This window comes from Lepeophtheirus salmonis, chromosome 3 (assembly GCF_016086655.4).
Source record: "Lepeophtheirus salmonis chromosome 3, UVic_Lsal_1.4, whole genome shotgun sequence".
NCBI lineage: Eukaryota > Metazoa > Arthropoda > Copepoda > Siphonostomatoida > Caligidae > Lepeophtheirus > Lepeophtheirus salmonis.
In genome coordinates this window covers 33,182,235-33,243,182 of record NC_052133.2, presented here as the reverse complement: position 1 = coordinate 33,243,182, position 60,948 = coordinate 33,182,235, and the positions used below count along the sequence as shown (strand labels likewise).

The following is a 60,948-nucleotide window of genomic DNA, read 5'->3' as shown; positions in this document are numbered from 1 at the left end:
TACATATATATATATTTAAGGAACAATTTCATCACCATTATGAATATTATGTAAAGCAATAATTATGTACGCATGCTGTACATTGATATATGAAGCAACGCCCATGTCAAGGCCGGGCGTGACCGGGTGGGAGTCGTTGATTTGAGCAGGAGAGAACGCTGAAATGTCAAAAGTGCAATAAAAAGGAAGAGATAGAACAAAAAGAATACTATATAAAATGTCGGATTCTCTCTTGGCCTTGAAGTGAGGTGGGAGGGAGGGAGGGATGGTGATGAGGATTTTCTTTTTCTTTTTATTTCCAGGATAGGGAGCTAGAGGAAGAGAAAAAAGGAGGAGGATATTGATATATATTGGTGGTGGTGGTTGAAGAAAGAAAAGAGGAGAAGGTAGAAAGAGAGAGAAGGGGGGAGAGAGAAAGAAAGAAGGGAGAGTAGAAAGGTAGAGCAGCAGGAGCAGTGGTGTATGATGATGATAATAATAATAATAATACACTAATGATGATGATGATGGTGATGTGGGCTGAACGGATCAATAGTAAGAGGAGGAAGGAGTCGATCTTTTCTTTCTTTCCTTCTCTCTCTTTCTTTTTTTTCGTTCGTTCTTTCTTTCCTTCCTTCTTCTTTCTTTCTGTTTTTATCTGGTTGGTGTGTGTGTAAGTTGTAAAGTGAGTGATTCCACACTCTCCTCTCTCTCTTTCTCTCTCTCTCTCCCGCTCCCTCGCTCCCTCTCTTCTTTTTCTGTTTCTGTGTTGGACTGTCTGTCTCTCTGTTTCTCTGTGAGTCCCTCACTCGCTCACTCGCTCAGTCACGGATCTCTACAAGTCTCTGGTTGCCTATGAAGATATTTGTGAGTGTGTGTGGATAAGAGAGAGAGGTCTATCTGGAGGGTCGGAGGATCGAGTGCTAATTTGTATGCGAGGATTCCCGTTGCGGGCGATTGGGTGGTGCTGCGATGATGTTCAACGGTCGTCTGAAGATAACGGTGATGGAGGCGACGGATCTGGAGCCAACCAACTTCCAGACTCGGCTGAATCTGGACTCTGGCGGGAAGAGTGCGAAGATAAGTTTGGACCCGTACGTGTCGATCGACGTGGACGAAGTGTCAATCGAGGAGACGTCCAAGAAGTCTAAGACGAAGGATCCCGTGTGGAACGAGACGTTTACGACGGATTTGCTGCGGAACGTGTCTGAGTTGGGGTTCACAGTGTTCCACAACGCCACGATGCCCCCTGACGATTTTATTGCCAATTGTAAAGTGCCTCTGAGCGACTTGACCTCTGGGTCTGAGTTGTGGATCGATCTGGAACCAAAAGGAAAAATACGTGTAAAAATGGATCTGATTTGGGCCTCCTCTGAGGAGACTCGAGGCCCTTTAAGACAGTTTAAAGAGCGGGAAGGGGGCTTCGCGGACAAGCAGCGTCGTTGTGCCATGAAGAGACGCGTTCATCAAGTCAATTCTCACAAGTTCATGGCTACTTTTCTACGACAACCCACTTTTTGCTCACATTGTGGAGATTTCATTTGGGGATTCGGGAAACAAGGTTATCAATGTCAGGTGTGCGTGTGTGTCGTTCATAAGCGCTGTCATGAATTCATTACATTTAAATGCCCAGGCGTCAAAGACGAAGCAGAGGAAACACAAGGGGCGACTCGATTTAAAATTAATGTTCCTCATCGTTTTGCAGTGCATACCTATGGGAGGTTCACTTGGTGCGATCATTGTGGATCCCTTCTCTACGGCCTTTATCGACAGGGTCTACAATGCCAGGTCTGCTATACCAACGTCCACAAGCGATGTCAAAAAAATATTGCTAATAATTGTGGTATAAATGCTAGACAGCTTGCAGACATCCTCAATGATATGGGCATGACTCCACACAAACTCAATGAGTCTGCTAAGCCTAAAAAGAAAGGATCTGCACTTGGTGAATCTCCCAATCGTACAGGTCCTACTTCTGACAAAATGCCTGCGTCACCTTCTCCACTTCCTGAAGATGAAGTTATGTCGGATCGCGATAGCGAAGCTCATGTAATACTTCCATTGTGATTCCATTTCCTTCTAGTTGTTTACATAAATTATTTTATATTATTGATTAGGCTAAGTTTCAACTTCAAATTCAAGCGCAAAGAGAAATGGAAAAGCGTCTGAATCAAAAGGATTTCGGTGCAGGAGGAAAATCTTCAGAACTAACTCCTACAGCGGCTACTGCTGCTAAACATCTCAATCTTCAAGAAATGATAGATAAACAAAGTGGTACTATGAAATCTAATCTTGAGGATTTTAAATTCTTAAAAGTACTGGGTAAGGGTTCCTTTGGAAAGGTTATGCTCGCAGAGAAAAAGGATACAGAAGAAGTCTTCGCAATCAAAGTACTAATAAAAGATATCATCATACAAGATGATGATGTTGAATGTACAATGACAGAAAAAAGAATTCTTGCCATCTCAGCTTCTCATCCTTTTCTAACTTCGCTTCATTCGTGTTTTCAAACTAAAGTACTTCATTTATTATAAACCCTCCGTTTTAAATAAGCTGTGCTCAATTTGAAAATGTTCATATTTTTAGGATCGATTATTTTTTGTTATGGAATATGTAAATGGTGGGGACTTGATGTTTCAAATTCAACGAGCACGTAAATTTGACGAAGCTCGGGCACGGTTTTATTCTGCAGAAGTTATGCTAGCACTTCAATTTCTTCATAAACATGGTGTCATATATCGGTACGATTATTATGTACATTGAGTAACTTAATGGATGATTTGTTAGAAAAACGTTTGCATTATTTCATTTATAATACTTGCTTATAATTCCATATTAATGTACCTGTATTAATTTTTTAAGTGATCTAAAATTGGATAATATTCTACTTGACGCAGAAGGACATTGTAAGATTGCAGATTTTGGAATGTGTAAAGAAGGAATTAAGGATACATCAACTACCAATACGTTTTGTGGTACACCTGACTATATAGCCCCAGAGGTTTGTATTTCTTATGAATTCATGTTCAATCCCAAACAAACTCCTATTTTTCCTTCTAAAGATTTTACAAGAGTTAGACTATGGAGCAAGTGTTGATTGGTGGGCCTTGGGCGTTTTAATGTATGAAATGATGGCAGGACAACCACCCTTCGAGGCTGATAATGAAGATGATTTGTTTGAGTCCATTTTACATGATGACGTTCTGTATCCCGTTTGGCTGTCAAGAGAAGCTGTATCTATTCTTAAAGGGGTATGGATATTTTAGTGAAACGTTAATATAAATTATTAATAAATATATTTTTTAAATAGTTTATGCAGAAAAATGTGTCCAAGAGATTAGGATGTGTGGCTGCTCATGGTGGCGAAGAAGCTATTAAAGGTCATTCTTTCTTTAAAGGTCTTAATTGGAAGGATTTGGAGGCACGTAAAATAAAGCCACCATTCAAGCCTAAAATTGTAAGCTTATTTAACAAATCAGAAAAATCAATTTCCATACTTCAAACTATGTATTTAATTTACAGAAAAGCAAGAAAGATGCCATGAACTTTGACACTGAGTTCACTAAAGAGGATCCAGTATTAACTCCAGTCAATGCAGAAATAGTTCGTACCATTAATCAAGAAGAATTTAAAGGATTCTCCTTTTATAATACGGACTTTGGAAAACTGAATCGGAGACATTAGAAAAAATAACCTCTGAAAAGGACTTAATTCATTACTCATAGTTATTACTTACTTTCTTATCGGATCGGGCGGAGTTATATTCCTCCTATTAACCTAAGAGTTACGCGTTCTTATATTTTTAAAGTGATTTATATACCTTCCCCCCTACCGTTACCGTGTCGCAAAAAGATCTAACCAAAGTTAAATATTTTTTGTCTCCGTTGAACAAATGAGATGAGTTGCTTTTTTTTTAGTATCTTGTGTCATTAGATATTAATATTACTTATTTAATTAATTAATACATTATGATAATGGACAAGAGAGAACTTAAACCCAATTTAGTGTAGGCAGATTTACTATTATAATCCAAATTGTATATCCCAATATTTCTGCCTAGTCATAACTATTGTGTAATAAGTCATATCGTCTTTTTTCTGCCTGCCTTTTAAGAGGTGCCCAAGACAAATGAATTATAAGAAAAAGTCGGGGCTCTTTCACTGTCATTCAAGTGTTATGTTAAAAATGAACATGGCCTCGCATATACTACATACGACATACACAAATTTAAGTATTACGACAAACTGAACATTACCACATAACCAATTATATATATATATCTGTGGTATTGATAAACAAAACAAAAACAAAATGATGGTCAGGAATTGTATTATTATTATAATTATAATTAAAGAAGGAAAGTCAGTAGGGTATTTTTAAAATACTTTAAAAGCACAAAAATAGTAAAGTAAAACATTTTTGGGTTCAATTTTTATTAATTTTCTTTATATTCATTATTTATTTCATTTTATTTTCAATGAATAATAAGTTATGACCAAATATTTATTGAAGAGGGGAATGCATGTAGATTAATTAATTAATTATTTATATATATTTAAAGCAAAAAAACAACGGCATCGCGCTTTACAATCAACCTTGATTATTTTTTAAAACTATAATTATTTTGAGGATCATGCACACCTTATCATGATCAAATTAGTTTCATATTTAGTTGGCATTAATTTAATGTTAAGTACATGAGGGGAGTGATGATGATGTTACCTCCCTCATTATGTTTTATTTATTTACTTTTTATTCTATTCATTTTTAATTAGTAGTATAATTACCGTAATGCTAAAATCCATTTATTTACCTATGTTCTCATTGCTCATTGTTATTTTATGATTTGGAAGAGTTGTGCAATATCTCAATAGGTATTATTTATTCCTATGTCTTCGACTGAAAAGAAGGTTCAAGTTATATTTATTACAACCAATAAAAAAGATTTGATTTTGAAAGCTTCTTTTTTATTCTAAATTATTATTTTTGACTTAATAATGTTTTTGTATTTATTTATTTATTTATATTTTAACAAAGTTTTGGGATAAAAAAAAGATATGAGTTATATATTGTTATGTATGTTAATTTAATTGTTCAAGGAATTTAGTCAAAGAAGCGTGGTGGGGGGGTGTTGTTTGTACAAACGAAGTTCTTCAGCATTCCTCTCTTTATACACTACTACACTATTATTGTAAAAGACGTGTTTTTTTTATCGATGACATATTTATTAGTTAAATTATTTTACTCCTAATATTACATATACAAAATACCAACTAAAATTATAAGAAAATACAGTTATTAAGGCCTTATTCATTTTTATATAACCCAAAAGATTATACAAAAAAAATATAAATGAAAACACTACATAAATAGTATTGTGTAAAAAACTGGTATATTATTTATTATTAATGTTCTTTTAATTTCTTTCATTTTTAATGACCCAACAACAACGTCGTCGTTCTTGTCTGTCGTTATTAGGTCTCAAATTTATCCTTGGTAATTGTCAAGAAATGAATAATTAATCATGCAAATGAACCGTGTTGACACACGGTAGTGACTCTCTCTATTTATAAGTTGTGAATGTAACTTACTTAGAACAACCACCCACAAATTGTATGTTCAATACTGATATAGGTATGAATGTGTATTTTTAATAATTATAATAAAAAAGGATATTTATCTATTAATTAATTAGTTAATTTTTATTTATTATTTTATATATATAAAACCAAAATCAGTTTGAAAATATTAATAATTAAGCAATGCCCCTCCTCAAAAAGTATGTTCATATGACAGTTTGTTTGTCGTGAACTTTTTCGAATTTGGATACCTGCTTGTGCGGAAGAGTTGCTGTAATTTTGTAAAGAAATTATCTATGCATTATGGCATCATCTGTTTGCGTATATCTCAATCAAAGTTTAAAAAAATTATTCATTTAGTGGATAAAGTATCATTCTTTACTTTGCAATAACATCATTCTGATAGACGTACATGGGTCAAACCTATAAATAATATTTATAGCGTTTTTGTCGTCTTCTTAATTAATAACAAGAGAATTTGTATTGCCCGTGTAATACCGTGCATCTTCTTTTTTTTTTTTTATATATACTTTCAGAAAGATTGTATTCCTTGGTTCGACATGACTGGCCTAAAGATGACATCCTAGTACAACTTTTTATTTATTTTTGCAAAATGTAATTTTCTTACTATAACAAAACAACTTTTTCGCACTAACCGGTATCAAAATTCGAGAAAAGTTGCAACAAATTGCCCTATATGTTCGATCATAACATATTATATACCTAATTTTTTGTTTGTTACTAAACTATGGCCTACTTTTTTATATACTTATTTATCCCCCACCCCCACCCCCTTGCATAAATTCCCCATTCTATAAAACAACTGTAATTGAATTTTAGAAAAAAATTGTCATAAATAAAATTATTAGTCTTTTTTTTTTCGTTTAGTATGGGTGAGAAAGTGACATATTATAAAACTATTGTTCTTTTCTTTATATTAATTTAATATATATATATATAAATTATATATTAATACGTGTATATATACTTATTGTATATATATATATATATCCTTGATTAATCGCTGTTAGATATTATTTATTTTCAATTGGGCCCAATTGAATCATTCTTTCTATTTTTTTAATTTTTAACCCTTTTTCCGTAACGTTAAATTTAATTGATAAGGCTAAATGATTTTTTAGTTCATTGTCTTTGTAGACGACAACTAGTGAACGATTTATCGTAATTATTACTCTGGTCGTATAGTCGTTCATAATTTAAAAAAAATGATGAACAAAAGAGTACTCTTAGTCGACATTGTTGCAAAGTTTCAACATATTTCAATAGGTCTTTGGAATATATTAAATATAATTGATATATATTAATTAATTGCATAATTTAATGGAGTCTTTGAAATCCGTTTCTGCTAAATTTTATGTTAAAATACATAATCTACGAATGATATTATTACCGAGCAATAATATCAAAAATTATACAAAACAGCTCAATGGATAGCGCACTTTGGAGAAATTATTCTCTTGAACTCAATGTGCGTAGGTTCGTGTCTCGGTCGTTCTTAGAGAAAAGAAATATACTTATTTAGGATTAATTGGTGCATGAAAAATCATTAAAATTGAGCTTGTATGTGAAATTTGCAACAGACGCGCCAAAAAGGTTGAACGAAAGACAAGCTAAAAGAGTTGTTTAGGATTGTAAAATATATATTTCGATTCTTGGAGATTATAAGTTTCCTCCCGGACATGCAACTAAAAAATGACATCTCTACGATGAAATCGTTTGTAATTATGATCATGGAAATAGTGTTATTAATGGAGTTTTTTTCGTAAGGTTCTTTTTTCTTCCTTTAGATATTTCTGTGTTTTTCTTCTGAATACTCTGCGGAAACGCCCTGGGAAAGAGAGATAATGAATGATATGAGTATTATAATATAAACAATTGTTATTCACTTACTTCTAGCTCTGAGGGCACGCTGCATCCCATATCAAGCAACTTCTGAATGTGACATGTTCTACAAAGTAAACGTCCATTGGATGGATAGCAGCGCTTGTCTGGTTCATCAGTCAGTTGTACGTCACATATCTGCAATTTTTAAGGCCAATTTGTTAATACGTACATAATTATTATAATTTTTTTAATGATGTCATTGAATGTTTAGATCATGGTTTCTGAAACTGTGGGGGTACCCTATGAGGGAATCAAGGAACAATTAGATAGCACAAAAAGACTTAATCTGTTTTAAAAAAAAGATGAAGATTGCCTTTGTTATAAAGATGAGGAGAAGCGCAAGTCAAAAAAGCATGGGAAGCACTGTTTTGCATTCACAATTGATTCAAGTACTATTTAATCATGTATAATAGACATGTTTGAGCCATGCGGGAGATACTACCATTGCAGGAATGTGCCCGGATTCTTTGTTCATATGTTCTAGAACAAGACTCCAAATTCATATATACATATGTTGTGTACAAGTTGCAACTTGTCCAAACATGCTGTAAAATTCGCAAATTGTACGTATCATACATTACATGAGTCATTTTATATACCAAATATGACTTAATACTATCATTTCTGGTTTGCAACTTGTACAATTTACTTATCAATCACAAGTTTCCAAATAATGAATATGAATATTTTATATGGTTTCTAAAAACAATACCTCACAAATATAGCAGTCTACGTGGAAATCCTTTCCCATCGCGACGACACGCACAGTTTCTTCCGTTCCCTACATGTACAATGATAAAGTAGCAATATGGCCATTTATATAATTAACATGAAGCTCACCTTCACTGGTGTAATCCCTTCTCCACACGCAGCACATTTAGGAGCATATATCCTATAATAAGAAATTGTTACGTTATTGAAAGGGATTTTGCTTACGAGCACTTGAATTACTTTTGTGAAATTCCAAGATTTCTAAAGAAAAAATTAACTGCTCCTCACTAGAGCAATGATTGATTACCTATGAAAGTCATTAATACAGTAAATTTTATTATCAAAGTCAACTGTAAATGGAACTCCATCAAGACATTCATTGCAAACACAACACCGAAAGCAACCCGGATGATAAGTTTTCCCCATTGCATGTAGAATCTGAAAAGTTATATCATGGGTATTCAAAATATTCAACATCAAGACTTTAAGAAACACTTACCATTTCCATAATCAAATGCCCACAAATTCCACATTTTTCTGAGGTTTGTTGAAAGCCCGAATACTAAAAGTAAATTAAAACAAACCAAAAAAGTAATGATATTGTCATATATATATTTATTTAAACTGACCATATAATCCTCCTCACAATAAATCTTCCCATTAACGTTATAAAAAGCTTTTCCCCTTAGGGTCCTACCACAAGAACAACATACGAAGCAATTAGTATGGTAAAGATTATTCATGGCTTGACAAGCTTGTCCAGCTCCAGTTACTTTTTCCCGACAAAGAGCACACTCTCCTATGATGAATCCGAATTAAATGATGAATTAAAGAATGACAGATAAAAAACAATAATTTAAAAATAAAAAGTGGTGTAGTAATAATGTGGCAGTTTAAATTCATAGAATGTGAGTAATAATGATGCGACTTCCTCCTTGCTCCCAAAAATGCTAATGAGGAGCCATTAAAAGTGGAAATAAACTTTGATAATAATGATTACCAAAATATTCTAATTCTTCCTCTTTATCCATTTCTTCTTCCAATTGCTTTGTCAGTTCATCAATTTTCTTTTCCGCTTCGCTTGGTCCCTTGGGTCGAGGGGGTGTTATACTATATGGTAAGAGAGCAATTTTACTGTTAACAGATTTTGCTGGTGACTGATGAATATGAGAAGGATATTGGGGATTTTGCTGACTCAGGGAACTTTCGCTATGATAGGCTGATGAGGAGGATATGTCTCTGTCTAAAAAATAAATTGGGGTTTGTCATTCATTTTTTAATTTACATCTAACTATTTCAAATTACTTAGCGAGGATTGGCTAGTAAACCTTGAAGTCCTAGGATGATATTCATCCAAATCAGATTCATACCAACCTTTGGATGGAGATTTTTCTACATTGTTAAACATTGCAGCAACAGGTAGACTGGACGTAGAAGAAGAGCTTAAACCTTATTATATTAAAGATTAATTAAATGGAATTAAGTCAATGTACATATTTATATATTTTTCAATCATATCAAAATATTATGTTTGATATTAAAAGAAATATCTTTATGTGTATTAAAGTGGATATCAGCAAGAATCGGTTATATTTCATGTCAAAAAATCTATAAAATTAAATGACTCATAAATGCATCAAGCATTAGTTAGTATGCGTATGAATATTATATACTTTTGATGTATGTACGACTAGAGAGGATTAGGTACTTCTTAAATTTAATGGGGAATAATAGATCTACTACGTACATCTTTTAGGGTGTAGCTAATAATATGTAATTAATGTAATGCAAGTCTTACCAACTGTGTTCACGAGTGGTGATAATGAAGGTTGATTATAGGCCTTTTTAAGACTAAGAGTGTGAGGAACAAATGAGGATTGAGGATAATAATGTTCGTGTCCGTCAATGTTTAGGGTGCCTGGATAGGGAGGTGGGGGTGGTAGATTAGCATAGTCTCTATAATTTCCACGTAATCGTGTCATAAGCTCGACGTCATTAACATTTTCATAGACTGGTGGGGCTATGTAGGGAGGAGATGTACGACAACGATGAATGGCCATTGATGATTTAGGTGGAAGAGTAGGGGGTGAACGAAGATTGAGAGTAGAGACGGGAGAGGAGGATGACGATGAGGAACTTCCACTTCCATTTCGTAAAATAAATTGTTGAGAACCATTAGTGTAACTAGGCATTGACGAGACGGATTCTGCGGGAGTTATTCTATAAATATATGAAGAGTTACTTTTAATAAGTTATCAATTTTTTTGATTAATATTAATAGAGTTAAAATTTTTGAATTCTTAAGTTTGAAAAAAAATAAAAAAATCTGAGGAACACATTTTTTTGCATTTTTTTAATGAAAGTTTCTATAAATTAATAATACTTTGCCTCAAGCAATGACATATTTTTTTATTTTTGTCTTCGTTACAAAAAGTATCCCTAAAATTTTCGAAAGTTATTTAATCACAGATTTCCTATGATTATCGCAATTCGTAGTGAAGAAAGTGTTTCATCATATGGTTAATAATAAGCTTATTAAGTATAAAATAACATTTCAATGATCCGATTGCAATGAAAATGGGAATGCCATTTAAATTAACATATATATATTCTCAAAATAATGACGGATCACCTTCCAAGCACAGTATTTTGAGTTGTGACAGGAGAGGATGAATTCGATTTTTGAAAGACGCCAGAAAGAATACGAGACGTATTGTGAGCCGAGGATGGAGGTGGAGGCGGACGCCTTTGATATGAATCGATATTTTCGTATATGGCATGAGGATTAGCAGGTGAAATAGGAAGTCTTTGTGGATATGAGCCTGGGGAATACTCTTGATTGCTCTTGTTTAATTCAGAGTTACTTCCACCCAAGGCAAACTCCGTTATTAGGCGATGATGATTTAAGACATTTAAGCTCTTTTGAGGTGTTTGTATGCGTGAAGCAGGAGTGGTTGCGAGATCATGAATGGATAAATTGGATAGAGATTCGTTTAAATCCCCGTCCAAGTTATGAGTCCTTATGAATTTAGCGGCTCCACGGCGAATTTCCTCGGAGTATCGATACCGATCCATCTTTACCATTTCATTATTTTTCTTTGTGTTGGGTTATGATGTTGTTATGTAGTGGTGGTAGTGATGGTGGTATGTGTTGGAAAATACATGAGAAGTTCAAGTTCTGTGTATTCTTCTTCACGTCTATACTCTATTATTCAACTACCTGGGGAAGAGGAATTTTTACTCTAATCATTCCTTTTTGAAGTAAGTATGTTTCTCAATTCTCTCCTTCTTCTATACGGACGAATACTACTAGTTACTACTCTACTCTACTACCCAACGGCAACGAGTTACGCTCGCCCAGAATATAATAAAAATGCCCCTAAAAATTATCAAGAGTTAAAAAAATATGCAAAGGGTCAACATAACAACAGTTTTAACTATGTACATTTTTTCAAACATCAGGTTAATTTCTTTTTTCTTCTTTTATTTAAAGATCATTGCTCGATGACGTTACTAAGTAATAGTAATAATAGGGCTCCTCCAACATCCTTTCACCAACTCACAATAAGTAAAAGTATAACTTGTAGAATATTTGATGGATGAATCAATAAGATTTTACACTGATGATATCTTCTATCGGTCATACGTCGATAATAGTCGCACTTCTGGTACTATTAGCAAAGAATAATAATACATTAATAATAAGACTATTCGCTCAGTCTTTTCACTCTCTAGCTAGGCATGTGTAACTACTGTCTCTCTCTATATAATATACAATTTATACTAGTTTCATGAATATCCATTCAAGATTTATTGTCGTGCTTCTACATAGTTCGATGGCTGAGCTGTAATATTATACTATATTATCAATTCACGAGTGCATTTTCCACAGAGTCAAAAGCGCATGTTAACTACTAGGGTTTCTCATTTTCCGGGAAATTGTCATTGAGCAGTATTCCGGGAAGTATTTTATTATAAATTTTGTTTTTCCCTTACCAAATAATAACTACTGTGAAATTTATGTATTTATTTTTATACTTTAAGGAGAAATAAATTTTTTTAACAAGTCTTACTCATATTAATATTATCAATTCTCATTTTCTTCATTTGGATCATCATTATCACTTATAGATAACGGGTTTTTTTAGAGCCAGCGAGTTCCGTTTTTTTACATAACCCAATCAAGGTTGTATACAAATAACTTAAATAGTTTAAGAGATGAAGGAGCTATTATCGCCGCATATACTGCATTATTTGCAGAATATAAATTGTTAAAAACTTTAAGGAGAAGTATTCTTCATCTAATATGTATTCAACGTTTAATTGAATGAATAATTTATAATTAAATGAAGCCGTTACTATTAAATAATTAAATGCAGAATTTCCCGTGGGTGTAACCTCCGAGAAATCCCGGGGAAAATAAACCCCAGGTGATAATCCCTAACAACTACACATATATTCTATTCATAAAAGGAACCCTATTGTTTGACTGACACCACAAAATAAACTCATATTATTTTTATCTACATTTCTACACACAACTTCATCCCACAATAATAGCCCGCATTGAATTACTATCTAAGTAGCATGATATATACCTCTAGAAGAGTTTCATTGCTGATTGATTGAATTTGTAATTATCAATAAATGCCAATGAAGACGTTCTATGACGTATTTGGTCTTAAATTTTTTAGGTTCTGTCGAATATCTATTTGGTATGGCATTACATTAAGTTAAATCCAATTTTGGACAAGAAAGATTATAAATGTCTTCAATAACAATAGCTATAATTAACAAATGATTAATACAAATAATCCTTCCTGATAGAAATGGACAATTATAATGAATAATTCGTCGAAGAATACAAATGTGGAATCCAGACTAAATTGTGAGACAAATTATTCTACTTTGCTTTATTGTTGACAGGCAAAAGATATAGGGTCAACTTTAGGGTGGCAATTTGCCTTGTCTTCATTGGGGCCTGTACTGTAAAGAATTTGAAATATGTACACACAGATAATATAAAGAATAGAAAAAGGATTGACTGCCGTTTTAAAACTTTGAAAGAAACGTCAAAAATTTAACATGGTCTTAAATTATTTAAAAAGGGCTAAATAACAGTTTATATATTTAAAAAAAGTCATTGTAGAATAAAAAAGGACATTCTTTTTCGATCAAAAAAGGTCATTTGAAAAAAAAAAAAAAAATTGACAAAATATTTCTAACAAAAGCAAAGAATGAAAACTGACTTTTAGACCACGGACAGATTGTGTATCTGACAAATATACAGCCCCAGCTCTACCCAAAATGAGATATTTCAACATTTACTATTTAAGTTTTTTATCATGGGTTTACGGAATTTTAAGAAAGGGGCCCGCGGCCTCTAGAATAAACAACCAGTTCACTATTATTGATAATGGTAAAATGAAAATTGAGATTAGCTTAAATTTTTCTTTTTTCTTAAAATATTAAAAAAAGTATTTAAATTTTACTGGATTTTATTATTTACTAACGGGATCCCAATATTTAAAAAAAATATTTCCCAAATATGTAACTACATTGTAAATGATTCCATTAACAAATTATTTTTAATGCACACTGACATAGAAGGTCAAAATAGTATTATCCACAACAGAAATGACTTTGAATCATATTGTGTGATGTACTTGAACTTGTCTTGAAATAAATAATATTGAAAATATCAAATCAAGAACACCAAAAAAACTATAAAATATATGAATTATTAGTTAAATAATTCGATCCATTTTCAAACAAATATATACTTATATTAAAATATATAGTTATATATTCATGAATTATAGCTCGTATAATAATAATAGATGTATGTATGTACGATAAATGCTTATTTAATCCTTCTTCCATGATTCATTTCACTATTCTGTAAATACAGTCCCATTACACACTATGATTATGCGTCATTGTTGAATAATAATATGTCTAACTTTGATTTGAGGCCAAAAACGGAAATTAACACCCCTGATTAATCATTTTAATCAAGACACAATGAGAACAACATATTGTGTACATATAATTCAGTGTAAGCAAATAATAAAAGTTTGGTATGCGCAGTGAAAGAGCGAGTCTTAGACCACGGCAGTCGTAGGGAAGCCCACTTCCAATAGGTATTTATGAAAATCATCTGTATTTTGGGTATGTTATAAAAACCAGGAAATCAACATGGTAATACGGGCAATTGGAAGAATTTATTGGAGGAGAGCAGCTTAGCTGTCATGACATTTAATTAGATCAGCGTCAATCAGCTGTCACAAAAGAAGGGGGAAGGGGGGAGAAGGACGTTGCCAAAAATTACTCGATTCGAAAACTCTGAGTCCAACAAGGACTTACGATTATAACTCCGCAACAAATCCTCAAGATTACTCTCCGTCTTTTATGAGCACACAAGAATATTCAATCAGGTTTTGAATATAATTAAATGTAGTAGAAAACAAGTGAGGAAAAGAAAATTCTTTCTACAGATTACCAATTCTAAAGAAACGGTAGAATTAAAAAAGACAATGGATTTTTATCACTACCAATAGTACATGATTGAAAATAAAAAAAAGATACATTTATTGTCCAAAAAGGTCACTTTAGAAAAATGAAAAAAAATATTTTCTAAAATAAGGGCCATTTAAGTAAAATAAAAATACTATTTTAAAAATAAGAAGAAATTTTATTTCTAAAAAAAAAGGACATAGTTGGTTAGAAAAGGACAAAAGAAGGCATATCTTGAAAATGTTTTGTCTTTTTTTAAAATAAAGTTTTAACCTTCATTTCTCAAAAAAAAGAAAAGGTATTTAGTTTAGTAAAAAAGTGATACTACTTTTTTTTAAATCAAACTTTCAATTTACATTAGGCCCTGTTTCTATAGAAGAACCTGCGTTGGATATTTTATTACTATTATTTTTATTTAAAAAAAAGATTCTAGAAAAAAGCAAAAACAAAACAAGCTCTGCTCATGCTAAAATCGACCCTGGTCCCAAAGGACAAACAATCTATGATCCAGAGATAAATGCTATTATACGTCATGCAAACTATTTCATGCGAGTATTTAATTTAATTACAGTAATACCTGAGACTTACCAGTATTATAATTCGTGTTAGAAAGAGGGCCTCGTTAACCAAAACGAATAAACAAAAACGGATCAAAGCTTGTCTTTTAATCTAAAATTTACTATCATCATTTGTTAGCAATTTGTATCAATCTGTGGTTAGTTCAGGGGTGTAAGAAGCATTAGCAAGGGTACAATGCTAAGATCCCGGCCCTTACTTCCAAATATTAAATACACATTTTATTTATTGAGAGACTATAGGTAATCATACTTACAGCCCTCGGATTTTCAAATACCCCCTATCCTTGTAATAACTGAATCTATATCTTACGTCAATTTAAGGCAGTGGAGGAGAGGTATGGCTTTCACAGTAGAGGGCATGTGTAAATTTTAGCGTTCTGGGCTACTGATTTACAAAAGTCTCTTTTATTTTAAACTAGCAGTAGTACCTGGCATTGCCCAAACAAATTTTGTTTGATAATACATAAGATAAATCTCCTCAGTGTTACTCTCTGTTACGTATGATCACACTCTTAAGTAAATATTCACTACTTAAATCAATTCATATGAGTTCTCCCCCAAGAAAAAAATACTAATACTAAAAGTTTGAGGAAAAAATTAATAGTATGTTATGATAGATGAGTACTTTAGTCTCTATAACGCTCACTAACAAAACACGATGCTACATACTAAATACCTGCAAGAGTTGATTTATTTTTACATAACAGCGGTCATATTTTTTTTCAAATCTTAACATGTACTATAAAATATATGAATTATGATGATATAAATTAGAGAGCAATAAAAGAAAAAGAAAACAGAAAGGGTGCTCCTTGCATACACCTACAATATTTTATTAATACGACTACATTCTTATTTATTAGATCAAGCATGTGTTGTATGATATACACCAGAGAACATTATATATAGTGCACCCTGTGTAAACGCTCGTTGCTATATGCACACGCCTGCAATATTTCATTAATAAGACTACATTGTTATTTCTTAGATCAAAATTTGTTTATGATATAGACTAGAGAGTACTATATACAGTGTATCATGTGACAGTTTTCATATATTCATACAGATAAACCTTGTTTTATTAATATAGATAAGCTCTTTGTTAGGGGAACTTATTATCTTTTATTTGTTTTCGATTAGAAATTTCAGATTATCCTTCGGATTCGAAAATAGTTTTTTATCTTTTCTTTCTTTCAGCTTTATTTTCTTTCAATAATTCACTTATTATTGACCTGTATGACCTTTTTTCAAATTGTTTTCTCAAACGCAGCCTTTAAAAAAATGATATTTATATTTATTGAATTTCATTTTTTTAGAAAAAATATTTTTTACTTTTTTTAGAAAAGGTCAATACACTTTTCTGGCTTTTTAAACACCATCCCCTTTCACTCCATCACTGCTCTGAATTATAATTTGTTGGCCTATTTTCATGTGAAAAAAGAAGGTAAACTTACTTAAATCCAAGATATCCCTTATAATCATGGAAATGTCTTCAGGAGGGCCAAGCGACCCCTGATAATCAAGATTTGTTATATGGACATACAAAATGCAGTGCCCTAATGACCCCACTACAAAAAAAAAATCCCTGCCGCAGACTACTGAAAAAATATTGGGACAGATGCCCCAAGTGATTCCAGACATGAAATATAATGAGCATTATAAAAATAAATTCATAATTTTTTCAATATATGTCTTGTCTAATGTGTATCTCGCGTTGTATCAGTGGCTATCGCTAGATGGCATTAGAAAGATTTAGTACTCAACTAAACTTTATGCAGTTTTGTATTTGTTTGACTCAGTATTGTTGGAGCATGCGTTAAAGATGTACACCAGAAAAGAAAAAATACACCATATTTAAAAGTTTTTCTTCGATATAAGGTAAAACACAGGCCAGGAGGCTGAATAGTGTTTATGGTCCTAATACAGTACCAGCCAATCACTGTTTTGTCCATTCCGTCACAGTCATTTTGATGTCAAAGATACATCACGCTATGGAAGGCCAATTGTCAAAAATGTAGATTAAATAATGGAAATTATCGAGTCCAACCGTCATGAAAGCACTATTTTGATTGCCAAGGATGGAATCAATTAATGGGGAAAAAATCTATTAAAAATAATATATTTCTACAACACCCTATAAAAGTAATTTTGTAGACGCTAAGCACTTTTGGAACCAAATTAATCGCAGGTTGAGGTATTACTGTAGATTATAGAATTTGAAAAGATATCTCGTTTCTCAAGTGTATATGTACGTGTTAGAACTCTTATATTTTGAGGAGTGTGTTGTAGATTATGTATGTAAATATACAATATACATGTATGTATATTGTACATTTATGAATAAAATCCAAGAAATATCACATTTCAAACAAGTCATATTCGTATTCCTAAAAAGAAACTCATAGTCTAATCCGAAAATATGTACACTTTTCTTTGGATTTTGCTAAATATTATGAAATAACTCATATGTTATTTATACAACATAATATTTCTACTTGAATACATTTCAGGGGTGTCCGCATGGGGCGGAGGGGGGCTGTAGCCCCATATATATAATATAAATATATAATCCTTTGGACTCCTCTTTAATTGTGAGTAGAAACCGGGGTCAGAGCCGCAATTAAGGGTCAATATTTTCTTATTCAAATGTTCTAACTTACATCCAATTTCTAATATGAAATGAGTTTGTTTTTTTAAATAATTATTCATTATATTTTTAAAATGACTTGTTTTGTCGTAAAGACCAAACCTTCTTATGACCTATTTAAAGAAATTGTGTTCATATTTCATTTAGTAAGAAAAATTTAATGTGGATGTTATTTTTACATTTATGACCTCCCCCCCCCCGGGCATAGTCCTTTGACTAGGAGTAGAATTGAAGATAGACATCAGAATAATTCAGGGGCGTCCGCATGGGGTGGGCTGGAGGGGGTGAAGCCCCTCCCCCAAAATTAAGGAATGTTTGTTTTTTACTATAATTTTTTTCGTAATTTGGGCAAATAATGGAGGAGAGCAATAAAGTTCGTATTTGAAATTTTTTGTGTATAGGTCTGGATTTTTGAATTTTTTATATCAAAAATTCAATTTCAAATTTAACTTTTGATATTTTATGGAAAAAAATATTTTTTTTTGTGAATGACTCTGGATTCTTGAATTTTTTTCAAAAAATTTCATTTCTTGTGAATAGCAAGGATTTTTGATTTTTTTTCAAAAAATTTTGTATTAGGAATTTTTTCCAATAATTTAATTTTCTGTGTCTATGGATTTTCGAAAAAAAATCCAAATTTGTTCTTTTTTTGTTAATAGCTATGGATTTTTGAACTCTTAAAAAAAACTAGCAAACCCCCCCCCCTCCCCCATTAAAAGAATATATATATATAACTCGGGGGACCCTCACTAATTGTATACTATTATGTTCTTAGAATGTCCTATACATATTAAAAAGTGAACGATGACGAAGAACTGTTTTTCCTTTTTCAATTCTTAAAGTTAGTTTTTTCATTAGAAATATATTCACTCTAGTAATAGGTCTTCGTGATGTTAACTTCTCTATCGATAGTAAGTATTCTCTCCATTCTGTGGTACAAATTGTTTTTTGCATAATAAAATAAATATAAATAAATATTCCATATTTCCCCTGAACTAATATTTTAAATGTTGAAGGTTCGTCTTTATAGTAGATTCATTTTTCCCCCAAAAAAAAAAAATGCAATAAATCATATAATAGACAGTGGTTAAGAATGATGAAAATCCATTGTAGAATGGGCATGTTAAGAAAAGAAACCGGAACTCAACATGGTAACCCTGACAATTTGAAATATGTTTGCAGAAGACAAAGAATAATGCTTATGACGTTTCATTTGATCAAAGGATATAAAGAAATTTTAGAATTACTCCGAATATTCTGTGACAACTAACTTACAGTTATAATTTTAAACAAAAGGGTTACGCTCCGTCTTTTATAGTAGTAACAAATGTTCAATTAGGTTTTCAATATAATTGAATCTTTTCCCCAGGAATTAAATAATAATGACAAATCCTTAGGAAAAGAAAATTCTTTCTTTATATTAACCAAAAAAAATCAAAAACACACCGGATAAAACATGTCCCACCGGTATAAATCAGAATAAAGCGATAATAGACCTGGTAATCCTGGCAATTTAAAGAATGTTTTGGGTAGGAGAACAGCTTAGCTGTCATGACGTAATATTGATTATTAAAAGCAGCCGTGAGAGGAAGGAAATAAACAAAAATCCTACTCTGAAATTACTTTGATGTCGAAAATAAACTTGAACTCAACAAATCCTCATTTATACCCTGACATACAATTTGAAATATGTTTACTCCAAGCATGGAGTAAACATTTTTAAGTCTTTCATAATTATTGATTGCTTATGATCTTCTGTTTCAAGAATTAAATTTGATCAGCTTTGAAAATAAAAATAAAGCTATTTTATAAGTTCTGTATAGGAGAAAAAAATCTTCAATAGAAAAGTGGAAACCAAAATATAAAGAAGGGTAATCTCTGTGTGTATAACATATGTCCAAGAAAACGGGAGTGGCTTTTTCTAATTGACAATCTGAACGTTTTTATTTTCCCTAATATTCTACTCTATTTGTTTTTTTGTACAACTAGGACTTACTAAAAGTTATTTTAAAAAACTTCGGGATGAAGGGATTAATAAAATTTAAAAAATATATCTAGTTGTTTTGCTGTACCTAAATTTGGTGAGTCAGCAAGTAGCAGCCACAGCTCTGGCTGTGTTTGATTCATCAGTGTTTATGAGCGAATACAACAGAAGAATGCACACAAATGATTCAATTATCCTTATTTTACAATATCCAGAAATTGCAAAATCGTATTTAGGTATCGTGGAAAGAGCAGTTTTTATGGAACTCCCTCCACCATTATACTTCAACGCCTTGATGAGATGGTTAAAATACAAAAAAAAAGACTTTAGTGAAGCAAAAATGTAAAAATCTTAGCGATACGCATTGGAATAGCGTTTTCAATCCTTGTGTCAGCTGGAATATGTCTTGTCCTTCATAGCAATAATCTTGGAGGCAATCATCTCAACTGCATAGTGGTAGGAAAGGAGACACACCGGTAATGCAAATTCTCCACATGATTTTCCTTATTTCAATAATGAGATTGTTCTCATCCTATTTACGGTTGCTGTGACATAAAAGATGACAATCAGACAAATAGCCATCTCACTACTAAATTTTGTACAGTTTGGGTGGTGTTTGAGCTTCAGAACTATTTGAAGTCAATGTCATTTGTGTTGATAAATATCTACTTCTTGGCCTCTTAATTGTGGTGAGTTTGCAAATTGTGTAATGATCGACATGTATACCGATCGATTGTGTAGTGAGGTTAATACTGGTTGATATGCAGATAGAAAAAAGCCTAGCTACCGTGACATCATGAAGTATTGAGCACCTTGGAATTATGAAACGTTTATCTCATACAAAATATTTATAAATTAATCAACGCCTTCTTTCAGCCCTTTGAGTGGAAGATACCAGCTATTCTAGGTTATAGAGCTTGGGGACGAGGCTTTGGAAAACCGGAAATCCCTGACGACTCTTCAGATTACTTCAGTTTAACGAGGGGACTATTACGCTAATGTGAATACGTTCAAACCTGGGCTTATCATGTCATATGATTGGGATTCTGATCTAGTACTTACCCAGCTGTACCTGGAACTCCTGCACACTCAGCGGATTCGGCACATTATTTCTCTTTCAATTAAAAAATGATTGACTATCAATTCATTGATAATAGCATTCCATCTTAATATTAAGGTAACATATTTCTTAAATATTGTAGTTTTTATTAAAATTACAATGAAAATACATATTTTGGAATGTACAAATTTAATATATTAATTATTTTACAAATATACATTAAATATTTTTTTAAATATAAAGATCAAATATTAAAATCCTTGAGGAGTCGGGTTACATTAGTGCATTTAACTCTAGTAATAGTCCTATGGAATATTTTTGTATCGATAATAATTATTAAAGATAAATGATTATTGACTATTACTTATTTTTGAGGTTATTCAACAGAGTTTATGATTCCTAATGAGTGGATAGAAATAAAATATATTATAAGAATGAATCTGTCATTGGTATACGGAAAGAAGTCAACAATAAATGTCACTAAACCTCATTTGCATTTTCCTCTCAGTCTTTGTTTAATATATTCATGAATCATGATCATGTATAGACGTAGGAGACAACAAACCTTCAACCCCCACCACCCCCATAAATGATGAAAAGTATCAATAATCGGGCAATTACCAATTGTCCAAATGTACCATATTTAAAAATATTTTTTTAGAATATAAAGAAATATTTTTTCCTATTAAATGAGAAATGGATTGAACACAATCAATTAAAAAATTTATTTCAAAGACTTTGTCACTTAGTGTTTCACATTTTTTTTTCTAAAAAAGTCAAACTATTTATATTAAAAAAGGAAAGAAAGGAATGGGCCTCACAGATTAATATTTGTTCCGGGCCCCGTTCACGCTAATACTGGTCCTTGGCTTATATTTATGTTTAGCCATAGGGAGAGGAGATAGGAGGACATGGGATGCCTATTGCCCCCCCATTCTCCCTTAAATAAGAAAAAAAATATAAATAATCGGTCAATTAATATGGTATATTTGAGTAATCGATCACCCAATTTGGGGGAAACTAAACAATATTCGTACAAGTAATAAGGTACATTCGGCCAATGTTTGACTTTTCTTTTAAAAGATAAGAAATAAAAATGATAGTCTCAGATATGCATGCAGTTTTTTTTAAATTTTCACATACGCCTATATGTAAAGAGTAAGATAAAATAAATTGAGGTTTATGATTATTATGGAGTATTACTTTTTAAACCCCTCAAATAAAATCCTTTCTACGCCATAAAAAGGCCATTCAAATATAAGAGATACAAAAAATGAAATGATCAGCGACACTCCTAGATGTCCAAAGAAGTGATATACCTGTAAGAAATAAAAAAATAGGATGCACAACTGTTGATACTTGGGATTCTTATCAGAGATTAGTTACCATTGTGGTCAATTCAAATCGAGTTACTTCTTTTCTTGAAAATAAAAATACCACTATGACGTTAAAGTGAACAAGGTATAAAACATATCCAAGACGATTTAGAGGTAAGAAGATGGAATTAGACAGAAAGGTATTCACACAACCTAATAGACAGTTGAATAATAAAAATAAATATTCACTAATATCTAAAAATATATATGCATATATGTATATAATTTAGAGACACAACGTTTCTTTATTTGCGTAAGGTACGATGTTCCCAAAATTCAACTTTTGATACGACGTTACCTTTATTGTGTCTTTCAACTTTTAATTAAAAAAAAAAATAATAATAATAATAAAAAGTCCCAAAATCAATTGTTAGTTAAGCAATAATTTCGTGAGAATTATGTTTTCCTCAATAATTGTCGTAAATTGTTCACCAGGGTAGGCCTTAGACCCCTACAGTCGCAGTGAGTCCTGGATTTAAATAGTGAAAGGGTAAAAAAGGCCTCGCATATAATTTTTTGTTTATTTAAAAGGTCATTTTAGAAAAATAACAAATAAATTTTCAAAATAAAATTTGATTTCTTAAAAATTATTATTTTTATTTACTCTATAAAAAAGAAAATAAATAAGATTCATAATCAAATTTCTAGCCATCTCTATACGGATTGGGATTAAGCCGGGTATGCAATCTGTTTTGTATTGGACCCCGTAATAGATCGGCCCTGTTGTTTACAACTAGCTTAATAAGAGCTAATTCAAATTCACCCAATCAACTTTTAGAGTACTGATCAAGGGAAAATAAGTATAAATATCGACGACTGAAATCAAGATAAATACAGAATACATATTTATGTTCATGAAGTGAAGTGAACGTCGTGTTGAAGGAAGGTATTATTATAAGGGATCACTTAAACTTTATGCCTTAAAAAAAAAGTTATGAAAAAGAGTAGGCGACTCCCACAATATACATATATATTGTATCTCTTAAGAGGTCTGTGGATTGTAATTATTCCAACTCTACTTCAACTGTATCCCAGAATAAAGTTATTCAAAGGCGGGAAAAAGTTTTTATCCGCAAGTCCAAGTTGAGTCTCAAGTTTTGCTGAAAGGTCCTCAAGTCCTTGTATGCTTTCATTGAGTACAGCTGTTCAAGTCTTCAGAAAATAAAAGATATTCGAAAGAATACCTTATATCAAGTAAAAAATAAAGAAATGATTTTCGAGTCCAAGTCAAGTCTCGAATCTTTGATTGTGTGATTAAGTCGAGTTGCAAGTCTTCAAAATATGGACTCAAGTCGAGTCGCAAGTTCCAGTCCCCACCTTTGACATTAGTACAATAGTTGTTTGATAAAAATATGTTAAGCACTCATGAAATTTCTTTTTGGTTGTATAAACTGTTGAATCTAAACAAATCTCATTTCGAGGATAGAAACAATTGATTTTCTTTTTATAAAACCTCAAAATATTATTTATAAAATTTACCACCATATCCTTTATAGCAAACATAAATCAACCATGAAATTGATATGCCCCATGACAGTCTTCCTATTGACGCAAATATAACAGCTTCTGTAGTAGTAAAACAGCCCCGATTATGAGTACAATCAACATTCATAGACCAGCTGTTTGTAAAGCCATACATTATGGAAAGGAATGGTATCAAAAATATGCTCCATCCAATTATAAGTTGAGCCTTTATTTAAAGAAAAAATGTTACATATTGATAAACATACATATTTATAATCACTAGTGTTGAGTTTCGGCAAGGAAATCAAAAGGGTTAAAATTTCAATTGACTCTGTTTGAACAGGTATCATAGTAAATTTCAGCCTTGCTCCGATTACACGTAATTTTTTAGAAAATAAATTTGAAGGCTAAAAAATGATGGTTATAAACGACCTTGTTTTTTTTTTTGTTTTTTTTTAGAAAGAAGGAATTTCGGTCAACGATTTCAATATATGCCTAGACCCAAGTATTGATCCGGACCGTTCTAGAAAAATTATTCTAAGACGGGCCCACAAAAAAATCGATCTCGTACCGAGTCTCAAGACTGATAGTTACTTATATACTTGAATACCTTGCTAAGCCCTCTTTCTCTGTGTATATTCTTTTTCCAAAGAAAATAGCCAAATATCATTCCATAAATATAGGGGGAAGCACGAGTGTAGGTCATTTGATAGAAATAATTCCCCCAAAACGGATCCCTGTTTAATAAATATAATATCAATTTAGTATATTTGTCGTGTACAAGTTGTAACTTGTATAAGGAAACTGTACAAGTTGCAACACAAAAAAATAAAATGAACAATTTTATATGAATAATTTAAAGAGGGAGAAACCCCCTAATTAAGGAATTTTTCCATTTCACTTGATTTTTTTTTTTGTCTGAATTAAAAAAATTTTACTCGAAAATATGAGTAATAAGTTTTTTTGAAAGATATATTCCTTAAAAAAAGGTCATTCGGGAAAATTATGCAGCAGAGTAAAAACTTTAATACTTGAAAAAAAAAAAAAAAAAAATTTAAATTGACACCCCTCCCCCCCCTTTAAAAAAAGAAAGAAAAATATCGTATATATATAATGCTGCGGACTCCCCTGGTAATGCAGATAATTTTGAAAAAAAATCACAACTTTTCTTAGAGATATTGAATAAAAACTGATTTCCAGGGGTAAAACTAATTTATTGAGTTTGTGTAGCTAATGCTCAGCCAGGTAGTGTTCTAGAAACTAAAGTACTCACGTTAAATAATTTTCTTTCCTTAAGCTATTATTATTCATTCATTCTTGAGGAGAGGACATCTATTATTGAGTAACTACGTGTGAGTCAAGGTTAATAGAAATACAATAACGCGTGTACGACTGATATTTGACTTCCACCACGCTTTTAATATTGACGTCATAGTAAATGAGTGGTTGTGTGTTTTGTCAAAATCTGATTTTTTCCCCCAAAAAAAAGTCGCTATGCGATATCAAATTGAAAATTCTAGCAATAGTGACGTCATAGACTATGAGTGTTTGCATGTTTTGTCAAAATCTGCCTGTGTTGCCCAGCAGTTTGTACATTATATCAGATTTAAAATGCTAGTAAGCCCAATTACATGAGGGTCTAACCTTGTAATTCTATTTACCTTGGTGTGAATGCTAAAGAGAAACATTGAGTAACACTGATGATTTATTATGTAGTTATCTTCTATATTTTTAAAGTAAAGTTTGTGTGTTCGAAAAAGCCCAATAACTCCAGGCAACGCCATTACTACCACTAGTACATTATAAAAAAGTAATTTAAAGAGATCAAATTGGAATAATAGCATCAATGAAACGGTGGGAAATAAAATGACTGATTTTGTGATTAGATATGGTGTTAGGGGACATGTGAATAGTAACTTGGACAGCCTGCTTAAGGAAGTTTCACCTAATATATATATAAATGTAAATTATACATACCTAAACGACACAGTATTAATGGGCCCCCAATCATTAATAAAGGTTAAAACTCCAGGAATTAGCGTGGAAACAATCAACAATGTGAATAAAAGCATTTGTCCTAACTTCTCATTTTTCCAAAGAATCCACATGACCAAAATACCCAATAAGTACAGCTGAAAGTCACAGGCTAGATACCATGTAGGCCTCATGCAAGCACTACAATTATAAAATATAACATGGATAAATGAACATAAATATGGATCTTGATTACAATTCTGGCATCACATAGTTGTTGATATAAAGCAGATTGGTCCACCAATACTTTTGGCAATTATGTGTAGACTCTATCATTAAATTCCAAAAGGGCCCTTCTCCTAAATGTTGAATCAAGTTGGAGCAAAAGAGTATTATGATTGCGTAGACAGGAGTTAAACGAATGTAACGATGTATAAAAGCCTTGACAAAGTTGAGACTACCCATTGATTTGTCTAATTTCTTCAAAGTAATAAAAGCTGTCAGGAATCCTCCAACAATAAAAAATGTGTCAACACTTGGATAACTCATGGCTCCAAATAATGGGAAAAACACCCAATCTCCATAAAACTGAAATTTATATCATTATTTAGTAAATCAAAAATTTAATTATTGATTGTTAATTTGCCTACATCAGTCATTTTAAATAAATTGGAAGGCTGCTGCATACTTGTATAAATGTACCATGTGTGGCCCAATACGATCCAAACAATCGATAAAAATCTTAAAGAGTCCAAAGTTGCCAATCCTTTTCTGGATTGTGCATGGTCTAGAAGGCTTTTGGCATTTCGTGTGACCGAAAAACACAAAAGTATTTGAGCAAATTTTTCTAGAGTTAAATAGGAAAATAACTTAAAACATATTCATGAATACAGAAAAATAATTACTTGAAGTCCATTTTTGATCGTATAAAAGATCAATGCCTGTTCCAAAAATGGATAAAATGACAAAGGAAATAATAATGACCCTATTTGAATAAAATATTTGATAATTAATTAGTTATCCAATTAAAATTAAACATACTTTGTTATTTACTTATTCTTTTGTCTCAACCCTATTTTATAAGTTAGTTTACTTATACTAATAGCAAATTAATGTAAATTAGCTTCTTTTTTTTAAACAAGACAATTTATCGTTGCAATTGTAGATTTCCTAACTGGCACAACTAGATAATACGTTCAAAGTCATCTATCAACATTTATTACTTACATGTACATATTCAAAATGATGAAAATATTTATTGTTTTTATAACATTTTTAATCGGAATAAGTGACATATTTCTTATAATTTTCAGTCGAAATTACTTAAGAAAAAAAGAATATACTTTTTAAACCAAGTATCAGTACTCGTGTTTCGTAAATACTACAACTGGTACGCTCCAATACGGTTCGGTAAGTTTTTAACCTCGATGTATAATCACATATCAAATATTTTGATAGTATAAAATTTTGGTTATTTTTTTATATATTTAATTAAAAGAATTAAATTGTGAGGTAAGATTTTATTCTATAAGTATCCTTTCATATCACAAATAATTTATGTATTTGTTTATACAAACAAGAGATAATGACTTACAAAATGACAAAATACATCCCTGTTGACGAAAACCCAGGGATAATTTAAATAAATTTTGCAATTACAGGTACATTTGTATCAGGCAAAATATTTTTTTTCAACAGGTTGCAATATTGTGACTGCTAATCAGTTACCGGAAAATATAGAAAAGGTCATTTTTTTTTTTTTTTTTTTTGCAAAAAAATATGTAAATTCATAAATAATAGTATTATATAACCTTTTATAATTTAAATCGACCTTTGTTTTTTAGAGAAGTATATTTAGGAATAATTTATTTGTACAGAAAATAAATTATTAAAGAATAAAATATCAAAAAAACTTGAAAAATTACATTAATTATATTTAAGAAAATATTTTACTATTATACCGTACCGCAACGCGTACTGTTCAGGGGGTACCCGGGTCGTACGTACCGTGGGTTTAGCGTAACGTCCCATCCCTAATGAATACTAAGGAATAAGTACTAAATTATAAACTTAAGAACATATAACTACAAGTATCAACGTACTTGGCCTCATCCTTTCTTGGAACTTAATTTAGACTCAAGTCCGTATTTTAAATACTTGATAGATGACTTAGGTCAAAGTCGAAGAATCGAGACTAACTTGGACTTGACAGCTTAAAATCGAGATTTTACAGAAGTTGAGATTATTTTTTAGCAACTTTTATCATTTTTATTTTTTTATCTTGATATAAAATGCTTTTCAAAATATATTTTTGATATGGAAAATGACTCAATTCGAGTGGAAACTCCGATTCTTAATAATTCAGATTGGATTTGTTTGTACCCAGTGATTTTAATTTATTATAACCAATTTATGTATAATAGACTCAACAAAAGTCTGGAGGCTCAAACTAACAAATTTATCATTATAGACTTGAGATGAGCTAGAAATAAATCTGAGAACTGGAACTACATTGGCTCATTAAAATATTTAAAGAATTGGATTTGTGAGTAAAGATTTGAGACTCAATACAAAAGACATTAGACTCTACTTGAATTTACAATATAGGGGCCTTCCATCAACTCTGAACTGTAATTAGTTTAAAGTCGACTAATTTTTCATAATTTTCTCAAATTGAATATGTTTTGTATATATTATATACTTACAGCGTTGCAATATCTATCGTCGAAAAAACTTTGTGATCTTGTTGAATATAATTTAAATTTGTCAGATAATAAGTTACCGGGCTTTTTTCTAACTTATTTAACGTAATTGATTGAAAAAATTGATTGATTGTGGATGTTAATGCCGCTTGAAGTGTTTTAATATCACATGTTGAAGGAACACAAAGTCCTAGAACAGGCTTTTGAAGAATAAAACCCTAAATAAAGTAGAGATGTAAAATTCTTCATCACGTGAAAATTATTGCAGTATGTTTTTGAATTAATACCTCTATTAAGTCTCCAAAGAGATGATTACCCCCATTAGTGAATATTTCATTCCATTTAAATCCATATTCTTTGTGTCGATATGGGTGTGAAGGCATTGGAAGAACTTTCATATCTTTATATGCGCTCAAAAACTTGGCCCATTGAGTAAGATTGATTGCAGATTTTAAATTATAAGGGGATAAAGCCACAATAAATTGTCCCCTAAAGCCCTCATTTGCTCGTATCGAAACACATTCATGATAGTCCCCAAGAATGTGTGGATTACCATTTAATACTCCAGATCCAAAGTTTCCAGATGAGTCTAACACTTTGAGAGGAAGAATATAATTAGATCCAATTCTAAATTTTACACTTATAATTATTGAACATACTCCGAAAAGAATACTCCTTTAAGGACTCCACTTTAAGCCCGTCCAATACATGCTGCGAAGATGAAGAACAAGAATAATCACTCGAATATTGAGATAGTTTTTGTAATAGGGAATATCCAATGGAATATTCCTTATTAAAAGGAAATCCAACATCACTTATGGCTCCTTGAATTCCTACATAAAGAAGACTTAAAACACCAGCAACTTGGATCTTCATTCTCTGTGTGTTAAGTGATAACGATACTATTACAATACATAATATCAATGTAGTATGTTGTTTGCTTAAAAAACAAAACATTTTTGTGCTAATACCTGATATATGAAATGAATCGAACCTATTCTTCATATTGTAACAATTAGATACAAATACACAGGGACACAACCATACACGGAGTCAAACCTGTAAATACGGGAGGGAAGAGCTGCTCTCTAAAGTAGGGCTGGAACCATAGGGGCCATTGCCCCTCCCCCTTTTTAAGAAATATTTAAATAACAAAATTGTAATTTATCATTAAGAAGGTTATTCGATCAAATTTTATCCCTTCTAAAAAATAAAGTTGTTCATTTAGTTACAACCCCCCTCCCCCAAACGGCCCTGATGACGTCACCATTATATGATTTACCCTCCCTTCTTGCAAATACATTTCGGTGCCGATGCTCTAGTTACTAAAATATTGTTGTCAAATTTGTCGAAAAGACAAGGGTTTTTTTGGATGCTCAATTTGACTACGAATCCAACAAGGACTTCGATTAGTTATAACTCCCCAACAAATCATCATTGTTACTCTCCGTCATTGATGAGCATGTAGTGACTATAGTCGTTTGTTGTTTTTAATATTATTTTGTGTACTTATATTGAGTCAAGTAAAAAGTTCTGAGCGTTTTTCGCGAGATGTCTTGAATGAGCTATATGAGTCTATATCTCACGATTAATGCATTGCATAAAAAAAACACTTAAAGGTGAAGCGTATACTAAAAAAAAGTTCATATAGTTGTGTGTTTGGTGAAGTCAGTTGTGTGTTAGAGCGTAAAAAGTGAATTCTTCAGTATAACTAGATCCAAAGTGAAAAGGCGAAGCAGGTGGCAACACAAAACTGTGCTGTTTATGGACACAATACAGTATGGAATTCAACAGCAAAGTGGGGATTCCAACGATTCCATTCTGGTAATGTGTACGTCGAAAATGTCGATATAATAATATAAATTGTCGACTTGGACCAGCATGTGAGTACTTATTCCATTGCTCAGAAACTGAAAATTAACCAGAAAATCGTTTGAAACCATTTAAATCGGATAATCCTAACTATGTTAATTTTATTGCCAAAATAGAGCAAAAAAACACTCAACTTTTTACTTCACCTATTGGCTATTACATATACCTAGTATGTAAATAAAAGTATTAGACACCCACCCCTCCTCACTAGTTAAAATTTCAAACCCTCCCCCCCCCCCTTCCCTAATATAAATGTCAAACTCCGCCTATGATATTATGCGAATATTAAGTACCTATTTAGGTGCGTTCGCAGGAAGGGGGCTTGGAGGGGCTGTAACCCCCCACCACAAATTTAGGAATTTTTATTCTTTTAATAGGAAATTTTATATGAGAAAAAAGGGCTAAAAAAATTCTACGGACTATAAAAAATAAAAAATATTTGGTCCCTTTGTACAAAGTTCAAACTCACCTATGGACGCAATTAATCCATAGAAAGTTTCAAGGGGTAGGGCAGTCTGGGATCAAACAGGAATATATGAGCGTTTGGAGGCTTGCCCTAAGAAATTGGGTGGATTTGTAAAATGATTCATGTTTACCTGTTACAAGTATTAGCTATCAATTGCACATAAGGAGCATTAATTCGAAATATATGAAATCCTGTAAATTTCAATAACGAAAAAAGTGAGTTACGCATATGAGACCCTACTAATGGTCCACAATACTTTCTTTGTGCACACTAAAAATTGACGTTAGTAAAATATATATATATATACATATTGCTTATCTTCATTTAAAGACTCTTAGCATTATTTGAATACTAAAGTGATTTATGTTTATGTAAAAGTTCATTAAAAAAAAGAATTAGGAATTGCACATTTATTTAATATAGATAAATTATCTTCATTTCATCAATATTAGTCCTGTTTGACTACGTTACAAAAAAGTGATTTTTTTGCGTAAATTAATTAAATAGGAAAATAACTAAATAAGTCCTGAAACTACATATAACAAGAATAAAAGCTATGTCAAAAAGGCCATACTGGACCCCGGAGGACTTAACATTGTGAACTCTTTTGAGACACTTTTGGGGCCCTCTACAGGCCTGATGCCAACCCCTTGAATACACCATTTGGGTGCATGTCGAGTAGAAGGCCTGCAGTATCCTTCATCCAAACACCGAGGCCCACAAAGTCACTGTCAACTAGCACTGGAACGCCATAACAGATGACTACATCCACAGCAGGTGCCAGACCTTACGCTCTCGCCTGGAAGCCATTCATTAATTAAAAGAGCTCAGACACGAATATCTATTTAAAGTATTAATTTTTGGGGAAATTCTATAGTTAATAAATAGATTATATCTTGTTGAAGTTTAAAATTGAATGTGTTTATATTTTAATGAGCCCCTCGGTATATGGACTTCAAAGACAATTCCTAGGTCGTATGGAGTAATTGTTTCTATAATGTTTACTTGTACTTAATCATTAAAAAATACAATTTGCAACGCTGGCCCAAGGATTTATCAGAATATTGTGTTCATAAAATTGACGATAATTTGTCAAAGACTAAAAATGTAATCAATATTCTATTTTTCGAAAAATAAATGATTCTATTACGGTTTTTAGACAAATTACATTTATTGATTTATTTTATAAGTATAAATGGCATTTTGCTCATATATATAGTTTTTACTTGAATAAAAAAGTATGAGCCCTCGTATGATTTCCTCTAAATACTCCAATTTGACATGTTTCCACAATGTCAAACATGGTATGTTTTGTATGTTTATACCATAAAATGACCAAAAACCCTTTAATGCAGATCTGTTGTTTATAATACAAACATACATACACACAGCATTGTTATAAATAAATTAACTTGTCCAAGAAGCTTGGTTAGTTATTATTATTCTTATAATTATGGTTATTGCAGCAACTTTTGCCATAATAATAAAACTTTTCTTAATTATATTTCCTTTATTTATTAAAGCTTTGACCTTTATGTCAGTAGGCCGGACATTGAAATTTGAATATACCATAAACTACTGAAGACATTAGTTGTTGTTTTTTTGTTATTTTTAAATCTAAAAAATAAAATTTTAAGAAAAAATTGTAAATATTAAATTTTTTGGAAATTTTTTTTTTTTCAAATAATAAATTTTTTGAAAAAAAACAAAAATCCACAGCTATTCAAAAAAAATTTAAATTTTTTCAAAAATTCATAGCCATTATCAAAAAATTACATTTTTTGGGAAAAATTTCAAAAATTAAATTAAAAATATGAAATTATTTAGAAAAAAATTTATTTTTTTAGAAATTTTATCATAAATCTACAGCTGTTAGAAAAAATTAGAATTAGAAAAATTAAATTATAAATAATATATTTATGGAAAAAAATTTAAAAAATCCATGGTTATTTTTAAAAAATAAATTTTTTAGAAAAAATTTCAAAATATATAATTTAAAAAAAATTATTTAAATATTAAATTTTTGTACAAAAATTTCAAAAATCCATAATATTCGCAGAAAATTAAATTGTTTGCAAAAAAAAAAATTCCATTAAATTTTATTTTTTTTTTTTTAAATATTACATTCCCTAGTAAAAAGCAAAAATTCCGTAATTTGGGGTGGGATATAGCCTTCCATACCATCCCTGCAGACAACCCTTATAAGTAAAATTAATATTTAAATGACTTTGTGTAATTGTTAACTTATTATTGGTTTTTCATTTACCAAAGCTGCCATTAATATTATCTTATTGTTGAAGAGAGATCATAAAGTAATCACTATTGCGTGAAAGACGAAGAGTTACTCTTAGGATTTTTGATGAAGTTACAAGTGTAAGTTCTCGTCGGACTCTGAGTAGGATTAATGATCGACATCGGAATAATTCGTGCTTATGTCATTACTAGATACGAAGTGAGGTTTCATGAGACGTCATGAAAGCTATACTCCTCTTCTCCTACATATTCTTCAAAATATCAGAGTGTAATGACATATAATAATATTTCCATCTATGGTCATGACTTCATTTCTTAATTTTCAGCTTCTACATCGTTTTTATCATCCATCTGAGGAAAAATAAGATTAAACACACTTTGTTTATATTGAAACAACAAATCTTTATACTAGTATCGACGCTTGTCATTAAAAATCAAGTGACCAGTACAAAAAGCCACCCTGGATGTATGTATCTTTTAATTACTTGATCGATTAATTATTATTGCGATACAACGTTCATACCTAAGACAAATAAATACATAGAAATATACAATATTCCATTGAGATTAGATTGGTAAATCTTATCATATGTGACAAGAGATGAAATAATATAATGTCAATAGTTACATTTAAAGATTAGCAGGAAATATCATATACGAATTAAGACTCTATCATATACATACATACAGGATGGGGACCCAAAACTTGCAGTGAGATTACTAAATTATGAAAAATTTGATTTTTATGGAATGAAGAGAAAAAAAACTCAGAACGAAATTGTGATATGGTTAAATACTATATTTAGCTACTGTTTTTATTCAATACGTCCTCATTCAAAAGCAAAAACAGCCTTGACACGCCAGTGAACAGATTGCAGCTCTTGACGATGAAGGCCATATCCATGGCATATTACGCTGTCATGACGGTAGCTTGGACTGAATTTCAATTTGGACAAGATTTGCGGCAGACATTCTCTCTAATACGACCAAATTCCAAAGTCCCGGGGGTTGAGGTCTGGCCCAGAGGAGGCCCACATGGAGACCATGAGGTCAGGCCCAAAAGTCAGCCATATTGTCACTGTAGAAGTTTAGGTTCTTCTTGGCTCTAAGGGACTGTAATGGACTTCTTGATGTTGTAGGCAGTCCGGATGGAGATGCAAATGGTCTCTACAGCCTTCTCGGCACTACACATTGCTTTTTTTACACTTATAGTTAAAGGATAACAATAGAACTTGTTCAGTTTTGTTTCAACTCTCGTTTGGTTGAGTAATGTAACCTCGTAATTAAAAATAACGGGGTTGAAATCGTAAGTCAATACCACTACAAGTTTTGGGTTCCCCCTCCGTACATTATCACGGCTTTATCTCACTAACACAAAAATTTACACTGTATTTTATTGTCAGCTGTCCATGTTTCTGTTTCTTTTCCGCTTATTAGTAGTATTCTGAACTTTGATTGGTTGAATTTGAATAAGCTCTGGTTGAGTGTTGAGCTATTTTCAACAATTATGAATTGGGAAGAATTGGCTATCTACCACCTGATTTTGGGCCATTTTTATGTTTCTTTTGGACGGAATGGTTCCAAAGTACGGATTTGATGATGTTATGAAAGACAATTTGTATTCTTATTTGCTTAATAAAAACTCAGAAATGTGGAGGGTTACTCCAAATGTAGGAAAAATTGTTTTTGACGTATTAGCTATACAAAACCCGGTCCAATATCAATTTAGTTTTGTAAATACGTCCGTACCCTTGTATCACTATAGTAAAAGAATACCGAACAACACTAATACATACCTACATACATATCATCTCTGGAGCTCCATGATTATACATATAAATATGTGATGTGTGGGTTTAGTTTTAACCTGCGTGTCAGATTATTTATTTGCCAAAATGCCATAAATATAATTAATTTTGTTATATAAATTTTGTCGAAAAAAAATTAAAAAAACATTGATATAAAATGTCATCCAAAAATATATCTTCAAAAAAAATTTATACACAATCCCCCTTCACCTCACAAAAGACAAATCCTAGTCACGGACCTGTAAGCGTGGCTCTAAAATAGCTAAATGCATCCCAAATGAAAATATATAAATTTCAATTTTTTATAAAAATGATATTTTATTTATTTTTAGGGAGATTGAAAAGTCATCAATTAAATTTCAATTCAAAATTCATACACCTAAATAACTTGTTTTCAAACATAATATATTCATTCTGAAGTTGTGGTCGATTTATTCAATAACCAAAAATTGTCGTCAATTCTGCCACTTTTTTCAAATTTTAACCCATGATTCAGTGCTCCAATTAATGCAAAGAGAGAATTGATAAGCAAAATTCATGGAGTTCCGAAATATTGTTCATTTTCAAAAACAATAAGTATTTAAATTTTTGGTCGAATACCGAATTGTCCGTATTTTGGAAGCCAAACTAGTTTTCAAATACCACTAAAAAGAACTGCATAGATTCTTGAATTATGTACATAATTTTATTTATAATACGATTATACTTAGTATTTAAATACCTATTTATTACACCTACACCCATTATTAGGGTAATTTTAATTGAGTATTATATAACTGAGCCTAAAACTTTGCTGGTCTAAAAGTAATTACTGAAAATACGGGAACGGTATTTGCATTTCTAGTAAATTCATTTCCTACAAAATTCAAGCCGGGACATTTCATTCCCATTTTTAAGATATTTAGTAGCGTCATAAGATTTATATTTCTGAACTAGTTAGTAGGTTTTGTGTATACTGTACAGGGAGGACTGAGTTAGTAGTCGGCACTGGAGGTGACTAGTGATGAATAGGAGACGGATATGATTAATAGTGTTTATAGATTAGAAATGACGTCATCATACATCTTTAATAGTTAATTTTTTATCTCACTTTCCAAATCCAAATCCCCGAATAAAAGAGTCAAAGAAAAAAACCTTCAAAAAATAGAATAAACTAACCCCAATTGTATAAAGCAAGGTTAATAGAAATACAAGGTTAGACCATCATGTAATCGGATTTCCTAGAATTTTCAATCTGATGTATTGTGCCAACTACTGGAAAAAGAAGGCAGATTTTGACAAAACACCCAACTACTCATAGTCTATAACATCACTATTGCTATATTGGGACAAACAGCTATTTGGGATCTAAAGTTTAGATCTATGTTTTTTATTTTTTTAATGAGTAAAAAAACCATATTTTTTTAGAAATTGACAATAATTCTTCTTTTTTTTAAATAAGAAAATTATGACGTCGTATTAACCTAGTGGACGTTATAACTTATAAGGTTTTTTAGCTTGCCCGTTCTTTTGGAGTTGGCAAACTGAAGAGTGAATTTTCTTTTTCAAAGCTGTTATGCTTATTATTTAACTCTTGAGTAGTGAGCTTCCTTTTCTGTTACATACACTTCTATAAAAAAGCGGGATGAACATTTGTGTGTTCTCATAAAAGACGGAGAGTAATCTTGATGATTTATTGAGAGGTTTTAATAGCAAATCTTTTTTGTACTCAGAGTAGAATTAAGGATCGACGTAGAAGGAATTCTTGGCATATCTTTGTTTATTTTTATCTTCTCATCCTCCCTCGCCACAGCTGCTTCTAGCTTATCTAATGAAACATCACGACCTTCAAAACACTCTTCAAATTGTCAGGGTTGATTTTTGGGGGTTTTTTATTTTTTAAATGCCCAAAATGCTCCCTATGACCATTATTAGTTCATGGTACATCTCTCAGCTCTTGAGTAAATATGTATAATTGAGGAACACCTTAGTAGGGTATTATGATATTATCTAGCTTTTATTTCAGTATGTACCTTACATATACATATATGTGAGTACAAATGTATGTAATTTGAAGTTACAAACAAGAAGTATGCTTTAAGAGAAAACCGTCATTTCGCGTGTAATAGTTGCGAGGATTACATACACACACAAAACTACTGCATGTCCTGTAATGAGTATTCAAAGGTTGTAATCTCATTCCAAAAGTGGTTTTTTATTTGTGTTGGTGTTGTTGGTAGTTTTTCTATTTACATGCACACCTTTAGGGAGTGAGAGAAGGACACACATCATCATGAAAAAAATGCGTAGATCCAAGATCCTTATGGACCCGGATTTCCTACGAGAGAGGGCCAAAGTGCATATAAGAAGCTCAGACTGGTGTAAAGTGAGTAAATAATTATTAGATGGATGATTAACATTTATTAATAAAAAAACCGGCAAAACTCATCTCCCTTTTTCATAAAATTTGGCCCGTGAACATAAAAGCAAGCTAGAATGATATTTTAAATATTTTAATTTCTTTGACAAATTAAAAAGAAAGCAAAACTCATGTACACTTTACATCCGATTTTTTTGACTGGAAAATTTTGAAAAAAAAAAAAAAAATACAAATTAGAGTGAAATTCAAAAACTCGAGGCAAATTCGTTTAAGAAGGAGTTAAAAAAACCCCGATGCATTAAAGTTCTGTATACATTTTTTTATAAGAAATAACCGAAAACGGAATAATCCGTTCTCAACCATCCATTTGTTACCCTAACGTACACAAATTCCAAAGAAATATGCTCACCGACCGTATCTGATATTGAATTTCAACCGATGTAATTCGGTATTTTCTCAATCCTTTTAAAAGTCTGATGTAAAGAAGTCTTTAATTTAGAAAATATGCAAATTTGTCTAAAGATTGAATCGTCCAAATATTATTTTGTTCTGACCCAACACAGTTTATATTATTATTATAAAAGGGAATTATTTTGAACAAACCGCAAATTTCGGACATACTGTAATTACGATTCAGAACCTTATTTTGACGTGAAAGCATATATATAGATGAAAATCAAAGTTAAAAAGATGCACTATAATTAAGTAGTGTAACTTTAAATTAATAAAATTATTACTTTTTAGGCGCTCAATGTTATAAACATTTCATTGGACAAAATAGATGAAGATGAACTAGAGTCACACTACAGAGCAAATAAGCATGTATGTACATTAAGAATTACTTACATAAATAATGATATTTAAACCCCCCCTTATTAATGTTTATTTAACATGACATGGCTACGGAAATTAAAGTACGTAGATAGTTCATTTGGAAATCAGAGTATTTCTGAAAATTTAAGGAGCTTGTCAACGAGATTTGTAACATTTTAAACTTAAAGTTAGATTATGCATACTCACAAATGACTGATTAATCTAATAACTTGACTTACCTAAAGATTTCAAACTTCTCTTGAGGGTTTTTTTTTCGTTTTTTGTTGGTCAGAAGTAACACTGAGTTGAAAACTTAAACTATTTTATTGAAAATATATAATATTCATTTAATTTGTCAGATGGAGTTGCACTGGTTAGGTGTCAGTAGAGTTGACTTTTTTGCAATGAAAAACTATTTTTAGAAATTGGAAAAGATTTGTTGTTCCGTGTGCTCTTTCTTCTTTTTTGTTTATTATTTAATAGGTCGTTGTGGTCTCCACTTTTTCCTCTGAAGTAAGCATTTTCGCCTATCTTTGGTGCAAATTGTTTTAAAAATGTATAATAAAATTAATTTATATGAATTTTATTATATTTATGACATTTTTCCCTGCACTAATGCTATTTTAAATGATTAATGTTCTCCTCTTTATTGCAATCATAAAACAGGTAGCTGATATTAACAAGGGTCTTAACTCAGTTGACTCTTGCTCCCCCTTCTCCTCACGCTCTTTTTTTCCTTACAAAAATGTCAACTCCAAGTGTAAGTAAAAATAATAGTATAACAAATACTCAATCTGATCTAGAAATTGTCTTGAAAGTCCATTTATATTATGTATATTTTCTTTTCTAAGAGCTATCCCTAATTTGAACAAACGCACATTGAGTTCAAGAGAACAAATCCTCGGGAGCGTGTTGTCCACTGAGCTGTGTCGCACTATTTTTCTTCTGTTCTTTGATCTAATTATCTTACAATTCTATAAACTAATTATTTTGAAAAATAATTCGGAGGCGCTTCAAATTGCACTTAAAGATTGCACAAATTATCGGTCAGTTATAGAAAAAAGATAACATAGATTTGATATGAAAGGGCAAATATGAACAAATCAAAGTATCATATACGAAATGAAGGCTCGAAACAACAGCTGATATTCATAGATATATCAACTCATCCTAGAAATGGGAATATAAAGCTCATAGTTGATCAAAATAAGTGAATGAAATAATGGTCTACTTATAAATTAGGAATGACTCGTTTTCTTGATTTTTGTTCGAGATTGTTTTTGTATTGACACATGAAACAAAATTTCCCTAGCTAATTTAAGGCTTCTAAATATCATTTACATACATATCTGACTTTATCTCACTTTATGTATAAAGCTCCTGCTTCTTCGAATCCAAATAAGATTAGCGTTGTGCCATAATGAAGGAGCTCTGGAGGATTCACTTAAAGTAATGAGTATTTTACCTTCAGATGATCCTTTGCTTCCTAAGGTAAATATATACGTGATTTAATTGTCTTTCTTTATGTGGATACTTGAGTATGTTATGTTTATACAATAGACACTAAGGTTAAAGGGAGATGCTCTCTACCAAATGGGCAAGATGGAACATGCATTAATGTACTATCATCGTGCGAAAAGGTAAGGATATTTTATATTATATTTACATGTATTGACAGAAACTATGAATGTCTTTTCATAAGACATATAAAAAAAAATTGTATCAAAGAGGCGTAGATAATATCTAATATCAAAACTTTTTCAGTGAAATGTAGGCTTCAAACACAATTTTAAAAAGTGGAGAGGGAGGGGGAATCAAAACTTCCAGATGCCTCAAATGAAAAGAAGGAGAAATACATTTAGTGAAATGTGCAAGAAAAAAGCACACAGAATCCCGTAACAAGCTTAATACTCATTGTATTATAGTTATATGTACGTTTATTGAACTACTTTAATAATAAATACATTCTGAAAGAATAAAGTTTTGATAATTAAACCATTTTTACCCATGTATTGAGATTGCTTATACCTCAAAAAACAAGAAATTACCTTATCCTTTATAGTTATTCCTAAATTTCTATTTTTGTGAGTGAGCAACATTTCATATACTATAAATAATAATAAACCTAAAATGCTAGTGGCTTTTAGTGTAATCTCTGTGATAACAAGGGTATCTTCAACAAAAAGAAAAGACAGAACTCTCATTGTAGCTAACCATCTTTTAAATGTTCAAGAAGTTTTCTTTAAGATTTATTTCCCTTACATTGAAAATTGTTTCCTTAAAAGACACATCTTTATAACGCACAAATCTATTCTATTCTATGCTAGTTTGTGCTTCACAAAAATTATTCTTCAATTTGATGAGCAGTATGCTTAAACTATATTGAATAAATTGGAAACCCTTAATTCTCTCCAATTCTTCCAGTAGGTTCCAATTTTTCAATACAGACTGAAAAAATTTGAGAAATAATAAATTAAGAATAAACAAGGTTTTTTATTATTTGTCATAACTCATAGTCTGTTTCATTAATTTTATAGTCATTTTCATTTTTCACTATTATAACTAAGGTTGAGAAGAAGAATTTACAACATCTGCAACAATTTTGCAATCAACTTTGATAGTCATTAAATATTTCAAGTAAAATGCTCTTTAAACATGAATCTTCAGGGATGCTATTTTGTAGGAAGTCTCATTAATTTTTTTGTGATATAAACTTTGATTTGAGATTGGATCTGTCACATATTTTTTTTGTTTCAAATCCTATGAGTTTTTGGCGGGAAACTAGCGCTTCGCATCAGCTTACAAGACGTGTGGGACCTTAAAGAGTCCCTATAGTATGGTATCCTCTCTTGCATTGCACAGTGTCAGTTGTACTTTCTTGTGTCTTACTTTCTAAAAAAAAGACATTCGAAATAAAATTCACAGATAAGAAATTTTTCTAAAGAAACAAATTTCGAAATTAAATTTTCAAAAGGGAAAGAAAGAAAAGGGACCCAGAGATTTATCTTTGACCAAGTCCCACTCCCTCTAAAACTAGGTCTGGGGGTTCTCCTAAATACATTCATAAAAAAGTCAGAAAAGAGAATAAAGATAACTCTAGAGTAGAGCTGCTATTCTATTATCAATTAATTGCCAAATTCTGAAATCAAATCCCGGAGCTGGGCCATGTATAAACACATGCTTTTACAAAACAAAAAGAAAAAAAAAAAAATTGAGAAACAATATTTTTTGGGCGACAAAATTCTACTAAATATTCTAAAATTCAAAAAAACTACTTATTGGTTTAAGAATACAAACTGTGTACTTAGAATGATCATCATGTAATACTATAAATAATATCTTTATATATATTTATTAGAGAATGGGTGTGTGTATATTCTTTATGCGTGCCCACATCGTTCGATGCTAATTTATATTCTATATTATTATAGCAACGTTTGTCTATTGCTGATGGCTAATAATTCTAAGGATTGCCGTGTTCATTTTGTTAAAAAATGGGTTTAAATCAGGAATTTCTTTTGAAGAAAGATAAAAAAACGCTTGTTTAAGAAAATATACACTTTTTTCAAAGACCCCATGAAAATAACGAAGGATTAAGAATGTTGTAGAATGATTTTTAGATATTGCACCGTTGAGTTACTATATCACTCGACTATAATTTAGTTTTAAATCTGAAGAATATACAATATACAAACCTGAAAATCATTTTAAATTGATAAGATAACTGATTATTTTTAGAGCTAAAACTGGAAACAATCATGAGTACGAAATTCGAGTTCAAATGGCTGTCGAAGCAATTAAGGATTCATTAATCAAGCCATCAAAAAAAAGTAGTTTTTATTTAGAAATCTTAATTATTTTCTTAACTATATTTATTTACATTACCACAGACAAAGTTTAAAATCAACGTAGAGGACTTGGATCTTCCTTCAGAGAACCGAATTATCAAAACAACTGAGCTTACCGTTTCCAAAGAGCATGATAAAAAAATTGCACGAAATCAGCAACTGTCATTTTGCGGTATGACGAAGGATCCATTTCTTCAAGACATGAAAGAGCTTCGGGTTTGTAGATTCTATTACATATACTGTATAGAGTAGTAAATGTTATGCACTTTGGGTATGTAAAACAGAAGAAACCTACAATTGAAATTGTCACCCTTGCAATTTGAAGAATGTTTGGGAGGGAAGAAGCTTAACTGTCATGACGTTTCCTAAGGTTGTTAGCTACAATAAAATATAAGATAGGGGCGTCCGAAGGATTATATTAAGGAGAGGGCCTGGTTTTTGAAAATTGAACAATTACATTTTTTGGAAAAAAATCTCACAAATTAAATATTAAATTTTTATAAAAAGAATTTCTAACATACACAGTATTCATAAAAAATTACATTTTTGGGAAAAATATTTCAACTATAAATTTTTTTGAAATAAAATTTCAAATATCAAACTTTAAAAAAAAATACAAATTTCAATTTTCTTGTAAAATGCAAAAAATTGTTGATTTGGCGAAGGCTACAACTCCTCCGGCTTACCCCCTTGCGGACGCCCCTGTAAGAGGAAGGAAGTCGACACAAATTCTTAGCTAGAGCATAAGCAGGAATTACTCCGTTGTGTATGCTCAATTTAACTATGACTCCCCAAAAAATTATCATTGTCACTCTCTGTCATTGATGAGCATCTAATGACTCAAGGCTTTAGTCGTTTGTTGTTTTTAATATCATTTTGTGTACTTATATTGAGTCAAGTAAAAAGTTCTGAGCGTTTTTCGGGAACTCCAATAATGTATAATGTAAATTATACATGATTTGATTTATTTTTATAGCATATGTTGAGTAAAATTCAGAAAGAACCTCAGGGTCTTCAAAAACAGCTCGTCTTGGTTACGAAAGACACCATAGATTACTTGGATAAAAGGCAAAAACTCTGGAATAAGGAAACATTGTTCTCAAGCGAAGAAAATACTCATTAATCATATGCTAAAAGAATGATAGTTTTTTTTTCAATCTGTTTACTGTACTTAGTTTTAAAGCAACTGTAAATGTTATTTATACTAAAGTTATTTATGTTAGTTTATTTCGTATATTTTAAACTTAAAAATATGTAAATAAATACAAATTTATGACTCCATGGCATTTATTTATAGTTATAATATAGTACAATACTTGGTAACTCCAAGTTATAAAGACAAAGGGGTATGTTTTTTGAACTATTTTTAGTATCTTGCTTGAAAGAGCTACGGAGTTATCTTCCATTGCGCCTCTGCTTCCTCTGTGCACCATTTTCGAAAGTTGGGGGTCAATAACTATAACTTTTTTTAAAAGATTTTTTCACTGCAATAAGTTGAGTAATCAACTGTCCTCATTTACCCGGAATATCCTTTAAGCTGCATCTTGTTTAGAGCTCCTTTATCCTGCGGACTCTCCTGTATTTGTATACATTGCTAAAAAAGATGCCTAATATAAAGGAATAGAAACAAAAAAGGAAGGTAGAAGAAAAGAGGGAGAAGAGAGAGAGGGATGTTAGGTGTCGGAAGAGACCGAGAGAGAAGGGAAGAGAAAAGGTTTGATGCGCGATCAGCAGGACTGTTATGACGTTTTATTAGATCAGCTGCAAACAGATCTAAAGAGAGAAAGGAAATAAAGACAAATCCCACTCCGTATATAGAAAGGACATACATATATGGTGGAATTACTCCAATGTCCATCCTCAATTCTACTCTGAGTCCCATAAGGACTTACGCTTACTCGTATAACTCCGGAGTGAACCCTCATTGTAACTATTTGTCATTCATGAGTACGCGCAGTAGTTATGATATTGTTATTATTTTAATAAACATAAACGATTGTTAAGCACACGAATTTAAAATGTAGTGATAATTTCGCAGTTTTAGAGAAATAAAATTTAAATTACGTTTATGCATACTTCAGTTGGGTTAAGCACACGCATAGCTTTGGGAAGGCAGGGCCTCCTCCCATAGTTACGACACTGGATAGGGGATGGCTATATTTAGGTTATGAACTTTAGTGATTTGAGGATGCACAATCATTGAAGGGGGGGGAGGTTGTTTAAAAAAGATATCTAATGACTGTTTTATTTAATATATTCTTATGTTTTTTTTAATACAATACATTTTTTGACTTTGAGAGGCTTTTTCATAAAATTAATTATTTATAGGTACTTCTTTATTACAAAATAATTTAACGAAAATAAAATAAAGACTTATTTTCAATAATATTATATGGTACTTAATTTAATAAAAATCCTAATTTATTTTGTTAATCAACCGAAAATATGTAAGCATATTATTTAAAATACGAGTTTAAATATAGAAGAATAATACTAATATACTATAAAAGTGGCTCTACATTCCACAAGTGAATGCTTTTATTGTAAGTGATCCCATAAAGATCCCATCCTGAATTTTGAATTTGTTAGAAAATAGATATTGAGACATATTCTACCCAAATTAAAACAAAATCGGGTTTGCTACTTGGCAGGGGCGTCATTTTGAAGGACTCACCAGAGCCCAAAACTTTTTTTATTATTATTAAAATAAGATTATGAATTAATATAAAGTATATTTTGTGTTTTTGTGCATCTTTTGAGGTAATTTTTGTTAGAATCGTGCCACTATGAGAGTAATTATGACTTTCTAAACAACACTATTCCAGCGCATTAGGCCCAAATTTGAGAGGGCATATAGAAAAGCCAGCTCATCCAAAAATCATCAAAATCGGTGAGGATCATGCCGTTAATTGCAAAAAAGTATGTTCACTTGACGTGGGATGACCCAGCTATGTTTACGTAGCTTACGTAAATTTAACTTTCCTTTTCCCCCCTGCTCTGCCACATGCATTAAATGGGCCTTAAAAATTTAAATTGGAAAATACTAAAAGCTATTTTGAGGGGTTATATTTCTGTATTAATTCAATCTACATTTTTAGTATTAGTATGCTTTGATAAGTCTCCTAATGAATTTTGGATAAAGTTCATGTTGAAGTTCACGTTGCGTGTTTCACCTTGAATATTTTTGGCTTGAACGTGCCCACCTTGTAATGCTTATCCCTTCTGGCGTTTTCGCCTTGAGACGTCCTTCAAATGGGATATGAGTAGTGATGTGTCGATCCACATTTAGGATGAAGTACCGCAGTCCAGTCCGGTCCCATCCAGTCCAATCTTACTTGTCGGTCCTTAAAAAAAGGTAAAATCGATCCCTCGTGACGTCAATGAGAGTGTTTTTCCTCTTTTTAATTATTCCATTATATATGCAATAGAATAAATTATATAAACAATATAACAAAAATTGAAAACATTCAACAAAGCAATAAAGTGCTTAATATTGTTGGAGAATATATAACAATCTTAGTATTATCTTAGCTTTACAGATGTATTTTTTATTCACATTATGTACAGGAAGAACTTGCTTTACAGTCATTTTTGGAGATGCAAAAATAATATCATTGAGTATGTCTGAAAGTCTTTCAAAGGGATTTCAGCCCTTAAAAATTGCCCTACTTCTCTTTGGATTCAAAGGACTAGGAGTAGCCTCAGAACAAGATTGATACACAACTTTTAATGTGATTAATCCAATGGTAGCTTGAGGTCAGTCATATCAAGTGTTGTTCAATTCTCGCATATCTTGTGAAACATTACAAATCAGTCATTTTCAATATGATTCGTTTAATATTTTGAGTGATGAATAGTGCGAAATGTTGAAAGGATGTCTTTCAAATGGGATATGACATATCTTGTTGGGGCAGAAGTAATTGGTACTAGTATAATTTATATCCTCATTTCTATTTTTGCCAATGAGGACAGTTCAATCTTACCATTTTTTGACAAGAAAATATAACTTTCAAGAAAAAAAATATGAGGATTCATTGACGTCATCTTCATCTGATGCATTGTCTTCAAACTCCAAATCTGGCAATTCTTCCTGATCAAGGATCTTTTTTATAAGTTATTTTTCGGTGACGTTCATTTACAAACATATTGCAATTCAAATTTATTTGTCGCTCTAAATATACTGATTCTACAATAAAAGTACTCATACTTTCATTCCAAAATGGAATCTACAAGAATATGCATTATTATTCCATAGGGGTTTCCAACAAATTTATATGATTTTGATAAAATTATTTTTAATATAAAAAATCATTTATAATAACCAGATTAAAAGGACCTGTAACATAATCTTTATAAACAAATCATTTTAAGCAAAAATGAAATGATAAAAAATGCATTTTCTTACTTTTTCTAATGTATATTTAACACAAAGTCAATAAATTTCAAGTCTTTAAGAGGAAATTTTTCTTAGGTTAAAGTTGAAAACGGGTGATTTTGACCCGTAAGACGAAACAAAGTTTAACCGTTGTATTCCAGCTTTTAGAAATTTGAAGGAAAAAAAAGTTTAATTATTAATAGGTAGGTTAAAAAGCATTTGGAATTAATCACAGAAGAGGAGTGATATATAAATATATATTTTTTTTTCAAGGACTAAAAACTAGTGTAAAAGAACTACACACTTTTGTGAGGTGCCCACGATTGATTTTGATTGTCCATTGGCATTTTAAAATATGCCAAGTTATCTTTCTGAGTTAAAAAATGGATATAAATGGGTATAAACCATATATATAGCAAAATAAGTTTAATAAGCACATACTTAAAGAAAAATTTGTTGAAGACATTTTGCAAAACTAAAATAAATCTATTCTGATCTTATGGAAACAATGACAAAATCAGAACAAAATATAACACAGATCATCAAAAAATTTATTGATATAAGAAAATTTAATTAACAAATACTTTAAAGGTTAGATATTTTTAGATCATTTTCATATCTGGTTTTGTGATTATAAATTATCTGAACTAACAATATTTAAAATATTAGTAGAAAAACTTATATTTATATATCTTCCCGAGAAAAAAAAACCTATAAATAAAAAAACATAATTAGATATTAAAATTTGATATTTCTTTTAACATATCTATATAATATTTTTATCATAGATATAATTCATCAATTCCGACTAATAACAAAAAAAGTTGCTTTACAGATATATTCAATTACTATTAATTATTAAATACAATATTCTCTTGAACCCGATTCAAACTAGTTTCAAAATAATATTCTCAGATATGGTATAAATTAATCAAAAATAACCATTAAGGACATCAGGTCATAAGGTTTTCTATACAAGCTTAAATTTAGCTCAATTTTTTGAGATGTTCTGAAAGAAAAAATGTTACTGGAAATGTTGGTAGAACCCACTGGTCTATGTACTTACATAAAATAAGTTTTTATTTATTTATTCAAAGACATTTGCTTCTCATATAAAAAATGTTTTTTTGTTGGAAGGGGCATTTACTTCAGTATTTGACTTCACCTTGATTCTCTCTGCTTATGAATTAGCAAAGGATGGAATGATATTGTAAAATAAACCATTCATACTAACAGCCAGAGATGGAGACTTGGACTCGAGACTTTACTTGCAATTTAGACGATCTTTTACTCGAAATTATCTCACAATGATATACTTCCGACAAGAACATGAAGGCTAAAACTATATCGAAGCCATGAAAAGACCTAAATCCCATATAAGTGGTGGAATAGCCCAACTATCTCGTTTTGTCCCGAAAATTTACTCCAAAATTTTTGTGGATATTTCAAGAAATCCAGCAGTAGAATGGAGAAGAAGTATAACGAACCCAGAACTGTACATTTGGCTTATGATGGGGACTAATCTGACCAACACAATTACATCTTTGATTTCTCCAGTTTGGGGCTCAGCTCAGAGAATAATTTGGATGTTCACCCCTTAATTTAGAAATGACTCAACCATTGATATAATTTGGCAAAATATAAATAAAAAGTTATAGGACCCCTCAATTTTAGGAGAACGGGCAATCACACGAGATATTTTAACTGTTCATAATTTAAATTTGGAGGAATTACTCAACGAAGGTAGAATAAGATTTCCACTTGTAAATTCTTCAAAATATTATTAAATACCATGCCCGTGGCACGTTAAGATGGCCCCCTAAATTTTGATGCAGCTGTGAATAGACTCTGAGAGCTGCATAGTAAGCGTTTGGGCCTCCCTATGGGTTGGAAAAGAAAAATTGTGTCTTCACTGAGGGGAATAAATGATGAATAAAGTTTTCCGTGCAGTTACAAATGTCCACAGATTGTATTAAATATACTAGGGCCTGCAAGGACTGTGGAAAAATATATAATAATACAATTCATGCGTTTGTGGACTGCCCTGCCACCTATATCCTAAAATATTTTTTTCTATAAATCTAAGAGGACTGACGAATGGGGTAGATAAATATGCTAAAGGTCTTGTTCTTTTTGGAATTTCAAAGAAGAAGGGTGGAACTTCTGAGGTAACAAGGGCTCTGGACTTTGCAATTCTTAATTGTAAAACCCTCGTCGCCAGCCGACTAATTATCAGCCTATTCGGGAGGATGAGTTGAGAGGTATCATTTTGGCAGATTCAGCCCGCAATGTCTCTCTCACAATGAAAATCTCTAAATCAGGATGTGAGTCATAGAATTTTGCAGGGGAAGAAATCCAGTACCTTCCATCAACTTCATGGAATCATCAAAGTATTCTAAAAAGGGTTTAAAAAAAATTTAACAAATATTTATCAGAATTTTTAATTTGCATGTTTGCTGTTGTTTTTTCAAAGATTGATATTTAGTTTAAATTCTACCCCGAAGCATTAATTATAAACTATAATGTTTATTTATGTAACTTTTTACACAATTGCTCCGGTTTATTCATATTTATGTATGTTCTATATAATATATAAACCAAATACAGAATGTTGAAAAAAAAAAGCTAAGATTCAATACCGAATGCCCTCATTATATCCTGTTAAATAAAATGGACTCATTTACAATACATCAAAATTGCTTTCAGATCAACCTTAAGAATATGGGATTAGATTAGCAGTAGTACATGTATGGAGCTACATATACAATATATTAGTATATTATACATACCTATATATGCCATGGGTACATATTAACTCATACAAGTATGTATATAAATCTGATCTACTTACACATACTCTTTATAATATTCTAATATAATTTACTTAAGTATTACAAAATAACTAGTAAAAAAAAGATTATAAATTATAATTTGTAGAAAATAGAATGAAAAAAATAAATAAATATTCCATCTTTAAATATCGTTAGTTGTTAAGAGGCAGTCAAGTACTTTGGATCACTTACCTCTAAATAGAGGGTGTGCTTCTGAAGACTTTTTCTTCGGTCTGCTCTCTTTAGAGAGGGATCTTAATAGACTTAAATTCAATTCAAATTTTTTTACTGGGCCTTCCCCATCTCTACATTGCGAGTGAAGAAAGTGAGCTCCATATTTAATTTTTTCTTAATTTAGTTTATTTTTCCTTGGACTTACGTCCGGGATTTGTATCTGGAGAGTGAGAGACCTTTTTAGTAGCGACTTAACAACAAAGTTATAAAAGGTACGCCGTTGTGTTTGGAGTTCACAGCTTAATACGTCCCCGTTGTACGTGAAAAAATATTAATTTGTGTGATCTCATTCGAAGTCTATAATTTTCAGGAATACGATTCTGCTCAAAAAGTCCTCTTTTTTCTTTTCTTTTTTTTCATATTTAATCTAATAAGAGGGGAAGAAATCTTTATGGTTTAAAATAAAACTTTTCAGTTAGAATGGCAAATTAAGAAACTCATAAATATGCTTGACTGTTTAAAAAGAAGTAAGGAACATTTATAGTACATTTATAAATGTGTTTAAGTGTTGATGGGATCTAAAGTCATTTTTATTAAGAAAAATAGAATTCTGTAATAATATTATTTACATGATTTATTTATTTTTATATAAGAACCAACTTTTAATTAACTCTTACATAATATGCTCTAAATTAAAACTCAAAAATTGAGGTACTTTCAAAATTGATTATAAATAGAATAATATGTGTTAGTCAAATATCAATTCTATTGTTCTGAAAATATATGTACATGTATGTGTTTGAATTGCTTATAATATTAAAAAATTTGGTTGGATATGTTCGAATCAAAATTATTATTGTAATGTCAATTATGTACCTTTATAAGAAATAAGTTTGTTTGTGTCATAAAATTATACCTATTGTATAAGTTTAGATAGATAGGATAATTTATAATTATCCAATTTCCAATTTTTGGATATTTTAATGTTACATGAAGTTTTAAACTTGATCCATGGTGTCTGTTTAAAACTATTCCAAACCATATGCAAGGTTACTTACCATAGAGTTGTTACCAAAATAGATTGACTACTGCCGCTGTTGTGGCAGTATATTGAGTAAATATTTCCTTGGATCAGTTAGAAAAACCTTTTATCTATATTTAAGAATTAAAGTTTGTTGTAAATAAGTCATTTTAAAGGAGGTTTGCCATTGAACAATCCGTGGAAGAAATTTGACAAGGAGGTAAAATACCTATACTATTATTCCATTTGGGTATATTTTACGTGATATTAATTGTTGTTTCTTACAGATAACTCTTCATAATATTTTGAGTTCTATGAAGATTTAATAATGTATGTCAGTTGTTCATGGATCAAATAGTATTTGATGATCGAGAGGCTAACGTCAAAATGTTTTGATCTCACTAATTTATGCACAAAACACAATTTGAGCTGTAAATTTTGATGCAATTTGCGTTTTGACGTCTCATTTGAAATTTTCATTTATTCTATTAATTTATTTTATATGTTTGTTTGTGAATGTTTCAGTTGAAGTCAATTCTGTTGAATATTTTACGTATTTCTTAATATATGTTTTAAAATTTCAAACCTTTTGGTCCTCAATTTTATTGATACTTTTTTATTAAATAAATATATCAAAGTAACTATGAACGATTAAAAAAGGTCATTTATTGAATTCATACGTATATTTAAATATTTTAATTTCATATATAAGAGGAATTATTTTTTTGTTCTCACCAAACGGCGTCTTATTTTGTTTTCCCATGACCCATTGACTTAAAACTAGTCTACAAGAATTACACACTTTGTGAGGTGCCCACGATTGATCTTAATTGTCCATTGGCATTTTAAAATAGGGCAAATTAGCTTTCTGAGTTAAAAATTGATATAACTCCTATGACCTATAAATGGGTAACAACCACATATATAGCAAAATAAGTTTAGATTATTTGACCACATACCTATAGAAGTATTTGTTGAAGACATTTTGCAAAACTAAAATATGCCTATGATGAACTTACTTTTTAAGGGACAACCTTAGGGAATCTGTGAAAACTTAAATTTCCATTAATTTTTTTATCATCAGATTTATATTTGGAGCTAAAGCGGGAGCAACACGGCATTTCAATCTTTTGGATGAAGGTATATTAATAAAAAAAAAAGTTATATTGTTTTAATTATAAGTAATGACATTAATAACTATGTCTATGATAAACACGAGACTGAGTTAGATATTTTTAATGCATATATATTGATATAATAATTATATCAGTATATATTAAAAGAATTATTATAATAATAATTATAATAATCATTTGATAACCTAGATTTCAGCTGTGTAACGTACCATAAAAGAAGGGTGCTAATTCATCAGAACTGCCCCTATTACTCGTCTAGTTCTTTACCAAAGTCGCCTTTCTCTTAAAAAAGAGAGAAGTCGAAAATGTCACAACGCAAAAATGTTCAAGGCGAATTCTCATGGAACATTCCAATATACGATTTGACCTTACTAACTTTAGATGCCCATACCTCTGTAATTTATACACGAACTGGACTTAATTTTCATACTTTAATAGTATATCATCCTGTAAAAAATAATCCTGAGATTACTTGGCGTGAAATGGCCAGCAAGGTTTTCAGAGTATGTGTCTAAGAAAAATGATACTGAACTTGAGACAAAATAGTTATTCTGTCTCTATTAATGATTCATTATTCAAGACAATGGTGGACGACAACAATGATGAAAGATTAATTAAATGTAAAAATAGGAACTGAAACTACAATTTAGAAGAATATATTTTGAAAATTCAATTTATGCTTATGGTGAATTAATCAAATCTACTTTAACAATTTAAATCAGAATTCTTATATTTATACATAATAGATAAAATCAATTGAGCTACATAAAATGAAATTCTACCTTTAGATATGTGAATACCTTTAATGAAACATATTCCGTCGAGTCTGATAGTAAAAAGTTCTTCGTATTGTTTAATTGAGTATAAAAAAGTCAATATTATAATATTAATACTTTGGCATAAAAGGAACATCTAAAAATGTGATAATAAGCACCTTCAATGATATGATAGCCATTAAATTTGTAATTTTGCGGGTGTTAAGGCCTTTTTTTCTTTCTTTTAACTTGAGTGGAACTTTGAGAAAATATGGGTACAAAATCTTCATCTTCATTACTATTAGGCCTATTTCGCATTCCTTTGACCCCACTTTCAACCTCTAAACACCTATCAAGATGAATATTAAGAAATGATGCTGTAATAAGTCCATCACAAGAAGGGCAGTTGACTTTTCGTTTTTCCGTTTGTTGAAAAAGTGATTGGACAGAATTTTGTTTCATTTTCTTATTTGAGTCAACTAGTTGGGTAAACACTTTCCGTTTAGGAGTAACATACAACTCTGAAATTTTGGGGGTTGAAGGGCTTGCCATTATAGATGATGTAGATTGTTTTGAAGAACTGATTGGCGACGTAATTTCATCATTTTCTGAAATGGAGCTGTCATTAGATGGCTTGTTTTCGCGTTGTGCTTTGATATTATTGATCAAGCCCTGAAATGAATGTTTGTTTGAACTTAAAATTTCTTTTTGTTTCATTTCAATGAGCTTAGGATCCGAATTACGATCAAATTGTGACAAAACGGATGGAATTTCACATTTTTTCCTCTTGAGTTCATTCATTTCTTCTTTTTCGACAAGAGACACAATTTCAGTCTGGGACAATGGCTTCTCCTTAGAACATTCCGAGTTCCATAGAATCACGAATCTTTGATGTCGAGAAACAAGGGTCTTTCTATCACCTTTTATGCAAAGCCCCACTTCTTTCAACTTTTTTTTAGGTCTGAATCTTTTAGTAGGTGATATACAGGCTTGGATATAGGCTTCATGGAAGAAATTAAAGTCTTGTTAGTTTTAGAAGGAGAATTTGAACATTGAAGGGAATGAGCTTCTAACTTTGCAGTGAGAATCGTGACTCCACAAATATTACAGTCTTGGGACGGTGAAGGATCCCGACTTTTATTTTGAGAGAGAAGAAGAAGGACGTCTCTAAGGGGTTTATTCGGAATCAAGTCCCTTTCATGGAGTTCTTGAAAACAGGCTGGACATTGAAGCTTGTAAATCATATATCGACGAATACATAGAGAACAAAATGAGTGGGAACATTTGGTCAATACGGGATCGGATATAGTTTCGTAGCACACTGAACAACTCAAAACACTTTCCAATCGAGGATAAGCCTCCTGCAAATTTGAATAGATCTTACGTACTCGTGTAGAACTATCTTCCACTTCAGATTCCTTCATGATCACAAAAAGTCTTAAAAAATCCCTTCCTCTTTTCCGCCACTTTAACAGCAGCTACAATTTTACAAAGCCTTCTTTTCCTTTCAACGTCCAATGTTTAGTTACTTATAAGCTATAACTAAGTAGAGCATCCTAATACTCAAGGCATATATCTAATAAAGTAAAATTCATCAAAATATGTCCTATTTGATCTTAACTACACCACCGATATGAATAAAATATTTCTCTAAAAATTGAACAAAACTTGAGCTTAGACTTTATTATGACATGCGCGTAGGGAGGACTTGAACATTTCATACAAAAAAAAAAAATACAGAAAAAGTCAATATCTGTGGTTTTTTTAATTAGTTTTTCATTTGGTATAGATTTGTTGTGTAAAAAATTTCTACGACTAACCCGGTATTCTATCTGAGTAATCAAATAAAACGTGAAGAGTTACAATTGTTCATGGTCTTCCCTACAGTATTATAAATATCTTCTGTTTCGTTTATTTTATTGATTGTACAGTGTACGTGACAGAATTCCATCAAGAAGTCTTCAATTTTAGAAACAGTTCTAAGAGAAAGGGAGAAACTCATATTGGAATGAGTTTATTTTTAAAGACATTTATACTTTACGAATGAATTATTTATCTTAAATAAGTGGTCCATCAATAAAAATGCAAAGTAGTAGTATTTATTTCAAAAATGAGAATGAATGACAAATATTATATTCTTCAATTAAATGATATTTCATTTCTATTGTCAAAATATTCTTATTCATTCTTTAAAGGTGCTGCAAATTGCACATGAAGTCGCAAATTTTTTCGTTAACAGTATAAGTAACTAAAATCGGGGATTATATTTGAAAGGCCAAATCGCAGCTTAATAAAGTCTCATAAATAAAATTAAGGATTTAAATTATAATTATCATTCTTGGGTATCTCAACTCATCCCAGAAATGGAAATACAATGTTAATATTGACCGAGATTTGTCAATAAAATATTGGGTTGTTTATATTTATGAAGTAAAAAAATAAATTGGGTATTTTTTATTGTGTTTTTGGTTCACGATTGCTTCTCAGTTGACACACATATTATAATCTTTAATATATACTTAAAAACATAGTTAACATCTTTCATAGTACTTTTAAGGGAAAATTATGATCATTCATCAAATATTACATGATTTTAATATTTTAGTCTAAACAGTCTTAATAAAAGCACAATTCCATTCGAATGTATTATCAATAAAATAATATATTAGTATATTATTTTAAAAAAAACTCAATAAAAGCACGAATTAAATTAATTGATTTTATGTGTGTTGGGTTCGAGTTATAACGATCATTTAATTGAATATTTGGTCGATTTCGAGTTTTTGAGCATTGAGAGAAGTCTAGTAAAGGAGATCAAACAAAGAAAAATATTTTTTCATCGAATTGATAAAATCTAAGTTGTTCAACAATTAAGTCAGTTTGACTACTTCAATATTAAGGTAGTTAATTAATCATCAAATAATCTATGTAATTTCAGAAAATATATGCTTCCATCACAGAAAATTATTTCAAAAAGTTTTATCTATCTATATATATATAATCACGACAAATCATAATTAATTAAATATTTAGATTGCCATGTACATATAGTTATTAACATATCAGCCGTATGATAAATACCAATTATATTCCTTTTTTATATATATAACTTCCTCAGCAGTAGAAAAGTCCACTAGCTTGTTACCGAAGTAGTTGTTGGAATGGATAAAAATGTCAAGGCTTCTTCCACCAAGTTTGGAAATGCCCTTTTTTCTTAGTCCTCCAACTCAATGTATCTTGTGATCGTTAAATGGAGGATAGTTGTAGAACTATGTTGATCAATACTTGAATAATTTGAGTTTAGATGAATTTTTCCAATAACATTTTGGGGAGCGAGTCATTTTCAGAAAATTGTCGATTAATACTCAAATCCAGTACTAAATTGAACATTACATATTATGGATCTGAAGAGATATTATTGGAACATCAATAAATATTTTGAATCACTTTTATAAATAAAATAAAAAGAGTTATACACGGATAAGGATGAATATTATAAACTGATTCAATCCAAGTGGCAAGATTTGGCTTCCAAAGGCTCATGAATATATTGTTTATACAAATTCTCCAATATAGTCACTGAAGAGTCACAAAAAGCCTTTTCTAAAAGTTTGATGTTTGAATCATAATTGTCAGAACAATCTTTTTCCAGGACGGCGTCAGATAATTCCTCATAAAGAATTCTATTTTTAAGAGGTACAAAATATTCTGAGTTATTATCATCAAAGAATGTTTTTATTATTTTTAAGGAGTGGATCTTGGAATTTTTAATGAGTTCGTAGAACTGAAAACTAGATTTGAGACTGATGGAGGTAATTTCGTTTAATTCCTGTCTATTTAAAAGATACGAAATGTAAAAGAAAAAAGCATTTACATGTTCTGGCTTTTCCCTGTCCATCAGATAAAAATAAAAATGCTTTAAGACCGGAGATTTTTTTATGTTTGTAAGGGGTATGTCATTAAAGTCAAACAATCCAAGTGATTCATGAACAACTTCTGCCAAAGTTCTCGACCTTCGAGTGCCCTGGAAAACACAAAATTTGTATAATAGAAAAATATTTTTATTTAAAAAAAATATTCACCTACATTTTTAGCACAAACATTTCCCATGACTAAATTATAATTTATTTATTTAAATTCGTCAAAAGAAGCTTATACTATAAGTAATCAAACAGGGGCGCAATCTCCCCTGTCAGATAACTATTTTTATTTACATACAATATCCTGGTCTGGCTAAAAATATGAGGTCATATCTTCAACATAATACGTCATAACTCTTTTGGTTCAACAAAGCTCCGATAGGGGCTATAAGGGACATTTTCTACTTCATTCAATTCATTCCATTCCATGCTATTGTCTCATTTTTTTTCTAGGTATTTAAAAGTAGGAATTCGTTCAAAATGAGTCACTTATAACGCTTTATTTATATGCTGTCTTTTTATCTGTTATCACACCTTCATAATTAAAAATGAATGATAATATGATAAGCTTTATAAATATCATTCCTTTTTGATTAGAAGTTTCTTGCTTAATTCGTTGAAATTGACTCTTTAAATAAATGATGTACTATATATGTAACATTTATGTTAATTTCTTAGAAAATTCATAATAAGTAATAGAGAAAGTGAAACTGAGTCATTCAATTTAACGCAGAGTTATAGGTTTATATGGCTACCCTGATTCTTACTCTATTTTCAAAAAATCAAAAAAGGAGCTTCTTCATATAATTAAATATTAAAGAAAATATTGAGATCAAAAGCACCGAAAAATGAACTCTAGCGCCCTCTATCTTGGGATATTGGGATTTTTATGCAAAAAACATAATATAAAAAGACCTATAATAATAATTTATATTTAAGAAATGAATGCATGAAGTGTTTGGCAAAATAGGAGAACCTGTAAATGCAGAAATTCAATTGAAAATTGGGTAAATGACTATTTTATAAAAGTGACGTCATAGTCAACAAACAATAGTTTTGATTTTTTTTGTAGCTCTAGAAGCTAAAGCCAGCGTTAACGGGGTGAGAAGGAGGGCAAGGCGTGCGCGATGACAAAGAAAAGAAATAGTTTGTAAGTGAATGAAAGGGAGGAAGAGAAAGAGAGAGAGTAAAGGAGCTAGGTTGGCTGGCGTAAAGCTTTAAAATAAAGTAGAGTAACGCGCCTGTTAGCTTCAGGAGATAGAAAGTCGTAGAGTTATTTTTTCTTCACAAAAGATGTCGCTTTTCATTTTGCCTTATGGAACTTTTTCATCCTTTTGAAGAGTTTATCTTGTTAATTCAGTTAAAAGGGTAAATTCATAGTGGCTGCGTAGGTAGTTATGGTCCTATGGAGTAATATTGAATTTCTCCTAGCGGACAAAAAAGTATTTTTCTACGAAGACTATGTTGTCCAAATATGGATCACGTGGTTTTTGTATTACTACTTTGTTTGAAAGTGTTAGGTTGGCTGTCGTGTAGCTGTACTGAATAGGAAAGAAGGAAGCTACGCACGGGATAGAAAAGGAAAAAGAAGAAGTGAAGAAGAAGAGGTTTTGATCTCCATATCAAGGTAGTGATTGATAAGGAATTCAAAGCAACTCCATTGCTCGAAGGAAAGAAGGAAGGGATTTTGTTGTGATATTAGTGACTGTGCCTGTAAAAAGACGGAATTATTCTCAAGACTTTTGAGCCCTTTCCCCCCATTGCTGTGTTTCTATGTGGACTGCATCTTATTCGAGTGCACCTGATTCCGGGATCCAATCTGGAGTAAATAGTGGTGCCCCAGGCTCATTGACGGGTCACGAATCCCAAGGCGAAGAGATGGAAGGTGGTGGGAGCGGCGGTGGCGGCGGCGGCGGGAGTGAGAGCAACCCCAATTATGGGAGCTCCAGCACTTACTCTCAGCGGGATGTGGAAGATATGAACAATCAGCTGAACATAACCCGATCGCAGCGTGTCCGTGCCGCCATGTTTCCAGAAACTCTGGATGAGGGCCTTGAAATCCCCTCTACTCAATTGGATCCAGGACAGCCCACTGCAGTGCAGCGGCTGGCGGAGCCCTCGCAAATGCTGAAGCATGCCGTTGTTAATCTGATCAATTATCAGGATGATGCGGATCTGGCAACACGGGCCATTCCAGAACTGATCAAACTCCTGAATGATGAGGACCAAGTGGTGGTGTCGCAAGCGGCCATGATGGTCCATCAACTCTCCAAGAAGGAGGCCTCGCGTCATGCCATTATGAATTCCCCGCAAATGGTTGCAGCTCTTGTTAAAGCTTTGGGTAATGCAGGAGATCTTGAATCCACGAAGGGTGCTGTTGGAACCCTTCACAATTTAAGTCACCATCGCCTTGGTTTACTTGCCATTTTCAAGTCCGGAGGAATCCCTGCTTTAGTCAAATTACTCTCATCTCCTGTTGAAAGTGTACTCTTTTATACCATCACCACGCTCCATAATCTCCTTCTCCATCAACAAGGATCCAAAACTGCTGTTCGCCTTGCTGGTGGAATTCAAAAAATGGTGGCTCTTTTGCAGCGAAACAATGTTAAATTCTTAGCCATTGTCACAGATTGTTTACAAATTCTTGCCTACGGCAATCAAGAATCAAAGTTGATTATTTTAGCTAGTCAAGGACCCCTGGAATTAGTTCGTATCATGCGTTCCTATGACTACGAAAAATTACTTTGGACCACCTCTCGTGTACTCAAAGGTAGAACAAGAATATTTCATATTTAAGCCATCAATCAAATGAATCAACTAATCAACTTGTTTACCAACTTTGTTTCAGTTTTATCCGTTTGTTCAAGTAACAAGCCAGCCATTGTAGATGCAGGAGGTATGCAAGCACTAGCAATTCATTTAGGACATGCTAGCCAAAGATTAGTACAAAATTGTTTGTGGACTCTTCGTAATCTATCTGACGCTGGAACAAAAATTGTAAGTTTTTAGTGTTTACACCAGGGCAAATACAATCTCCCTTTTGAGGATTTACTATTAAAGTAAATAGTATCAATGTTTTTAATATCAATATTTCTTATTAGGAGAATATGGAAACGTTGATGCAAGGTTTGGTTCAACTTTTAGGGAGTAGCGATGTGAATATTGTTACTTGTGCAGCTGGGATTCTATCTAATCTAACTTGCAATAATGCAAAAAATAAAGTTACTGTGTGCCAAGTGGGTGGCATCGAAGCATTGGTTAGAACAATAATTGCAGCAGGAGACAGAGAAGAAATTACAGAACCAGCTGTTTGCGCCCTTCGACATTTGACGTCTAGACATCCAGAGTGTGATGTTGCACAAAACGCCGTCCGTCTTCAGGGTGGCCTACCAACAATTGTTCGATTGATGCATCCTCCATCACGTTGGCCACTTGTTAAAGCCGTAATAGGGCTTATTCGAAATTTGGCGCTATGTGCAGCTAATCAAGCTCCTTTGCGAGAAAACGGGTCTATACCCCGACTTGTACATTTACTTATCAGAGCATTTCAAGATACTCAAGGGGTATATATCCTAATAATAGTTTTTCGTTTTTTATTTAGATAATACCAACTTTTCTAATTTTATTAGTCATCCTGGATCCTATGCAGATGGGGTTAGAATGGAAGAAATCGTTGAAGGCACTGTAGGTGCCCTCCATATTCTTGCACGAGAGGCTCATAACCGGGAAATCATTCGAGGTCTTACAGTCATTCCAATCTTTGTACAGCTTTTATATAATGAGATCGAGAATATACAAAGGGTTTCAGCTGGTGTATTATGCGAACTGGCGGCTGATAAAGAAGGAGCTGCTATGATTGAATCTGAAGGAGCTACTGCCCCCCTCACAGAACTTTTACATTCCAGAAATGATGGAGTTGGTTAGTCAAATGATGCATGTTGTACCACTATTGATGCTAATTTTATTTTAACTATTTTTTAGCTACATATGCAGCTGCCGTCCTCTTCCGCATGACAGATGATAAAGGGGGAGAGTATACTAAAAGGCTATCTCAAGAACTTAAAAGTTCTCTATATCAAAGAGATCCAGAGCAACAACTCTGGAACGGCGACATTCCACCATCAGATCTTCAAGTAAGAAATTCATATTTTTCATTTGACTTATGAATTAAACTCAAATTTATACCACACTTTTATCTGCATGTTTATGGAAGTTCATTAAAGTATAATTATGAAATCATGACCTAAAGATATATCCAAGCAAACTTAGTAATTTCACTTCATGGGGTAAAATATTTTCTTGTTTATTTATTGTTCCTCTAAACAACAACAAATTACCATTGCAAGCTTTGTTTTATGTTGTCTTTGAACCTTTATCTACATATTTAGCTTATTATTTAGTCATTACTCATTAGTACAGGACTCTAGAGAAAGGAATTGGACATTAATATCATACAAGGAGCCATCATTTTTATCTCCTCTCTGATTCGTTGAAAAATGTCAACTGTAAATAGTCCCCAATTTTGAGCATATTCAATAGTTTTCAAAATTCAAGTCTTTCACCAAATTTGAAAAATGATCGAAAAAATTAAGATTTAATTTAACACTTAACCTATTTAAAGAAGCATATTTCATGATTAAACGCAGGTATAAAATTCTATACCACCATAATAAATTATATATTTTATGACTCAACTTGGACAATCGCTCCTCTAAAAAAAAGAAATATTCCGTACATATATTATGTTCAAGTTGCAATTATATAAAGGGAAGAATAATTTTAGATGAGGGATTTACAGTACTTGAGGTGAAGATAATGCAAAAATTGAATATTTCATAGATG

The 60,948-nt window shown here is 31.4% G+C and overlaps 5 protein-coding genes across 9 annotated transcripts in view; 2 read left to right on the top strand and 3 right to left on the bottom strand.

The window, feature by feature from the left end:
- Positions 1-521: 521 nt before the first annotated feature.
- On the top strand, positions 522-5,666 carry Pkc98E (Protein kinase C). Of its 2 annotated transcripts, XR_005863385.2 has the most exons (8): positions 630-2,028; positions 2,097-2,495; positions 2,566-2,720; positions 2,842-2,980; positions 3,042-3,230; positions 3,290-3,436; positions 3,502-3,786; positions 4,541-4,937. XR_005863385.2 is itself a non-coding variant. In XM_040709094.2 (7 exons), the coding sequence occupies exons 1-7, from the start codon at positions 952-954 to the stop codon at positions 3,661-3,663; spliced, it is 2,268 nt and encodes a 755-aa protein (XP_040565028.1). In that variant the 5' UTR covers positions 522-951; the 3' UTR covers positions 3,664-5,666. The 2 variants fall into 2 exon arrangements, 1 of the variants encoding a protein (XP_040565028.1); XM_040709094.2 differs by having other exon boundaries at positions 522-2,028; positions 3,502-5,666.
- A 1,535-nt stretch (positions 5,667-7,201) lies between these two features.
- On the bottom strand, positions 7,202-12,665 carry jub (LIM domain-containing protein jub). 3 transcript variants are annotated; one of them, XR_011779393.1, is made up of 12 exons: positions 11,620-11,959; positions 10,807-11,553; positions 9,973-10,394; positions 9,480-9,623; positions 9,175-9,417; positions 8,804-8,973; positions 8,674-8,736; positions 8,415-8,612; positions 8,304-8,355; positions 8,176-8,244; positions 7,470-7,598; positions 7,202-7,407 (listed from the first exon to the last, which is right to left on the bottom strand). XR_011779393.1 is itself a non-coding variant. In XM_040709093.2 (12 exons), the coding sequence occupies exons 2-12, from the start codon at positions 11,256-11,258 to the stop codon at positions 7,363-7,365; spliced, it is 1,920 nt and encodes a 639-aa protein (XP_040565027.1). In that variant the 5' UTR covers positions 11,259-11,553; positions 11,620-12,665; the 3' UTR covers positions 7,202-7,362. The 3 variants fall into 3 exon arrangements, 1 of the variants encoding a protein (XP_040565027.1); XM_040709093.2 differs by having other exon boundaries at positions 8,482-8,612; positions 11,620-12,665; XR_005863384.2 differs by having other exon boundaries at positions 10,807-11,959.
- Positions 12,666-21,084: 8,419 nt separating this feature from the next.
- Positions 21,085-29,382, bottom strand: LOC121115354 (nose resistant to fluoxetine protein 6-like). Of its 2 annotated transcripts, XM_040709090.2 has the most exons (13): positions 29,135-29,382; positions 28,763-29,070; positions 28,479-28,693; positions 26,679-26,758; positions 26,424-26,620; positions 26,030-26,361; positions 25,777-25,974; positions 24,410-24,536; positions 23,815-24,025; positions 22,346-22,488; positions 22,163-22,278; positions 21,324-21,358; positions 21,085-21,264 (listed from the first exon to the last, which is right to left on the bottom strand). In XM_040709090.2, exons 1-12 carry the CDS (start codon positions 29,349-29,351, stop codon positions 21,340-21,342), a joined length of 2,163 nt encoding a protein of 720 aa, XP_040565024.2. In that variant the 5' UTR covers positions 29,352-29,382; the 3' UTR covers positions 21,085-21,264; positions 21,324-21,339. The 2 variants fall into 2 exon arrangements, with proteins under 2 accessions (XP_040565024.2, XP_040565023.2); XM_040709089.2 differs by having other exon boundaries at positions 21,085-21,358.
- Positions 29,383-52,071: 22,689 nt separating this feature from the next.
- LOC121114959 (E3 ubiquitin-protein ligase RAD18) lies at positions 52,072-56,571 on the bottom strand. The gene is given in 3 exon segments (XM_040709087.2): positions 52,072-53,145; positions 53,148-56,210; positions 56,273-56,571. Coding segments are annotated over 2 exon segments (1,200 nt in total). The 5' UTR covers positions 53,611-56,210; positions 56,273-56,571; the 3' UTR covers positions 52,072-52,408.
- Positions 56,572-57,675: 1,104 nt separating this feature from the next.
- The window catches only part of arm (armadillo), a 6,213-nt gene continuing 2,940 nt past the window's right edge, over positions 57,676-60,948 (top strand). Inside the window, exons 1-5 of the mRNA XM_071887364.1 lie at positions 57,676-58,876; positions 58,955-59,103; positions 59,208-59,684; positions 59,719-60,025; positions 60,088-60,239. Of these exons, the coding sequence (XP_071743465.1) occupies positions 57,880-58,876; positions 58,955-59,103; positions 59,208-59,684; positions 59,719-60,025; positions 60,088-60,239 (2,082 nt within the window). The 5' untranslated portion in view covers positions 57,676-57,879. The remainder of the gene's footprint in view (positions 58,877-58,954; positions 59,104-59,207; positions 59,685-59,718; positions 60,026-60,087; positions 60,240-60,948) is intronic.

Coding starts and splice junctions, on each gene's coding strand:
- Pkc98E (XM_040709094.2), top strand. CDS start 952: ATGATGTTCAACGGTCGTCTGAAGATAACGGTGATGGAGGCGACGGAT. Junction 2,496..2,565: donor ATTCGTGTTTTCAAACTAAA/GTACTTCATTTA, acceptor TCATATTTTTAG/GATCGATTATTTTTTGTTAT. Junction 2,721..2,841: donor AAACATGGTGTCATATATCG/GTACGATTATTA, acceptor TAATTTTTTAAG/TGATCTAAAATTGGATAATA.
- jub (XM_040709093.2), bottom strand. CDS start 11,258: ATGGTAAAGATGGATCGGTATCGATACTCCGAGGAAATTCGCCGTGGA. Junction 9,624..9,972: donor ACCACTCGTGAACACAGTTG/GTAAGACTTGCA, acceptor TAATATAATAAG/GTTTAAGCTCTTCTTCTACG. Junction 8,245..8,303: donor AAGGGATTACACCAGTGAAG/GTGAGCTTCATG, acceptor TTGTACATGTAG/GGAACGGAAGAAACTGTGCG.
- LOC121115354 (XM_040709089.2), bottom strand. CDS start 29,351: ATGAAGATCCAAGTTGCTGGTGTTTTAAGTCTTCTTTATGTAGGAATT. Junction 28,694..28,762: donor TCTTTGGAGACTTAATAGAG/GTATTAATTCAA, acceptor TACTTTATTTAG/GGTTTTATTCTTCAAAAGCC. Junction 22,489..23,814: donor TTGCTATAAAGGATATGGTG/GTAAATTTTATA, acceptor ACTGTCTATTAG/GTTGTGTGAATACCTTTCTG.